Source organism: Setaria viridis, chromosome 6, assembly GCF_005286985.2.
Source record: "Setaria viridis chromosome 6, Setaria_viridis_v4.0, whole genome shotgun sequence".
Taxonomy (NCBI): Eukaryota; Viridiplantae; Streptophyta; class Magnoliopsida; order Poales; family Poaceae; genus Setaria; species Setaria viridis.
Window position 1 is genome coordinate 28,929,584 of NC_048268.2, and position 69,381 is coordinate 28,998,964.

At 45.2% G+C, this 69,381-nt stretch overlaps 6 protein-coding genes and 1 pseudogene across 10 annotated transcripts in view; 4 read left to right on the forward strand and 3 right to left on the reverse strand.

Annotated features, from left to right (window-relative positions):
* Positions 1-6,164: 6,164 nt before the first annotated feature.
* On the forward strand, positions 6,165-8,691 carry LOC117861565 (probable arabinosyltransferase ARAD1). The gene is made up of 2 exons (XM_034745136.2): positions 6,165-7,703; positions 7,789-8,691. Exons 1-2 carry the CDS (start codon positions 6,708-6,710, stop codon positions 8,299-8,301), a joined length of 1,509 nt encoding a protein of 502 aa, XP_034601027.1. The 5' UTR covers positions 6,165-6,707; the 3' UTR covers positions 8,302-8,691.
* A 6,677-nt stretch (positions 8,692-15,368) lies between these two features.
* LOC117862122 (uncharacterized) lies at positions 15,369-19,919 on the reverse strand. Of its 2 annotated transcripts, XR_004641893.2 has the most exons (3): positions 16,353-18,940; positions 16,145-16,237; positions 15,369-15,641 (listed from the first exon to the last, which is right to left on the reverse strand). XR_004641893.2 is itself a non-coding variant. In XM_034745641.2 (2 exons), exons 1-2 carry the CDS (start codon positions 17,220-17,222, stop codon positions 15,610-15,612), a joined length of 1,110 nt encoding a protein of 369 aa, XP_034601532.1. In that variant the 5' UTR covers positions 17,223-19,919; the 3' UTR covers positions 15,369-15,609. The 2 variants fall into 2 exon arrangements, 1 of the variants encoding a protein (XP_034601532.1); XM_034745641.2 differs by having other exon boundaries at positions 16,145-19,919.
* LOC117862123 (uncharacterized) lies at positions 19,856-21,213 on the reverse strand (annotated as a pseudogene).
* Positions 21,214-27,695: 6,482 nt separating this feature from the next.
* Positions 27,696-33,328, reverse strand: LOC117861651 (ATP-dependent 6-phosphofructokinase 5, chloroplastic). Of its 3 annotated transcripts, none has more exons than XM_034745224.2 (14): positions 33,095-33,328; positions 31,581-31,938; positions 31,391-31,463; positions 30,884-30,957; positions 30,636-30,747; positions 29,994-30,089; positions 29,802-29,903; positions 29,658-29,732; positions 29,189-29,329; positions 28,978-29,094; positions 28,782-28,886; positions 28,573-28,653; positions 28,215-28,343; positions 27,696-28,113 (listed from the first exon to the last, which is right to left on the reverse strand). In XM_034745224.2, exons 2-14 carry the CDS (start codon positions 31,889-31,891, stop codon positions 27,946-27,948), a joined length of 1,584 nt encoding a protein of 527 aa, XP_034601115.1. In that variant the 5' UTR covers positions 31,892-31,938; positions 33,095-33,328; the 3' UTR covers positions 27,696-27,945. The 3 variants fall into 3 exon arrangements, with proteins under 3 accessions (XP_034601115.1, XP_034601116.1, XP_034601113.1); XM_034745225.2 differs by having other exon boundaries at positions 33,091-33,328; XM_034745222.2 differs by having other exon boundaries at positions 32,987-33,328.
* Positions 33,329-36,824: 3,496 nt separating this feature from the next.
* On the forward strand, positions 36,825-57,138 carry LOC117859885 (protein ENHANCED DISEASE RESISTANCE 2-like). Its single transcript, XM_034743080.2, has 22 exons — positions 36,825-37,309; positions 38,144-38,218; positions 38,428-38,481; positions 38,567-38,632; positions 44,403-44,458; positions 44,553-44,629; positions 45,391-45,516; positions 46,486-46,520; positions 48,448-48,548; positions 48,689-48,784; positions 49,117-49,181; positions 49,845-49,916; positions 51,061-51,225; positions 51,313-51,518; positions 51,624-51,690; positions 53,802-53,977; positions 54,507-54,608; positions 55,565-55,612; positions 55,768-55,911; positions 55,994-56,089; positions 56,338-56,439; positions 56,888-57,138. The coding sequence occupies exons 1-22, from the start codon at positions 37,037-37,039 to the stop codon at positions 56,972-56,974; spliced, it is 2,289 nt and encodes a 762-aa protein (XP_034598971.1). The 5' UTR covers positions 36,825-37,036; the 3' UTR covers positions 56,975-57,138.
* Positions 57,139-60,896: 3,758 nt separating this feature from the next.
* Positions 60,897-65,226, forward strand: LOC117859886 (uncharacterized). 2 transcript variants are annotated; one of them, XM_034743081.2, is made up of 11 exons: positions 60,897-61,126; positions 62,249-62,329; positions 62,809-62,893; positions 63,372-63,446; positions 63,528-63,564; positions 63,664-63,747; positions 63,974-64,034; positions 64,126-64,232; positions 64,317-64,382; positions 64,514-64,663; positions 64,980-65,226. In XM_034743081.2, the coding sequence occupies exons 1-10, from the start codon at positions 61,075-61,077 to the stop codon at positions 64,607-64,609; spliced, it is 744 nt and encodes a 247-aa protein (XP_034598972.1). In that variant the 5' UTR covers positions 60,897-61,074; the 3' UTR covers positions 64,610-64,663; positions 64,980-65,226. The 2 variants fall into 2 exon arrangements, with proteins under 2 accessions (XP_034598972.1, XP_034598973.1); XM_034743082.2 differs by lacking the exon at positions 62,249-62,329 and having other exon boundaries at positions 60,898-61,126.
* A 3,311-nt stretch (positions 65,227-68,537) lies between these two features.
* LOC117859930 (uncharacterized) overlaps positions 68,538-69,381 on the forward strand; it is a 1,729-nt gene continuing 885 nt past the window's right edge. The window contains exon 1 of the mRNA XM_034743126.2: positions 68,538-69,381. This exon is cut by the window's right edge and continues 885 nt beyond it. Within this exon, the coding sequence (XP_034599017.1) occupies positions 68,766-69,381 (616 nt within the window). The 5' untranslated portion in view covers positions 68,538-68,765.

Below are 69,381 nucleotides of genomic sequence, written 5' to 3' on the forward strand. Positions count from 1 at the left end.
CTTTCTTTGAATCCCTTAGAGCAGTGGGGGTAATGGTTGCTTTTAAACAGCAGTTGCAGAACTATATATTATCAAACATCTTATGGATGTGTTACATATTGAGTGTCTCAGTATGCCTGCTTATTAATCACATCAATGAATAATATCAGACAATATCGATCCTGGAAAGTCCTCTCATGGAATGTGAGAGGCAGCAACTGTGATAAGAAATGGAACTCCATTAGATATAAAATTTGTGAAGCATCTTGTGACATTGTCTGTTTGCAAGAGACTAAGCGAGCTCACTTTGATGAACAATCAATTAAACAATTATGTCCCCACTATCTAAATAAACTTGTTTTCCTGCCATTAGGGGCTTCAGGGGGATCAATTATAATTTGGAATGGAGCAAAATTTGATGGAGAATTAGTGTTTGAAAATAAATATGCTCACTCAGTTCTTTTCACCTCCCTCCACTATGGTGATTCATGGATTCTCACAAATGTATATGCTCCATGCACCGATGAAGGCCGAGTCCTCTTCATAGACAGGTTCAAACGAATTGCTATGCCGGATGATGTTGATTGGCTTATTCTGGGTGATTTCAATTTGATAAGAAAATTAGAAGACAGAAACAAGCTAGAAGCAAATGTGAACAATATCCTAATATTTAATGAGGCCATTGGTGCTCTTGGTTTGGTGGAAATTCCTTTAAAAGGTAGACAATTCACCTGGTCAAACAAATAAGAATCACAACTTCTTGAAAGATTAGACTAGTTCTTTACATCAGTTTCATGGACAAACAGCTACCCGATAACTTTAGCCCACTCTCTCCCCATGGAAACCTCTGATCATGTACCCTGCATTGTAACCGTGAATACAGAAATCCTTAAAGCTAGAATTTTTTGCTTTGAGAATTATTGGATGGAACATGAGCAATTCCTGGCAGTAGTCCAACATGGCTGGAATGTTCCTATTTATGAAACAGATGTAGCAAAAATTCTAACAGCAAAAGTCAAAAACCTAAGGAGAGTTCTCAAAGCTTAGAGGACTACAATATCTAGCTTGGCAGAATCAATTGCAAAATTAAAGCCTCTCATTGAATTCTTTGACATCCTAGAGGAGCACAAAGATTTGGTTGTCCATGAATGGAACTTCAGAGAGTCATTGAACAATAAGCTAATCTCACTTTTACATCAGCAGAAGATCTATTGGAAACAAAAAGGAACAATTAAGAGAGTCAAATTTGGTGATGGTAATACCAGGTTCTTTCATGCTAATGCAACAATCAAATTTAGAAAGAATGAAATTACAACTCTAGTAGATGCAAAATGAAAATCAGCACTCTGATCATAATAGCAAGGCAAATCTTTTATGGGAAGCATACAAGGATAGGCTTGGCAAATCTAAATTCTCACACATTAATTTTCCATTAGATGATCTTCTACACATGTATTCAGACCTCTTATTCCTAGAAGAGCCTTTCAATAAAGAAGAGATTGACAATATGATCAAAGAGGTCCCCTCTGATAAATCACCAGGTCCTAATGGTTTCAATATAGATTTCTTGAAAAAATGTTGACCCATTATTTGTCAAGATTTCTATAATCTAATTATAGTTTTTATCGTGGAAAATTGTGCATTCAGAGCATTAATGGATCATATGTAACTCTGATCCCCAAGAAGAAAAATTCTTCCTCTATCTCAGATTTCAGACCTATATCTTTATTAAACTGCTCTGTCAAACTGATCACAATGCTCCTTGCAAATAGGTTACAGTTCAAAATAAGGGACCTCATTCATGCAAATCAATATAGCTTCATTAAATCAAGAAACATACAAGACTGCTTAGATTGGTCATTTGAATACCTCCATCTATGTCATCAATAAAAAAAGGAGCTTATAATTCTAAAACTAGACTTTGAGAAGGCCTTTGATAAAGTGGAACATATATAATGAAACACAAAGGATTTGGACAAAAATGGATTTCATGGATGGAAATGATCTTCAGTTTAGGGACATCCTCAATTTCTCTAAATGGAGTACCTGGAAAAGTGTTTCACTGTAGAAGAGGAGTAAGACAGGGAGATCCCCTATCACCCCTTCTTTTTGTACTTGCTGCTGATTTTCTGCAGACTTTACTAAATAAGGCAAAAAGTGATGGTTTGCTACCTCTACCTCTTCCTATGGGGGTTAGAAATGACTTCCCAATAATTCAATATGCTGATGACACACTTATTGTGATGGAAAGCAATGGTGCCTAGTTGCAACAGCTTAAAGATACTTGAAAATTTTGCTATATCCTCAGGATTGAAAGTTAACTTCAGCAAGTCAATGATAGTTCCAATCAATACTCCAAAAGAAACAATGATACCACTAGCAAATATTCTAGGTTGTGTGGTTGGAACTCTGCTACTCACATACCTAGACATTCCATTGGGAAACACCAAGCCTTCAGTAAAGGAGTTCATGCCTATAGTCAAAAAGTGTGTGAGCAGACTGCTTATCACATCAAATTCACTTTATCAGGGAGGAAAGCTAACCTTGGTGAATTATGTAATATCCTCCTTCCTAACTTTTCTAATGTGTTCCATGAAACTCCACAAAACTGTATTGAAGTAACTTGATAAATACAGAAAGCATCTTCTCGGAGAGGATTAGATTTAAATGCCAAGAAACCCCCAAAAGCTGCATGGACAATGGTTTGCATGCCAAAGGAAGGTGGATTGGGAATAATTGATCTTAAAGTGCAAAATGAAGCCCTACTTCTGAACAACTTGCACAAATTCTTAAATTATGAAGATCTGCCTTGGATTCACTTAATATGGGATAATTATTATAGCAATGGTCAGTTGCCGGGGAAAACTAAGAAAGGATCATTTTGGTGGAGAGGTATCATAAAGGTACGAGACCAATGTAAAGGAATAGCAATTCCTAGTCTCGGAAATGGCAGAACAATCTCACTGTGGGAGGATCTCTAGTGTGGCACAATCCCTAACTCTTTTTTCCAGAGCTCCACTCTTTTGCAAAGAACAAAGGCATCACTCTGCATAAGGCAACAACTGTACCTAACTTCTACTCTCTCTTTCATCTGCCTCTTTCTACTGAAGCCTTCAATCAATATAACAGATTACAGAACACCATTCATCAAGTGTTTAATGCCAATTTAGAAGATAATTGGGCATACATATGGGGAATGGCTTATATATTTCGAGTAAGGCATACATAACAATGAAAGGTCATATGCCAATCCGCCAAACATATAAATGGCTATGGAAATGCAGTTGTCAGCTAAAACATAAAGTCTTTTTCAGGCTTTTGCTGAAGGACAGGCTAAATACAAGAGAATTACTTAAGAGAAAATCAATGCAACTACCATGCTACACATGTGTTCTATGTCAGATAACATAGAGGAAATTGTCTTGCATCTCTTTCTATATTGTCCATTCTCCAAGCAGTGTTGGAATTTGATTGGCCTACAGGTGGATGACACTATGTCCAGATATCAAACTCTGGAATTCTTCAAGATCCGTATAGCACAGCCTTTATTCGTATAGCACAGCCTTTATTCATAGAGGTGATAGTCATCATGTCCTGGAGCATATGGATAACAAGAAATGACTTAATCTTTGAGGATGAAGCAGCAACAATACAAAGGTGTAAAGAAATTTTCAAAGATGAAGAAATGACTTAATCTTTGAGGATGAAGTAGCAACAATACAAAGGTATAAAGAAAATTTTAAAGAGGAATTCTCCAAAGTTATTTTCAAGATAAAGGCAAAATATCATCCGGGGATCGTTTCATGGCTTCAGTCTCTTTTGTAATTTTCCTTTTTTCTATCCTTTTTCTTTATCTTTTTTTGTCTCCGTTGTAAAACCTTTCGTTTGTTTTTAATAGAGTAAAATGCACCATAGGTTCCCGAACTTGTCTCGCTGTGTCAACCAGGTCCCTAAACTTCTAAAATGCATTTTTGGGTCCCTAAACTATCTAAAGGGTCCATCTAGGTCCGAAACGTGCCATGTGAGCTTCCAATGCTGACGTGGCATGCCACCATGGTGCCATGCTATCAAATATATGCAAAATCCCCCCTAATTCCTATCATTATTCAGTCCAAGTCCTCTCTTTATCTTCCTCTGCTCCGCTCCCTCTTCAGTGGGATCAGCGACGCCCCAAACTCCCCAAGCAATGTGGTTCCACTTCTAATTGAAGAATACATCCTCGTCGCTATCCTCCATTTCCTAGCATGACGGTGAGCTCGGTGGATACAAGAAAGCTTGAACCCCATGATAGAATAATTGATGTTTGCAACTTTAGACGAGGCCGCGACGACCTCAACCCCACCAATGTCGTCCTCCCACACATCCTACCTACTCCGCTGATAGGTTGCGCCGGCGCGCATCCTGACCGCGTCATTTGCTCGACATCGCCGCTCGGCAGCAGTGCCATCCGCTTCTCGCCGTTACTTCTCGTGGCCTGCACCGCTCACGTGCTCGTGCGGCTCGCTGACCGCACCTCCCGGCCGTGTCGCTCGGCCGCCGTCGCATCTTGGGGCTCGCCGGACGCGCAGCTGCCGCGCATCCCGGCCGCGTTCGCTCACTCGCCCGTCGCTCGCCTCCTACAGTGCTCGCCCGCTCGCGCGGCTCGTCGACCGCATCTCCCAGCCAGCAGGCCGTGTCGCTTGGCTGCCATCGCATCTTGCGGCTCACCGGCCACGTTTCTCGCTAGCGGCCTCCTGTCTGAGCCACCTATCCGCGCTGTCCGCTCACCGGCCCTGCATCTCGGCTGCATTCGCCCACAGTCGCAACTTGCGGAACGCGCCGCCCTCTTGAGTCGCCTGCCTGTGCCATCCGCTTGCTAGTGTGGACCTCAGCGGAGAGGTCCAGGACCGCAGAGGCAAGCTCGCCTTAGCACTCCAGAGGCACCCTGAGCTCTACATGAGTACACGGTGCTTCTGCAGCTTCGCGGTGGAGGCCCCGCTGGCTGGCCGTCCGCCGCGCGGTTGCAGCCGCTGGACGCCATGGAGGAACAAAGAGTAGGAGGAGATCCAATAATGGTGAATGGGGTTGATGTGGACCCCTAAGGGTTTTTTATATGTTCGCCAGCATGGCGCTAAAGTGGCATGCCACGTTGTCGTTGGAAGCTTGCGTGGTATGTTTTAGACTTGGATGGACTCGTGTAAATAATTTAGGCACCCAAAAATGCATTTTAGAAGTTTATGGACCCAATTAACACAACAAGATAAGTTTGGGGACCGGTAGTGCGTTTTACTCTTTTTAATATATAACCAATAGGAGGAGTACCTCCTATTTCATAAAAAATAGAAAATAAGGTATATTAAAATTCTGAAAGTAACAGCAGCCTGGTATTTTGCCAACACTTGCATTTGCGCTGCTTTGCTCATCTTCTCGGTATTTCTATTTCTTCAACACTAACATTCAAGCGTGCCAAGCAATCAAGCATTTCCATCCAATTCTCAAATTCGAAACTTGCAAAATCCAAATAGGAATGCAATCACCTTTGCCTCGAGGCTTTCAGGCTTGGCAGAGATCAGTATGTCAGTGATCCTATTCGTTTCCCCTTCCACTTCCAGTTCCAGCCGGCAGCCGAACGCAAAATAATAAAAGCGCTTGAGCGTGCGGGCGCCGACAAACAGGCGCCGTGCGCCGCCGGCAGCGGCTGCCTGCCTGCTCGAGCTCGGGCCTGCGGGAGCGCTTGGTACATGAATGGTCAGAATGGGATGGAAGAAACCAATCAAGAAGAGTAGAGTCATTATCAAAAAAGAAGAGTAGAGTGAGAACAGGAAAGGGGAGCAACTCACCGGAGGTCGCCGGCGAGTGGGAGATTCGTTGGGCTGGCCACGCCCACGCGTCGCGGACAGAAGTCGCTTGTGCGTGCTGCGTCGAGCGACGCGGTCTTGGCTGGCTGCGGCTCGTCGCCGGCGGTCGGCGGGGCTCGTTCGTTCGAGCAGGCGGGCGGCGGTGCGACGCCGTACTGCGTGTCGAGGCCTCGGGGACGAGGCTGGGTAACAACGGTGGAGATAGGGCCGTTGGGGTTATCATGGGCTGGGCTGTATGCGGGATATAGCCTGGATACGTGTTTGGCCCGCGTTGGGGTTATATGTACCACAATGTGGTGGGCTCATCGGCACGTTCACCGCCAGCCCAAGTAAAGATGACGGCTTCGTGTAGAGTGTTTCGTGCATCACCTAATTTTCTCCACCAATTCCGTCGATCAAAGCCACCGCCTACCACGCTTGCTCAATCATGGAGTCACGCCCATGCCCCCACTGCCTTCTGCTGCCACGCTACTCCTAACTCCCACCCAACCAGCAGTCACACACATCCTGCAATCACGCCATGTTAAGATACGCGAACTCCAACTAGATCGACTTAACTAACTGATACGATGTGTGCAACACACGTCAGGTACCGGGAGCTTTGATCCAGCCACCTTTGACCATCGACAAATCGACTGGGCTCTGGCCCGATTCTTCTGTCGCGTGCATGCGGCTGACATCTTCGAAGGAGACATCATGCAAACAGAGCCACGAACGCATAGCCATATGGGCCATCGTCCTAGGATCAGCATGCACCGGACGCAGAGCCCGACTGGCGGAGGATCGGAGGCGCCTTATGATCTTCGAATCTCACCAGTCTTGGACCACGGATCTTGAGGATGCGGCCGAGAGGTGACCGGTGAATCGAAACTCTCGCGTGCTGTTCGATGCATGGTGTTGGAGAGGAAGATGCAGCCACCATTGCCGCCGCCCGAGCACCGGAGAGCCCTCCGGTTCGTGGTCTTCCTGGCCGTCTCCCTCCTGGCCTTCTCCTGCTGGGCTCTCGTCAATTCCAGGATCAACGACGCCATTCCCGACTCCGCCGTCCTGGTGCGCGACGCCGACGACAAGACGGCGCCCGCGCTCACCGGCGACGACCCGGCGGCGGCCGTCCCGGTGGGCGGCGCCGCGACGGCGCGCGCGGCGAATCTGAGCGATCCGGTGATCCGGGTGCCGCCGCTGGTACGAGGAGGAGGAGGGGAAGGGGAGCAACGGATCAGCGAGAGGTGCGACGCGGACCTCGCGGCGCTCCGGGTGTACGTGTACGACCTGCCGGCGGAGTTCCACTTCGGCATGCTGGGGTGGGACGGCGGCAAGGGGAGGTTGGCGGCGGCGTGGCCCGACGTCGGTGACGCCCGCGCCGCGCCGCACTACCCCGGCGGGCTCAACCTGCAGCACAGCGTGGCGTACTGGCTCTTGCTGGACATCCTGTCCTCCTCCACCCCGCCGCCCGGCAGGCCCTGCGTCGCCGTCAGGGTGGCGAACGCGAGCCTCGCCGACGTCTTCTTCGTGCCCTTCTTCGCGTCGCTGAGCTACAACCGCCACTCGAAGCTCCGGCGCGGGGAGAAGGTGAGCCGGAACCGGGCCCTGCAGGCCGAGCTGGTGAAGTACCTGTCGCGGAAGGAGGAATGGAGGCGGTGGGGCGGCCGGGACCACCTCATCGTGCCGCACCACCCCAACAGCATGATGGAGGCCCGGAAGCGGCTCAGCGCCGCCATGTTCGTGCTCTCCGACTTCGGGAGGTACTCGCCGGACGTCGCCAACCTCAAGAAGGACGTCATCGCGCCGTACAAGCACGTCGTCCGCTCCCTCGCCGACGACGAGTCGCCGGCGTTCGACCAGCGCCCCGTCCTCGCATATTTCCAAGGCGCCATCCACAGGAAAGCTGTAAGCAATTCAATCGCTCTGTCCTCACGACTACAAGATCGAGTTGCCGGAAGAAGCTTTTGAGCAAATTGGTGGCGTTTTTCAGGGCGGCAAGGTTCGGCAGAAGCTGTACCAGCTGCTCAAGGACGAGCGCGACGTGCACTTCACGTACGGCAGTGTCCGGCGGGACGGCATCCGGCGCGCCACGGCGGGGATGTCAACGTCCAAGTTCTGCCTCAACATCGCGGGCGACACGCCGTCGTCGAACCGGCTCTTCGACGCCATCGCGAGCCACTGCGTCCCGGTCATCGTCAGCGACGACATCGAGCTGCCGTTCGAGGACGTGCTGGACTACTCGGAGTTCTGCGTGTTCGTGCGCGCCGCCGACGCCGCCAGGAAGGGGTTCCTGCTGCGCCTGCTCCGGGGCATCTCCCGCGAAGAGTGGACCAGGATGTGGGGGAGGCTCAAGGAGGTGGCGCAGCACTTCGAGTACCAGTACCCGTCGCGGCCGGGCGACGCCGTGCAGATGATCTGGGGCGCGGTGGCGAGGAAGATGCACTCCGTGAAGCTGCAGCTGCACAAGCGCGGGAGGTATCAGAGAACGGGTTCGGAATCATGAAGTTCTTAACGTGAATGGAGATGGTTCCGAGCTGGATTGCAGACTGAACCTGAAGCAGCAAGTTGCAACAACTGGTTAGAAGGTAAATTTCGGGTGAATAATTGTCAATTTTGTGATTTCTATTAGCGAGAAAGAAACACTACTACTAGTGGCTTGAGATTTTGGGAGCATATGCTGTGAGTTTAACAGAAGACACCAAATACGCTTCGTAAATAGATGTGGTAATACAATTGAAAAAGCAACATTTTTTTTGTCGACTGCTGCTCGGGTTGACTGAATTGCAGCAGCCGATTAAGAAGAAATGGTGCTTTTGCAAATTACTTGACTGAACAGGAACATATGTAGCAGGATTTGAAGATGTTCTTGTTCAGTTGAATTGTACAAAGACAGTAGTGCAAGGCCTTCATTTTGAGAATCCTCCAAATATTGGAAGTTCCGTGTGAAGAATAAAAACGTTCACGACATTATCCTACGAAACAACATTGTGTTAGTTCTGAGCTCATGCTATAGGGAATCGTATAGAGGCATGATCTGTGTGCACGAATACTGGAACACGATCTGTGTGCGCGAATACTGGAATACGTTATGCGGCTGTCAGCCTCAGCCCTCTCGCATACACGTGGAGAAGAAGATGACAGCTGATGTCGAGGGCACCAGAGACAGAGCTCAAAGCCTGAAACAGAGAGGCTTGATTGAGTTGGCGCCGCTCGATCGGAGCTGTTTGTGGATCGTGTTATACTAGCCGTGTTGCATGTTTTCTAGCATTTGCGTTGTTTTTCTAGCATCCCAAGAGATAAAATGAACAGTGCGTGCTGTTATAGTTTCGAGCTTCTACAGTGAGCCTTGTTTTCTTTTTCGGTTTTCCAGCCAACAATTTTGAACTCTCTTCTTCTCAACTAATATAAGACAGGCAGATTCCCGGTCGTCTAAAAAGTACTCCCTTGGTTTTTATTTATAAGGCACGTATATCAAGATTCAAACTTTGCAATCTTTGACCAATAATTTAACTATTAATTTTTTATTTTTCTAATATAAACTTTATATGGATGGATTCGTACCATGGTTACAAGTTTATAACCATAAATAATATAATATAAGATAAATGAATGGTTAAAGTGTTGTTTGGAAGATTGTGTCAAGTCATGCCGTACCTTATAAACATGAGAAAATTCCCAATATGACACTAGAAGATAGGCCAATTCCCTGTGTGACATTCGAAATTTCAATCTTCCTTACGTAACATCGAATCCAATTTTTCGTGCCTTGTATGACACTACCGTCGGTTCCGTCCACAGAATTGTTTTTTACTCGTAGAAGTCTGTCAGATTGTTAATGTCGTGACCAAAATACCCTTGGACCCATCCGTTGGTCAAGAGCCTCCTCTTTCTCCCTTCTCCCTTTGGCAGTCTTCTTTCTCCCGACCCTTCTCTTTCCTCATCCAAATCCCACCGGCGAAACCCTAGGTCCCAGCCTCCCTGGACCGTGTGTGTGTGCTGGCGGACGGGATCAAGGCGCGTGGGGTGGCGGCCGTGCGGGCGGGCGCAGGAGGTCGCGCCGCTGGCAAGCACGGGCGCCGGCGCGGGAGGTGCCCCGCTGGCGGGCGCAGGCAGCCGAGTGGGAGAACAGGCAGGCAGGGAGAAATTTCAACCATAGTGCTTCCAAAGGATTGGCTTCCAAAAGAGTGAGTTTAACTAATCTAGGCTGTGGAGTAGTCATGATGCAGTAGGACTAGGTTCATGCAAGGCTTTAGGTTTGATTCTTTCTTTGAACAGGATGGATTTCTAGGTCAAGTTATTTTCTGAACATCAAACGTCTTGGGAACCCTAAGTCTTGGAACCCTAAGAAAGTGAGAAAAGAATTCAGATATTTTTGCTTTGACAAGGTTATTGATTCAGACACTACCAATTTCAAGGATTTTATTGAATCTATTGTAGACCAATATCTGCCAGGTTACTTAGAAGTGCCACATATTCAGTATTGTGATAGTGTTCTGAACACCTTTCCTAAAGTTAAAACATATCAGGATTAGCAGTTAATGTTTGATAAGCACAGGTAGACAAAGGTTGTTCAAAGTTCATTTCCTATACTGATCCCATGGACCATTTGTACCTATCATCGAGTGGTAGAGTGATGATATTCCCTCACCATCTGAGCCCAAGAAAACCCAACCTATGCAGCAGCAGCCTAACAACAGCACCCAAACAGATGAAGATAGCTACCTAAAAAACCCATTGCCTGAGAATGAACATCTTGGTGTTGATGAGAAGATCATGTACTTAACCAATGAGCCTCCAGGTGCTGAAAATGTTCTTATTTGTGTTGCTGAGGAGGAGCAGGATGAGGGTAATCCAGCTAAGGAGAAGCAGGATAAGGGTGAGGATGGGTCAGACAGTGATAAGTCCGAGGAAGAGGAAAAGGATGAAGATGCAGATGTAGATGAGCCTGAACATGTCCCAAATGTACAATATGATCATATGATCCTCCAACGGTAGTAGGCAGCACATACCCCAATATGGAAGAGTTTAAGTTGGCTCTAAGTTCTCATACAATAAGGAATGAATTTGAATTTAACACTGAGACGAGTACACCATATAGATTGAGGGCCTACTGTTTAAGGAAAAGCAAAGATAAGTGTCCTTGGAGGTTACATGCTTCTACAATGGAGGACATGTGCACTGTAGTGGTAAGCAAAACATAATTCTTTCATTTATTTTTTTAATGGAGGCAATAAACATTTAAGCCTAATGTTCATTACCTATATTTCATTGTAATAGGTTAAAAAGAATCATTGTGCCCACAGTTGTTCAAGCACAAGAAGAAAGAAAAGGGTGAAGAATGCAACCAAATTCTGGATTTGTGCTAAGGTGAAAGATTGGCTAATTCAAGATGAAACTTTGAGAGAAAAGGCATTGCAAATGAAGCTTAAAGAATGCTACAAGGTTGACATCCACTGAAACAACTTTACGGTGATTGGGATAAGAGTGTTGACAATATGTATAGGTTTAAGGCAGAAATTGAAAACTCATGTCCTGGTAGTTTAGTAATTATTGATTGTTGACGGTCCTTATTATCAAAACCAACCGTCAACTCCTATATCAAAAAATATTATAATAATCACCAACTTAGAGGTAAGTGCTTTACTCTAACTATTTCCACAAACTTTGATGAAATGTTGTATGCAGAAACCCATAGGTGCAAAAGATATAAAATGAGCTTGAATGAAGAAGAAACACACTCAACAAACCACACAAGTCCAAGATGAAGAAGGGTCCACATGACAGATAAACCAGCCCAAACCAAGGCAGGACCTCGAGGCCCAGAACAAATATCAGCCCACTAGAGGAAGGCAGTGGCGGGAAGGCGCCAACCAGGGTCAGTCGAACAAGGGGTTTGGTCGAACCATGGCAGTGCACGCTCAATCCTATCCTCCACATGGCACTCTCCCGTGACTCCCCTAAGGCGGTGGCAGAAGATTCCAATGAATATTCTCTCCAGAACCGCCCCTGCTCACCTATAAAAGGAGGAGAAGACCCCTCTCACAACACACAACACATTAGAGAGAAGAAGAAGAGAAGAAAGACTCCACCTTTTAGACTACTTTTGTAGAGTAGGATAGGGAGTGTGTGAGGAGAAGTTTAAGAGGAGAGTCGGACTTGTGAGCCTCCCTCTACTTGTGCCTCGGCGCATACGAATCCTTTGAGTAAGCATCCGAGTTTCGTCTACGGTGGTGAGTTCTTGGTAAGGTTACGCTTTTGTTAGTATTCGCTTGCAGGTTCATCATCTGTTCTTATAACGGGTGTTCTAGCTTAAGAACTTGAGTCTTGAGATGGAGTCTGGCCGGAGCTAGAGCAGTAACCGATAGAGTGGACGTGGTATCTAGGCTTGAGGTTGCCTTTGTTTGCTACCTTTCCCTACGGTCTGAGAGGTAGGCGGCAGGTGGTGACAGCGCTGTCCGTCCGTTGTATCCCTCCACGTTCGGGTTCAGTGTAGAGCTAATAGTCGGAGACACTTGGCAGACTAGGTGTAAATCGGTGCTTGAAGTAAGCGAGTAGTAGTAGAGTTTATCGTTCTTGAGAGTCTTTTACCCCTAGGCAACCACACTACCCAGGCCAACCTATCTTTCTCCTTTTCTCTGGGTAAACTAGTTAGAAGACCTTCGCACCTCAGTTCCCTAAGAAATATACGATACCCTGAATACTCTCTAGGTGAAGTGCTACAACAGTATATCCGTGCGCTTGCAGATTTATTCGTGAATGTTTAGAAATACCAACATTGATCATCATCAATAAAGGGAAAGATCAGATTTAAAAGAATGTTCTTTGCTTTGAAACCTTGCATAGAGGGGTTCCTTAGTGGTTGTAGGCCCTATCTGGCGATAGATAGCACATTCTTGACGGGAAAGTACAAGGGTCAGTTGGCTAGTGCTTCTGCTATTGATGGCCATAGCTGGTTGTATCCAGTTTGTGTTGGAGTTTTTTACTCTGAAACTAATGAGAATTGGATCTGGTTCATGCAAATGCTTAGAGAGGCTATAGGATCACCAAGGGGGTTGTCCATATGCGCAAATGTTGGGCAACCAGTGATGACAGGGGTTGGTGAAGTATTTCTAGAAGCAGAACACAGGGAGTGCATGTTTCACTTAGTGTCAAACTTCAAGAAAAAGTTACATGGGAAGGTGTTTAATGACCATCTTTGGCCAATAGCTTACTCATGGAAACAATATTTGTTTGAGAAGCATTGGGTTGCAATGGAGATAGCAAAGTCGGCTGCAATTGCATATCTTAGGAAGTGTCACACTAGGTTGTGGACTAGGTGTCACTTCTCAACCAGATGCAAGGTGGACTATGTCACCAACAACTTGGCAGAGTGTTTTAACAATTGGGTTAAACCCCACAAGTCCTTGAACTTGGATAACTTAATGGACAAGATTAGGCAAATGCTGATGAGAAAGTGGAACCAAAGGAGAAAAATCTCAATGAAGTTAGAAGGTTTGATTCTGCCCCACATAATTAAGAAGCCGAATAAAATGAGTAGAAATTTAAACTTGGATGTGGTCGAATGCTCATAAGAAGTTGGTGAAGTTACTACATTGGGAGGTAGTGGCTTTAGGTTTGTGGTCAACTTACATGATAGGACATGCTCTTGTAGAAAATGGTAGGTTTCTGGCATTTCTTGCAAACATGCTATAGCAATCATGACATCACTAACCAATGCACCTTTAGAGAGCTATGTGGACTTGTATTACTCTATGGAAAAATTTAGGATAGCTTATGCTCAACTAATCCCTATCATACCTGACAAGTCTCACTAGCCCAAATCTAGCCATGGGTTTTACATGCATCCGCCATTATTAAAAGCAACGACTGGTAGGAGAAAGAATGAGAGATACAAGGGGTGTAGTGAGAAGAAAATAAAAAAAGACCAGCATTTATGCCCTATCTGTACAGATTATGGGCACCATTGGTACAGTTGCAAGAAGGGTAATACAGAGGACATTGCAGCTCTTATGGCTGAAAGGTAATCTATCTACATTGCATTATTTTCTACTTTCTTATTGCTAATGAACATGTTTACTATTTTCTTATTGCTAATGTTATTGCTCATGCAGAGGACCACCAAAAAAGAGGAAAAGGTCCACCAAAGCAACATCTCAATCAAGCATTGTCCCTTTTGAGGATGATGAAGCACCTGCATCCTCTATGTCTTTTCCACCCGCTCCTCAGTCAATCAGCTTGGAACCTCCAACTAAGAAAAAGAAAAAAAGAAAAAGGAGAAAAACAATGCATCTGGTTCTAGAAAATCAGCAAGGTCTCTATTTTCATCTACATAGATTGTGCTGCCTTTTTTCTTGAATTACTATATCTGAGTCTTAGTGCTAACTACATTCATACATGCAGGTTAGCAACTGGCTCTAACCATCCTGATCCCATTTCAAATGATTCTCATGTGTCAATTGAGCAAATAATTGTTGCTTCAGCTATTGCAAAAAAGGTGAGAGGCAAGAGACAGGTTAGGATGAAGGGGAAGCCTAAGAGGAAGGGGTAGCAAAAGATAATGCAAAGAAGCTTGTGCTTCCAATTGATAGCCCTGCAATGGCCACAAGAAGCAAGAAGAACGATCCTGCAAGCCCTGCAATGAGCACCCGCAACAAGAGGAGACTTAGTCTTTGAACTTGATGTGATCTCACTTTGATCAAGCGATCTGTTGCTTTTGTAACAATATGATGTGTAATGGATGCTCTCATGTGGACTTGATGTAACATATGAGAACCTCTATAAGGGTTGGTGACTTTGTGTTGGCTTAGATGCGCTAGAACTTGTGAACTTGAACCTGTGAAGTATGTTGTCAACTATTTATGCCCAATGTTGGCTTTAGAACCTGTGAACCTGTGAAGTGTGCTTTGAACCTGTGAAGTGTGCTTCAATTTCTGTCAACTTGTAAATTGAACATGTCAACTTGTGAATATTTTTTATATGTGGTCGTTGCATAGTAAAAGTCAATGTTGCCTTTAATCCATCATATTTGGCTGTCTTATATAATACAACTCAATGTTGGTTGCGTACAAAATGCCATAGGAGGGAATTATACCTTGCGTTAATGCACACAGGGGTATTTTGGTCTTTTCCGTGTCAAATTTAACGGTGTCACCGGTGAATCTAACGGTAGTGTCATAGAAGGCATAAAACTTAGAGCCGGTGTCACGTAAGGAAGATTGAAATTTCGGATAAGGGAATTGGTCTATCTTCCAGTGTTACATAGGAATTTTCTCTATAAACATAGATAGAGGGAGAAAAATTCCTATAAACATAGATGGAGGGAGAAAAACATAGTCATCGTAGCATACATTCATACCAGCTGTCTGAGGCTTTGAGCTCTCTGTTTTCAATTTGGACAGATTGGAAAAAACTTGTGCGTTGAGTTAAGCCGTTAAGCCTGAAGCTTTTTCAGATTAACAGGGTGAAGACAAAAATCAGATTTTGAGATACCCGCCCATGTGAAATCTCATTGCCTCCCCCTGTGTTTTGATGAACCCAAATACCCTTCTCCTTAACGCGCGCACACAAGTCTGTGTCCGAGGGCACTGTCATTCAGAAAAGTCTCCGGTAAAAATCAGTCACTTGAGTTCAGATGTCCGGAACCCACATCTCTAGTTTTCTTAGTTAAACTGCACAGCTAATAAACTAAACCTTTCTAATTGAACATGGTAACCTATTTTTTCCTCTATCCAAATTGAAAACAGAACACTTGAATTATCATCTCCTTGAAAAGTCAGCAGTTCCAGTATCATGTGGATGGATCACTGGATCTTCACGGTGGTAGCAATCTGCCCTTAGCAAGATCTGAAAAGACACAATGCAGAAAGCTTTCAACCAAGCCATACATTTACACATATTTGAGATGTAGATTTGAATGATTATAACATTGGGTTTGGAACATGCATCAGATTGGTCTAAAAGGCATAAAGGAGATGAAAGAATAATAGATCATCAAGTTCTATAAGTATCAAGATAGAACAAGACCAAGATTAGGCTAGGCTATCTTGGAGCATATGAGATTGCAACCTTTGAAGTTCACATAATCATTTTCTGAGAACAGTTAGCACAAGAAAAATATAAATGCATGCATCACCATCTAATTTTGCTAACTCTTAGCCTAACTTAAGGTACATATGTCATGGCAAAAACAAACAGTCAGATGCAAAGTTCATAAATACATTGCTTCCAACTCCTAGCCACAGACACCACGATTCTACTTTTATGCTGCTAAGTAGTAAAATTTTGCAGATATAGGTACACAAACATATATAGGTACACAGGTTAAAGATAAGCAAAAGGGCTAGTACCTGGAGTGTAGAAGCTCACGTACGGTGCAATGGTGCAGTAGGTGTAGGACCCTCTCTCCCCGACCTTCTTCACCTGCCCTGACTTGGGCATGACTGCGAAGACACCAACATCTGAGCTAATGAAAATGGTACCTTTGCCCTCTATGAAGCCAATCACATCAAGTGAGACCAACGGATCAATAACGGGGAGCAGCATCCTAAGCTTTACCATCCTGCCTTGCACCCATTCTGCAACGCCTTGAGGGCCAGCCTGCCATGTCCACAGGTGGAGATTACCATCCTTCACCCCGGCGAGTCCTAGACCGCCGTCCTCGGAGGTCACAACAATGCTATCCGTCTCCTCATACATGTCCGGCACGTTGATAAGTTGGAGACCCCGCCCAACCAAGTCATACTTGAGAATTCGACTTCTGTTGCCTTGTAGAATGCTAAAGTAGAGCGCGTCTCCGGCAAGGAGACTGGGCCTCTCCTCGATGTAGGCGTCAAGTCGAATGGAGGACGACGTGGTCCATGCGCCAGTCTCGGATGAGTACACGCTCGCCCAACTGAGATCCCCGTCGTCGTAGGCGCCGATGACGACGACGAGGAACGGGCCGCCGTGGCAGTCGAGGTGGCCGCAGCCGTCCGCGGCGCAGAGCACCGCCGCGGTGCGGCAGAAGTAAGGGTAATCGGGCACGGGCACGTGCTGCTGGTCGCCGGTGATGGGGTCCCAGACGACGAGGCGCCGTGGCTCATGCTGCTCGAAGGATTGGAGCAGCGCGCGCCCGTGGCGACACTCGACGACCCACCAGTTGGGGCGGTCGAACGCCGGCGCGGAGAAGGGGGAGGCGCTGCCGGTGGCGGCGGCGACGACGAATCGAGCGCGGGGGCCCTCGTCGTAGATGTTGCGGAGGAAGCCGAGCAGGGGCGGCGCGCCGTGGAACGCGCGGTAGCGGCGGAGGAAGGCGGGGCCGGAGAGGAGCTCGCGCCAGGCCTTGCAGACGAGGGAGGCGCGCACGAGGCACGCCGGGTCGTCCGGCGGGAGGCGGAGGAGGATCTCGGTGGTGGCGTCGTCGATCAGATCCGGCGGCCGCGCCATGGCAATGGCGTGAACGCGGTCGGCCGAGGCGATGATTTGGTTTGGGTGGGGATTGGGGGAACGGCGAGAGAGACAGAGAGGGAAGACCGACCGAGCCAGGCATCCGCAAACCGATTGCTACTCCAATTGTGAATTGTCCATTTGGTTGCCATGGGCCCATGGGCATGACCTCGAAACCGATTTGATTTGCTTGTAAAATCTTGGCATGGACAGTTTATTCGATCTGCTGTAGTATCATCAGTTGATGATCAAATAACCAAACTCCTAATGTTCATCTTGCAACCAAAGTTTCAAACGGGCGGCCATGTGCAGATGATCTTTGGCTGACTGGAAGATAAACTCAGGTGAGCAAGAGTGAATATTGTGATTATTTTACAGTCTTACTAGATGTTGCAATCAATGCATCAGGTACATCAGAAGTTGTTCCTTCTTTCAGTCAATGCATGAATAACACGGCAGCTTAACAGCATTTGGTACCAGCTTTGAACAGTTTGAACAACTCTTCAGGTGAACAGGAGTATGTAGTGTCCGAAACCGGCAGCCTGGTTCAGCGGTTCCAGTGGTTGCCATATTTTTCAGTCCCTGGTGTATGTTGGCTAATGGCAACACCAGCTAGCATAATCTGAAATGTTACCAGCCTACTATGCAGCAAGAGTGAGGAAAAGGCGATATACAGGCTGCAGACTGTTGAAAGTTAGCTACTGATTTGTCAGTGCCATTCAAAATCTTTACCCAAAAATCTGGACATAAGAAATTAGGGGAAAACACAATTCCACATGGCCTTTAATGTGGTAATGCCATATTCTTTTGGAGCACAGGACTCATCCTTGATATTTCAGTTGATGTTCCTAGTGGAAATTTTGCTGTATGACTTGATATTCCCTGAATCTGTATGCTATTTTACCATAAAAGGCTGAAACAAAACTAAAAAATTGACATGTCCATGTATGGACCTGGAAGGGTTGTACACAAGGACTCAGACAAACTTTCAGATCCCAAGTCCAAGTGTATGCCTGAAAAAGGCTGAAACCATGTTCAAGGAATCAAATCTGGAACTGGCACACATAGAACTTTTTTAAAAAAAATCACTCCTGATTATGGTAGTTTTTTGTATTGCAATCTAGGTAGTACCTTTGTCAGGTAAAGTAAGTTTAGGATCAACCACACAGTCATCATCATGCAGGATCAGCCACACAGTCATACTCACAAAGGAATACCAGCACAAGTACATATTTCCAATGGCTGTGGCTTCCAGTTTTATTTTAAGGATTTTTCAGTTCATACACCATATGAGCAACATTGTGCTTCAAGCCTAAAACTGAACAAAAAATCAGATATTTTCAGTTCCAAATGTGTGCCTGAAAAGGCTGAAACTAGTAATGGGCAACCCAAGGAATTGCAATATTTTCCAGTTCAAAGTTCATGCCTTTCAATGCTTAACCTAGTACATGGGTGACACTATTCGAGTGGCTGTGAAATTGGAATTATACATTAAGTAAAGCTGAACTGTAAGCTCTAAAAATAGCTATGAGAGTGAGGGTCATAAACTAGATTTAAAGAGTCGAATAGAAAACAAAATTGTTCAAAGCATCAGCTCTGCAAGATGCAAACACATGCATAATATTTCCATGTATTAGCCTACTTCAGCTGATTAGATAACTGTATCCACTCCAATTCAAAAAAGATAAATCCACTCTGAGGATAGCAATTTGTTCCTAGCACAATATCAAGAGTTAAAACTTGTTTGGAGCTAAATAGTAGCAGCTTTTTCAAGAAGACAAGGGTCATCAGTGATGCTTTTATGTTCATGCCACTAACAAATTCTATTTACAGTTCGGCTATAGCTGTGCAAAGCTTAGTAAAGAAACCAAATCTGTATTAGAAATATTTCACCTATCAGAATTCATCATATCAATTCCAGGTGGACTTGCCAAACATAAAAAAAAGAAATAAAGTAAAATATGACTTGTAGATCTTGGCCCGCAAAGATTACAAATTTAGTGAAAAGGCCCAAATCAGACCAACAGATCCTTTATCCTTGCCAAAACTAAACATTTTGAATTGATCAACCCAACCATTTTCTTACTTAAACTGTCCAACTAAAAATCTATAAACATTTTAATTGACCATGTAACCTTTTTCCCCCTTACTTTTGAAATTGGACATGTTAATTAATCTTTTTCTTGCTTTTTCAAAACTATTATTTTTTTCTTACTTAAAATTGTCAAGTTGTGAAGAAATCACTTGAATCATTGGCTCCATAAAAACTCAACAGTACTGGATGGATGACTGCATCTTCACAGTCGTCGCATTACGCCCTTAGCAAGATCTGGAAAGATACAGCTAATAAGCGTTCAACCATGCTATAGCTCAACATTTGCACATATTTAAGGCATGTAGGTTTGAATGATTATAACATTGGGCTAAGAGAGTTCATCAAACTGAACACAATGCAGGTAAAAACAACAGTATAGAATTAACTCCCTATTAATATCTAGCCAATTTGAAGAATGGTCTTAACATCTAGAACTGCACCAATTAGTCTATCTCGGTGCATATGACCAACCTTTTTTTCAGAGAACAGGTATCACCAAAAAGAATTTGTCCGATTTTGCTAACTCCTGTAGTCAACGTTAAAAAAAAATCACAGCATAAACATTAAGAAAGGTTGTTCTGTATATATAGGTTTAAAGACAGGTGAGGGTAATAAGGTGCATACAAGATTGCAATATTCTAGTTTTGTTAATTTCATATGGATCACAAATAACACAAACATATGTAAGGCGTACAGTCAAAGGTATGCATAAGGCCACTACTACCTGGAGTATAGAAGCTCTTGTAGGGTACGATGGCATAGTCCGGCCTCGTATCATCTAACTTCCTCACCTCCCTTGAGTTGAGCATGATTGCGAAGACGCCAACATTTGCGCTGATGATAATAGTATCTGTGCCCTCTATAAAGCCACACAGCTCAAGTGATGAGGTCGATGGTTCAAGAATGGGGAGTAGCATCTTGACCTTGATGAGCCTGTCTTGCGTCCATCCTACACTGCCGTCAGCACCAGCCTGCCACAACCACAGGTACAGGCTGTCATCTCTCAGACCCGCGAACCCCAGCCGGTTGTCCTCCGCCGTCACAACAATGCCCTCCGGCTGCCGGTACACGTCCAGTGCATCAATCACAGATAGGCTCCTCCGGACCAAGTCATATTTAAGAATGCCCTTGCCACCGTTAAGGCTAAAGTAGAGTGCATCTCCGATGAGGAGACCGGGCCTCTCATCTATGAACGGAGGTCGAGGCACTCCATTCATCAGTCTTCGATGAGTAAATGCTCGCCCACTTGTCAGACTTGTCTTAAGTGCATAGGAGGACGACGAGGAATGGGCCGCCGCGGCAGTCGAGGTGGTCGCAACCGTCCACGCCGCAGAGCACCGCTGCAGCGTTGTGGTAACCCGGTTCTCCGGGAGGGGGCACTCGATGCTGGTCACCGGTGATGGGGTCCCAGACGACGAGGCCGGACCCAAAGCAGTCGTGCAGCGCGCGTCCATGTCGGCAATCCATGGTCATCCATCCTTCATGGGCTTCGAACGCCATCGGCAGCGGGGCGATGGGGGAGGGAGCGGTGGTGGCCACGAAACGTTTGCCTTGGAAGTTGCGGAAGAAGCCGAGCAGGGGCGGCGCGCCGTGGAACGCGCGGTAGCGGTGGAGGAAGGCGGGGTCGGAGAGGAGCCGGCGCCAGGGCTTGCAGACGACCGAGACGCGGATGAGGCACGCCGGGTCGTCTGGCGGGAGGCGGAGGAGGATCTCGCCGAAGACGTCGTCGATCAGCTCCGGCGGCCGCGCCATGGCGTGCTCGTGGCCGGCAGAGCGCGGCCGAGGCGAGGGTTTGGGTTCGGATTGGGGGAAGAGTGAACAAATTTTTTAGAGACTATTCTCTATTTGATAAAAATGACTCGTTCCTTCTTTTATTTTATCCTCAAAATTTTTTCCTTTGACCACAACTTTCATTTCCAAAATGACATTGCTGTTAGTTCCGTCAGATCCAACTGTGAAAAACCTTTAGAGACCTGTCAGATTTTTTTGTGAGTGGACAAATATACCCCTAGCGAAGGGCCGTTTCCCCGCGTCAGCCAACAGAGGAATCGATTCCTCCCTTTCTCTCCTCTCCCACTCGCTCCCTCTCTCACCCCGGCGGCGGTGGCAGGGGGATTCAACGGCTTCGAGGCAGCAGGCGGTGCGTATGGACGGCGAAGGCGCGGATCCGAAGGGCGCGGGCCAGCGCGGGAGGGGCGGGCATGGGCCACGACGGGCGTTTGAGAGCGGTGGGCGCGGCCCGACTAGCGTGCGGGAGCGGGCCCCGCTGTCTGGGAGCGGCAGGCGCAGGCCTCGACAGCCAGGCGGAGCGGGTGGCGCCGGCGTTGAACTGGGCAGCAGCAGAGAGCTAGTGGGTGGCGGGCCGCGCGCGGGGCCAGGCTGCGGCTGGGGCGGCGCTCGTGGCGAGGGGATGGCCAGAGTAGCGGGCCACGCGCTGGCAAGGCCGCGGCCGTAGCTGCACAGGAGCTCCGGCATCTTGAGTGCGCGGCGGCTGTCCAGGAGGAGCTCGAGGCCGGTGGCAGCAGCAAGGCGCGTGCGGTGAGGGTCAGTAAGCTCGTGCGCCATGCAAAACATTTCCCAGGCTGACTTGACCTCGTTGGCTTCCGAATCGAAACTAACCACCGGCCAATTTGAGATCAGCAAATCTTTCTTCCTACCGCTAGATAGCTCATGTCTCGATGGATAGTCTTGTTGGTTGAACGAAGAAGAGAGAAAATTGGAGAAAATAGGAGGCAAGCGCAAAAAAATTGGTGCAAAATTTTGGTACAAGTGATGAAAAAAAAACATATATGCAATCAACCGTTGAAATTTGGCTACAGAACTGGATGAATATCTCAACTGCATGAGGGGCAAAAACGTCTTTCCAATTGACACTAACAATAAGTAATTATCTCAATTTTTTATCCCTGGCGATTGAGCCGCCGGTCCTTCCGTGCTTCAAGTCCAAAGAAACAGAGCAGGAGTCCATATGCATCACGTTCACGTATGCATACAATTTCATTCCGCTTCTTGGTGCCTTGGTCCGGTTCAACCAGGTTGTTACCTGCCTATAATATAAATATATTCCATTACAAAAACGTGTAATATCGGCAAGGTTTAACTTGGATTTCGATATTTGGCCTGTCCATGCCAAGGTTTTGCTAAAGTTTAGCCTACTGGTTTTTTGTTCCTGAAACTTAACAATTAGCAGCCAGGTGAACTAAAAGCATCAGTTGTGCTTGCGCAAATGCAACTTGGTCAGATACTCGATGAAGGCTCAGACTTTAGATCAAGATTGTGATCTGATCCTGAGCGTCAGTTGATCTGTATTCCTGTGATCATCTTGAAACCTAAGTTGCAGATGGGCTACCCGGCAGAACTGCAGTCTGCAGATGATTTTTGCCTGACTATAAAAGCTAACTCAGGTGAACAAGGCCCAGCGTATATTGTGATTCTTACTAGCTGTTCCACATCTTATCACAGAAAGGAAATTGCGACAAGAAGATTAAAATCAGTAAATTACAAGGGTCATGGCACCCATTTTGTTTCATCATTTTAATCCCTGGGGCCAAACAAAAGAGAAACAAAGCCGTAAGATAATTTACAAGGGACGGTCACGAAAGCAGCCTTAATATTTCCCTCGATCCCTTTTCGGAAACTAAGTTAATTAAACTTCAAACACGAGTCCTAGTATTTTCATGCATTGTACAAAACGGTTGCTTGATTAATGCAGGACCTCAGCATCCTTTTACAATAAACTTTTTGCAACTATATTTACTGCAAAACAATCATGGGCAGAAATGATCCACAATGAAACCATAGAACAAAGTTGAAAAAAATTAAGTATAGAAGACAACAAGAAAAATGAAAAAAAAAGGAATCCTCTGGAATCTTCACATCAAGTGCTACAACCCTTCATTTGATGCATTGCTGAAGCATCAACATCTGTTGTGTATGGGATCAGACCCCCTCCGGACTCTTCTGTCACTCATCCTGTTTGGATCAACAGATGAAGCTCTCTTGGCCGGGTAGCCCTTGTTGTGGAGGTTGGCAACAGTCCTCTCAGCAAGCATCCGCGGCTTGTTCCCTTGTCTGAGGAAAAGACTAACGCCTTTCAAGCCGTATGCCTTCTGCTGATGAGCTAACAGCAACAGGCATAGAAGAATGGTTAGGAGCCTCTTGGCAAGCACTGCCATTTCCCCTCCAATGTTTCCTCCTGTGAGTAACACTAGTTTGTCATCTATATACAAGCAGGCAGGCAAGTGGCCATTGCTACATCCACAGTCCTACTATATACTAGGTGCAGAGGACCAAAGAGGTAGCAAGAGGGCATTTAGATTCTGTAACAATCATATGCATGCGGCTTGGGTGGGAATGTAAGGCTGTGCTTTAGAAGGTTCTGACAGGATGGATAAAGAGACCATGCCACAAACCTTGGGAAGCAGCCAAGAATCTTTAGACCGGTTCCTCGGTCTCTCCTCTCCTCAGTGTCCTGCACACCACGCAACCTCTATAAAGATGAGAAGCGTTGTTTGATGGCGCATTTAACGAACAGCAAACTATTTGCTTTATGCTTTATCGAAAATCCGTTTCAACCAAGATGCTCTCTATCCCAGGCAAATTAAAAGAAAAGAGAAACTCAACTATCATACTACATAGTTCATTGTGCTGAATGATCTTATTTATGCTTTTGTTTTGCCATTTCATGGATATATGCCCTTTAGCCCAAGCTTCAAAGATTAACATAAAAAGTAGCTTATTGCTATATCCATTCTTATCTCTATTCAGGTTTAAGCTGCTTCTTTTTTACATTACAATATTATTATATAGCCGCCCACATGATGGCATGCTGCTTGGGGATTCCTAAAGCTCGAATTCTTATTCTCTTTACTTTAATCGAGAAAAGAAGTGGGTTTGCATAGTGCTTCCTGTTGGAATGCACGGTATCCTAGCCAAGTAATTCCAGCTAAGTGGCTTTGTTCTTTAACTTTGCGCCAAAGAGGAGAGGAAAGAAAATGGAGCGGGAGAGAAACAAACATTAGCTTAATACGCTGTCTGTAACTATCTCTGCTACAGTACTGTTTTTTTTTACAGAAGACAATGTCTTGTGTTGGCAAAAAAAAGTTATAGGGTCGAACATTTGAGTATTTTTGCTGCACCTGTTCCCACTTCCTACCTCTGCATTTAACGTTCCCTGCTACCTACCCATTTGCTTCATTTCTTGTACTTACAAGTGTTTAGTCTTTATATGAAGATACTGGTGTGAGTATTTCCATAAATCATGGCATTAGTAATCATAGTTAGCCGTACGGAATTACTTGACCATGTTATGGTGTTCTACCTTTCAAAACAACGAGCGATAGAGCATGAATTATATGAGTATGGAGTTCAAAACCTGATTTGGCCGAGGAGGCTAGGAATCAGCGGTCTCCTCCAACCGCGCTCGCCTTTGGCAGTCCTCTCAGCACGTCCATAGGCTGGTATCCAGTGACACCCTAAATTTCCAATTTTGCAACTGAATAAAATTTATTACAATTTTTCAGAATTTATTTGAGCTTGTTTAAGGACTTAAGGATTTTCTAAGGTTTATTTGATTTCCTAGGCATTTAAATACTTTTTCTAAAATTTAATTAATGAATCGTAGGTTTGCATTGTTGAATTCATGCTGGTGCATTGATTTTGGTTGCTGAGTTCAAATTTAAGGTTTGAATTCATTGTTTGAATCTCTTTTGAAAATAGACAAAATTCCTCTTTTTCTTCTTTTCTTCTCCTTCCAGCTCGAGCTTCTTCTTCTAGTCCGACCGGCCTTCGTCTTCCAGCCCACCGGCAGCAGCAGGCCGGCAGCCTAGTGCAGCTCGGCCCAGCTTCTGCTCCACGCGCGACATCGATGGTGCCCCGCCTGAGTGCGCCACCGTCGAGCTACTGACGAATGGACCCCGCCTGTCATCACCATCCTCCTCTCGCGTTGCGTCCGACTCGGACCCGAGTCCTTGCCACACCCCGGTCCGCCTCCGATTCATGGCACGCAAGCCGAGGTTCATCACCCCCTTTTTAAACCCCGAGCCAACCCTCCGCAGTCCCCTTTCGCCAAAAACCCTAGCGCACACCAAGCTCTGTAGTGACACCGCTAGCTAAACCTAGCCGCTTGCCTCGTCGCTGTCGATCTGCGCCTTTGCCGCCTTCCCATCGTCGTGAGCCCCACCCGGAGCTTCACATCGTGGTAAGGAAGCCCCGGGTGCTTCTCCTGCTCGTTTCCGTGGCCTCCCTTGGGGGTTGTAGCTCACCGGAGCCACCCCTTCACCGGCTTCTGTTGCCGACCGCCGCCGCAGCCTCAGCCACCCCTGGGATTGCCCTAGCTTGCTTCGCGTCACTTCCAGCTCACTCCCGAGCCAGTCCCGTAATTTTTGGTGGTCGGAAGATCAAGTTCGAGCAACTCTGGCGAACTCCATCGTCGAGCGCCGCCGCCCGCAACCGTCCGCTGCCGCCTAGCGCCGCAAGTCGTCCAATCTAGCCAGGACGGCTTAGATCGGGTCTGACCAGAGTCAACCGGTCAAGCGTACCAGTCAACCACCAGCCAGCCTTGCCGCTTTTTCTTTAGAGCCTATATAGTTTCTTGTTTTGCACCTAAGGTTCTGCGCAGTTCAAAAGTAATTAGATTTAAATCTTTTTCCTTCTATTTTAGACGCTAGAAGCTCTGTTTTCTCGTAAGTCCCGAATCTTGTTTAGCTATCTTTAGCGTTTTAAATCTGATTTGAGCAATTTTTGTGCCTATGAGTTCGTGTTGACACAAAGAACAGTTTTAGGATCTTATTTTGCTCTGGTGCTACTGCTTAGTGTATTGTTTTCTTATTTTATTCTTTTATGTGCTTGTATGTACTTGTTTGATACGCATAGAAGGATCTCAATTCGAGGGATTCGAAGATCAATCCTTTGAAGACTTTGAGCAGCAAAAGCCATTTCAGGAAGGCAAGTTGTGTCCTTATCACAATTTGAACCTATGCAACCTTTACTTTTATGTTCAATATACACATGTTATGCACTTTGTGCTTATAAACATGATGGGTCCTATTTAAGGTTTGCGTAGCTTTATCCTTATACCTTGAACAACCTGGGTTTTACTTTTATGTTGGGTAGTACTTGCTTAGTTGCTCAACTTGGGTACGGTGGTATTAATGAACCAATGATCTTATTTTATTTTATTTTAATTTGTTTTATTTATGATATACCTTTCATTAATACAAGATCACCATGCTTAATTGGAACATGGAGTGACCACCCAGGAAAACAGTGCAACTACAAGACTAACAGACTCTGGTCTTGGCTAATTAATTAGAAACTCTACTATGTGGTAGCTTTACCTGAAAGGAGCAAAAGGAGGAGACAGTAGTTAGTGTATAGCCCGACCCTCAAACTAATATGCTCTATGGTAGTTTCACAGTTTGAGAGAGGTTTATACGTTGCACTGATCATGAAACTTTAGCGAGCTATCCTTACTAGGAAATCACTATAAAACTCTTGTAGTGAATCCCATGCCACTCACCTCGGAAGTGTTTAAGAGAGTAATTAACCCATGCATTTTGGGAAACACGTTTTATGGGTAAAGATGTACAACCTTAGCAGAGTGACTAAAACTGGTCGATCAGTCGTATTCACGGTCCAGAGCAGCCTGGACCTTGCATGATTAATTTATCGGAAGTTGAATAAATCATTGTTATTTATATTATTTATTGATGTTTTATTTATTTATGTTTATAAACTTATACTTAGTAATTGCTAATAAAACTTGACCAACCAATTAAAATACTGACAGCCTATCCTTGCATAGCTTTACACTGCATTCCTCACGCTTGTTGAGTACTCACCCTTGCTAAAACCGTTGCTCAGACCAAGAAAATGTTGAGAAGATTTTTGAAGACTTTGAGGAGTTTTAGGCGTACGTGTACCACCAGTCAACTGCCTGTAGAGTCGTCGTCACATTTGAAGTTCCGCTGCTAGAATAAAGACTCGTTTTGCTATTCGATTTAAAGACTTTCGGTCATATAATAAAATTAATACTCTTTTTACACTTTGGCACTGTTTATAGTATTTATTAATTACACTTTGGCACTGTTTATAGTATTTATTAAAGTTGTTGCATGTGTGAAACTTGATCCTAGTACACATATAATTATTTATCTAGTTTTACCTTTAAAACCTGGTGTGACATATCCTTAGTCCTTCCTGCAGTTGAGGTTGCAACCGGGCAGAGCTCACCGGCTCAGGGTGGGCGGCCGGCCGCCCGGGCAAGGACGTTAAGCTGTCGGGGTTGCCTGAGCTCGGCTGGGAGAACATTTAAATACCATAGGGAGGAACTCTGTATACTGTTTACATGTAAGGAGCTTTCTGAACCACAGACGACGAGAAAGAAATGTCGCCTCAGACTCTCTTATTATTTCCAAGGCAAATCCGCTTACATCCAGCTCTTCACAACAATGGGCAAGCACAAGCTTGCAAACAAACCATCCAAGTTTAATCTCAGTATGGCGTTATTGGCTATCATCTTGGAACCTCGTGATGTGAGTGGGGTCTATCAGCAAAAAGAATGGTGAATCATCTAATGCTGGAACTTCAGCAGCTTTGGTAAGACAAATACACGATGCCGACGGCAGGTCAGTGGAAGTCGGGTTGACCAGTGGACGTGAGGCACCGATGCCACATCCTGCTGTTGGGGTTCACGCGCTTCGGCGCCTTGATGACCTCCGTGATGGGAAGGTAGACGTAGTGGGTGTTGCAGATGCAAGAAGTGATGCCGCTGAAACCCGCAAATGCTCCATGGACCTGCGGGCATCATCATACGGATTGCAAGTAAGGAACTAGCTAGCGCTGGTGTATCTTGCTTGTACAATTAGAAAGGCGTGCGGGGACAAGAGGCAACTTACTGCGTTTTGTCCAAGTACAGTGCACAAGATTGCATCAGATGCATTGGCACGGCATGCCCGAACCATGTAAGTTGGGTCAATGTATTTCACATCGGCCGGAACACCGATGTCCTTGAAATGCGTCTTGATCTGTAGAATGAAAATAATGTCGCTTAATGTCAATATGTTATCGGCAATTTCTGAAAAGAAACAGCAGGTAATGGAAAAAAGAAGAGTGGGCAATCCTTGGTTTAGCAGCTGCAAATGAGCCTATTATAGGACTAAAATTTACTGTAAGCGTGACAGCTTTAAATGCTACTCCTACGTCACAAACAATAAACTATAAATCCACCCAAGGAAAAACTTGTCAAATACGGACCTTCTGCTGCATGTGAACACCAATGTCACTAAGTATCACATTTCCTGATGCATCAGTAGCACCTGAATTTTGCAGTAGATCCTGTGACAAAAAGGGGATAAAAAGGAAAAGGAGGCTGAATAGTTAGTTTCCATTCTCATCAGTGTTGCCACTATATATGTGGAACAGAAGTAGCTAGAGGCCAAAAACAGCTGTGAAGTTTAGCTTACTTGTCCTGCAGCTTCTGCAACACAAACCACACAGAATCCCTTTGTCTTTAACAAATGCTCAAGATGCTGCAGAACACCAAGTTCTCCATCTAGAGTGAATGGGACCTTCATTCATATTGTAAGCTTCTGTTGGTACACCATGCACGCGGAAAAAAAGGCGGCTGTTTTAAGTTTAGTACGAGTAACATTTGCATACCTCTGGTATCAAACAAACATCAACCTGCCCACTTGAAAGGGAAGCATGCATTGCAATAAACCCACTGCTTCTTCCCATTAATTTGACCAGACCGATACCATGGTACGCACTACGTGCCTAAGAACAGTATAGCATATCCTCCCTTTAAAACCTTTAATCTCTAAGCAATGATAATTTCAGAACAGCTACAACGCAAGTACCATAAACCTACCTCTATATAGGCAGAGTTAATGGCTCTTTGGGCTTCTTCCACAGCTGTATCAAAACCAAATGTCTTATCCATCAGAAGTATATCGTTATCAATGGTCTTTGGAACTGCTACAACTGAAACCTTCAGCTTTCTCTTACGGCACTGCAATTGTGGGAAAATGAATAAATTGATATAACCTTCAATATGACAAATTGAGAAGGCAAGATGAACTCAAAATTTTAAAAAAAATATTTTTCTGCACACATGTGCATCAGTGCCTATTTTTATTTTGCACATAAGTAACGCTAAAAAGGATTCCCCAAAGATTCTTGGGTGTAGAATGTAGAATACTTATTTAACCAAGAATATGCACTTGAACGGATAATTCATTCACAAAGAGAAAAAAAGACACCCCTTATAAGGACACATAATAGGCAGGAAACATAATAGTGAATGAAGGAATGAAAAAGAACAGTAAAGACATTAGAACCTCTTCATGGATAGCATTTGCCCCTGCATGGGTACCGTTTCCACCAAGTACAAAAAGCATGTCAATTCTCCTGGCCTACAAATCATAGTCATATCATTGTAGAACAGGAATAACTATGAAATACTAAAATCCCAGATTGCTTACCTGTATACTATCAACAATCTCACTAGTTTTAGCTCCACCACGAGAAACTCCAAGAAAACTTCCACCATTAAGATTTATATTCTCCACTAGATGACGTGAAAGCTGGATGATGTTATTGAAATGAAACTTGAGAATGAGAACATCATGAGCAATAAGTTTCTGAAAATGGTATATGAAGAGAAGCATTCTTACTGGCATTTCCTTTAGGCCTTTTTCAAAAAATCCACGATAACCAAATGGAATTCCAACAATATTCTTAACACCATAGGTCTCTAGGGTGAATACTATCTGCAAACACATTCACCAAGTCATATGTTAAACAACTCTATTTATAAGAAAGTTGGAGAATATATCTGGATGTTCTCCAACCATTGAGTAAAGACAATTGATTGAAATTAAAGCACATACTAACAATATACAGTGCTGATAGAATCATACATTTCAAATGAGAGTTAAAGTGTTGTCGTTTCCAGTACAAGATCAGGGGATAAAAGGAAGCAGCAATTCGTGTTCGAGGGGAAAAAATGAAGCAGTAAGCACATTACTGATCAAGTGATCATATGCAGTGATGGATATTGGCCCCGCTTTATGTTTGCAATTCACATCAAGCGTATTGTTGTGCTTGTGTTGAACTCAATTAAATATTTTCATTTTGATATTCAAGCTAAGTGGAGCAATTATAGGGTAAGCACTAAGCACACTTTCATAGCCCTAATGTGAAAATGACCGTGGCTGATTTTATCTTATTCAAATTGATGTTTTCTGTGAATGTCAAGAGTTTGTTTGAAATGTGGGAGATGCAGAAATGTATGGACAATTCTTCAAGATAAGAACCTGTCTGATGACATCATTCAAACCAGGGCAGAGTCCTCCACAGGTAACTATGGCAGCTTTAACTTCCTCTGGCTCATAGTATATCTCCTTGCGTGGTCCTGCCCGATGCACCCTGCATAAAGCTGTTTATCACTGCTTCACCCTTCAGACATTCTAATAGGTTAAATTAGATAAACAACAAACAGGCACTCTGTTGTTCAAAACAAAAGGTGAAAGCTGATATAACAGTAGCACATAAGCTGATATACCATTGCTCCACCCAGCTACACTCGGGATCAATGCACTCTGCTCCAGCAGATGTAGGCGATGAATATTTTATCACCTAGAAAAGGGTGATATGTTAAGGGCAAAGCATATCCCATAAGAACATAAGTAATTTGTTTACTGAAATTGCTCCCATAGATGCTAGATGCAGAAATGATGTCTGTAATAGATGCTTTGAAATGCTTCAATTGACCTATGAATCAATTAGTTGGATTTGACCAAAACCAGTTACAACATATGCATTATTTACAGCTTCCACTGACCTATCAACATAAAGTTAACATTCAAATTTGTGCATTGAAGACTCCAAATGTTTAAAGAAATATATCCTTTTCTGGTACAGAGTGGTTAATTATCCTCAAACAGTTTTATAGTGGCTCTGAGCTGTGACATATCACATATCAAAACCCAATTACTCTCTGTCAAAAAAATCATTTTAAAGTTACACTTCCTGTGATGCATCGTGCTAATTATCCTAAGGGAATACTGACCTTCAAAAGTGCCCTATCATCATTGTTAACATAGCCATTCCACATATCCACATTTTCATCACCTGTAGGAGTCCTGCCATAGTAATAGCAGATGGTGTTGCATGAGAAAATGTTGTGATGCGCACATATTTAATAGCTTAGAAGAAAGTTAGTTAATTCAATCAATGTTGAATAAAGGGGTGAGTGAGACCTGTTTTTCTTGAGTGAGAATGTAGTTGGCCTTGGTTTCAAATCATATATATCAGTGATACTTGGCAAACTAAATCTTTGTTCCCAGTCTTCCTGAAATTTCTGCTTCCAAGATGGATCGTTAAAATCTAATTCCACTTTCGAGGAAGTAGCTTTAACACAAAGTGGGGCAAGCTTTGTTATCTTCTTGCTTTTGCATTGTTTGGCATTTGCGTGTGAAGAACCATGTAAACTTTGATCCTTTTTTGACAGCAGCCACTGGTGCTGTTGTGTGCTATAAAAACTGCTGCTTGATTTCAAAGCAGCAGCCATCACAAATAGATGCTCCAATGAGTTGAAAGTGGCAATCCTCTAGTAACCTACATAAGAAATTTGGGTAAGTTTTGCAGTTATCAATCTTCAATCAGAGAACAGCAAGAAGTTCTTTTAAGAATTAGCTGAGAAAACATTTCCGCCTAATAGGAGAAAGTGACGCTAGATCCACACAATTGAGACGGAGCTGTTTTCTACACAACGAATCATGGAGAGCAAAATACAATTCATGAATTAAATAAAGCAACATTTGCTGCATCTAGGGAGGAAATTAAACTCCGGGTACTTCAACTGAGTATCAGCATATAACTAATGATGAGTTGGAGATCGAAACTCCTACTTTGAATGGAAGAGGTGACAACACTAACAACTAACAAGTAGTATCGAGTAGTTAGGAGTTAGGACTAGGCTCCAGTATGGACACCAGTACATGTCAAATCACGAGCAAATTACCAAGCATTGAATCAACCTTTATCTTGCTGTTTTACATAGGTAAGAGCAGGTGCTTGACACAGCATAATCAGATAGCAGAACTAATTTACACACTGTTACTGTGTTTACAGCAACACAATGTAACATAAGAAACCAAAAGGCAATTAACTCCGCAAAGTTGACTCCTCTAAAAGCCCTACACCAAGTAGGCAAGTAAGGGCACCAAACAACCGCAATCAAGCAGGCACCACAGCATCTGCAAGTTCAGCGATGTGGACTTCTCCATCGTTATCAATCAGGACACTGGTTCCTGCAGCCAATTAGCACACTGGCCACACAACCAATTGGCGCACCAACCAATTAACAAGCTGAACAAACAAAACTTCAACATCACGAGACTAAAAGCCACTGTGCTAGTGGCCGTAGTGCCAAAAATAAGTACACCAACGGAGCAAGGAACCAGAGCCCTGACCATTCCGGCTCCCAGACCTTGGGTGCAGATTCAGCTCAAACCAAATGCGACCTTACTATGCACATTACTCCCAAATGCTGGCCGGGGCCAACCCATACTACAACCCGCACAACATCGTAACTAGTAATCGATCAAGACAGCCAGAGAGCGAGCGGCCGGCGGCGGCGAATCTAAGTGGAGATGGATCCTACCGTCAGGCGTAGCGGCAGTTGAGACCGGAGCAAATCCGGAGGGAAATGCCGCGGCGGGGGAAAAGGCCGGAAGCAACGAGGGGCGGGCGGAGACGAGCGCGCACCTACCTCTGGCTCAAGTCTCAACCTGCTCTGCTCGGGGCGAGTGGCGAGAAGCTGGAGGAGAAAAGCAGCTAGGGCTTTATGCGCCTCCCCTTTTCGGCGAGCCTTTCTCCCGTTTGGTTTCGATGCTCTCTGCCTCTCTGCTTGGCTTCGCGTCGGCTTGGGGGCGCGGCGGAGAACTGAGTGGGGTGTGGCCGTGTGGGCCGGTCCCCGGCGCTGGCGGTGCTGCCTCACTATGGTCAGTAGTGGTCACTGGGCCACGGGGGTACATCCGCGCTCGAGATGCGATGCCGATGCTTGTTCTGTTGGTTGACTGGCAGTCCGGCATGGCGGGATCGAACGCCGTTGGATGGCTGGGAGTGGGTTGGTCGCTCACCTGCTAGCCGTGGGCACGTGGGAGCTACCGAATGGCTCTGGCCCTCCTCACCGCCCTGATCCATCATCCGCGCCGTGGCGGCGTGGACTCGTGTTCCACCCAATCATACAGTAGATGGAAAAGTCCTATTTTCACCGTTCAAATATAAAAAAGTATAAAAAAAGTATGATTGTCAGCTCACAACTACAAAATCGATAGCGCTATCCAACTGATAAAACCGGGCAGATTTGGCTGTTTAGGTGGTTCAAGTGTGGTTTTGCATTTTTCTACAAAATTATTAAGTTTGAATTTAATAGAAAAAAATCATAATTACTTCATTTCAATCAGAAAAATATCAGATTAGTGACAAAAATTTTCCGAAAATGTAACCTATCGGTTGGTGCTTTATTTGGCATTATTTGAATATTATTTGTTCATGTTCCTTGTGTTTTATTATGAGCATTAAAACATTAGGAATAGTAACAAATAAATGTAAATAACTTCAAATAGAGTACCAAAAATAGCCTACATTTTTTGAAAAAAATTGGTACCAACTTCATAATTTTCTAATTTAATTTGGATTAGTTATGTTTTTTCATTAAACCAAAACTTTTTAAACTACCGAAGGGGTCAAATCTGTCCAGTTTTGACAGTTTGATGGCTGTTGCTGTTCGATTTTATAGTTGTTAGACTTTTGTGGTAGTTGGAGGATGAAAATAGGATTTTTTTCCCCACATTAGAATCATACCGGTATCAATGATTCCCTCCTTCTGCAATGCTAATGGTGGTCAATTTAATTGGCCAATTTCGTCTTCAAGCGACAAATGAACCGGGTTCTTCGCTTTGGCCTTTGGTTCATGGGCAGCGCTGAAGTTGGGGTGGTGGCGGACCAGAAAGGCTGGGCCTGCAAATGTGGGAGTATGCTATCAAATGTTTGTTAGGGACAACGAAATGAACTACGTTAAGGCGAGCACCGGTAACGAGCTAATGATAAATCGTTGTTGTCAAATTTGAGGACCATCTTCAGCGCGCTCGTAACACACCACTATATTTCTTTAGTGCCATAAATTGTGAACAATCTATGCATCATTTCCTCAAGATTACCAAATTACGACGCCCTAATAGCCTGATGAGGCCAAGAATCATTTATATAGTCATTATCTCCCTCGAGCGTACTACTTGTTTTCATTTGCCCTAGCCCATTGCAGTGCTAGCTAATCCTTTGATTTCTTCTTCAATTCCAACGTTGGTTGCCGCGTGTCAGCCCCACTAATTAACCATGCCACGCAACAACAAAATGGCTGTAAAGAAGTTGAGAGGAATTCTGTATGTATGTTAAAAAATGCTTCAAAGTTTTTCTTTCGGGTAATGCTTCAAAGTTTTTATTTATTTCCAAAAATTGCAATTCGCGGTGTCATTTCGTTTGTTTTGACTTCCAAGTTAGTACTCCCTCAATTTCAAATTGTAGGTCGTTTTACCTTTTCTAGATATATAATTTTTGCTATGCACCTAAATATATATTATATCTAGATATATAGTAAAATCTATGTATTCATAATAGCCAAACCAATGTACATTTTGGAGCAAAGGGAGTATATATACGAGTCGGGACACTGACTTATACGTTGAAAATTTAAGTTTGTTCAAGTTTAAAGCTCACGGTCTCCATTTTGGAAGGCGTATCTGTTCTTGGATCAATGCGTGGTCAGGGTGGCGATCAGGGCCTCAACGCGTGCAATGAAAGGACTCTTTAAGTCTTACCCATTACAAACTACATGCCGCGTGAACAAAGATTAAGCACTCCTTAAGAACAAATAAAAGGCTCGCGTGTCTTACTCACGTGTTTCTCTGTCAACTCCCAATGTTGGCAACTGATTCCAACAATGACTGAATCAACAGATGACGGATGCCAAAATGGTGGCTAGGATAACTTAACCTGGTCCCTTTCTCCATGTTGACCTCCTCAGTTGGTATGGGTAAACATCACCTAGGTGCATGCAGCAAGCAGATAACATTACTTTAGCGTATGCACCATGTACCAACCGACGCGTGATGTGCTAATTTCCTGTCAAAATTGTTAGGTACGAAGCTTGCCCACTAAGCAAGTATCTCTCGATTCTCAAAGTTGGAGACGAAAAGTCGAATATGTATATATCCAGCAATTTTCAGACCCGAACGTAAGAAAGCAGCACACAGACGCTTCTCGGCTGCACACACCTGGTTTGTCATGAAAGCTACGGCTTCCCTGGTCGATTCCTCGATCAAAATCCGTCAATTCTCCGGTCCATTCCCTCGTTTGACAGAGGCCCGTTTGGTTATTTGACTTATTTTTAGCACCCATCACATCAAATATTTAGATACTAATTAGAAGTATTAAACGTAGACTATTTATAAAACTCATTACATAAGTGAAGGTTAAACGGCGAGATGAATCTATTAAGCCTAATTAGTCCATACTTTGACAATGTGTTGCTACTAATGATGAATTAATTAAGCTTAATAAATTCGTCTCGCCGTTTAGCCTCCATCTGTGCAATTAGTTTTATAATTACCTTATATTAAGTCCTCCTAATTAGTCTTTGAATCTTCGATGTGACACGGACTAAAAATAAGCAAGATGAACCAAACGCCCCATAATGACATTGCGAGTGCTTACACAGACAAGATAACAAGCTAGGTCGATCACGCTCCCGGCTCCCCATCCAGCGAGGACGACGGTGGTTGGTGGCTTGGTGCGCGATCTCAGCGGCCTAACGACGAGGTGGTCGGGCATCATATCCAGCTCCGTGACGTGGGGCCTTCGGATTGAAAGAGGGGCCCCGCTTGGTGGGCCAACGGAAAGCGCAAGGATCAGAAGCGTCCAAGTGCAGCAGCGCAGCGGGACCATGCACGCATGCTGGCGATGGCAGCTGGCAACTCTCGCTTTGAGACCAGACCACCGGCCGGATCATGATCACGCCGGGGAGCCTCACACCTGTAGCCGTTTCATTCGGGATGGCACCTGTAGCTGTTTTATTATTCTGGATGAAACGTGTAGCTGCTACGGTTTACGAACAGTGACCGTGGAGGAGGCGTCGTTAGGGGGGTAAAATGTAAATGCACGCTCGGTGTCGGCACCTGATGGCCGATCGCAAAGGCTAAGGATCTTTACCATTGGCGACTTCGTCTGAGCTCTCCCTTGCGATCTCCGAGTTCCCCAGGTGCACACCGCGTGCGCAAAAGCTACTTTCACGCGCCCTGTTGCGACGGTGGTGGACACGGCCACACGGGGTCGCATCGCATTTCTGGGGAGGAAGGCTCTGAGTCTGCTGCAGTTCTCTGGAACCCAGGCCTATCTGTATATGCATGCGCATGGGGGAACCTCGACGCTAACGGCTACTTTTCCAGCGCAGCGGCTTCGCCGTGAGGGGGGCAGTAACATCTGAGCTCGAGCTTTCCGTCCCCGAAGTCCTCCATACAAAATCCCCGTAATCGCGACATCAGAACCGAGGAGCACAACTCCCACTCGAAAATTCCGTCCGTCCCTTTCCCACTTTTACCCCCGCCTTTCCCCGTCTGAATCCACCCCGGCTCCCTTGCGCGCGCAGCCTGAGATGGCCACGGCCGCGAAGCCGCCCACGCCGCCGCCGGCGGCGGGCCCCGGGGACGTGTCCGAGGTGGAGCTCTCGGAGGCGGGGTCGCCGGACCTCGGCAGCCGGAGCAGCGGCAGCGGGAGCGGGGGCCGGAGCGCGGCGGAGTACTCCGGGTGGGTGTACCACCTCGGCGTCAACTCCATCGGCCACGAGTACTGCCACCTCCGCTTCCTCGTCATCCGCGGCAGGACCGTCGCCATGTACAAGCGGGACCCGCACGACCACCCGGGACTCGTCTGTTCCTCCCCCGCTCCACACCCCTCTCTCTCTCTCCCTCCCTCCCGCTCCGCTTGCCGTGCTCGGTTCTGATGGGTGCGAGTGCGATGGATGCGTTGCTTCTCGCGGATTTTTTGCGTTACAGCTTGTCAGGATTTTGCGGGCTGGGTGGGGGTTGGCTCGAAATTGTGTGGTCTGGCCCTATTGGGTTGGGGCTAGCTCAAAGCATCCTTGCCGGACTTGTCGGTTTTGTGCTGTCTGCAGCAATTGTTGGTTGAGTTTGTGTATGCGTCATTGTTCAGTTTGGTTTGAACCTGTTGAGGGAATTTAGATGAAATTATCGAGCAATGCATGCTCGAATTCCTTAGGCTTGGCTTGCGGCTCGTAGTTTGGTTTGGCAAGTTTTGGTTTGATCCGGTAGTAGAATGCATGGATTTGCAGAAAAATGTGTCACCAATATATGTCTGCTAGGAGAAACACAAATGTGCATTTGGGGGCACATGTCTGGGTTGTAGTTGCTTTGATCATGTGCTGTTTCATGGTGATTGGCTTGTCTCATTTAGAGTTTTGAATGAAACTTGTATATGCTGGGTTCTGTTTGTTCAGGACACGCGCATTTGAGTGGGATTTGCGTTTAGGGCTTGTTTGGGTTCCTAGTTTGCCTGTATTCATGCTGGTATACATATCCATAAAGCGAGTTATGTTTGGTGTTCTCGTATGGCCACAAGGTTGCCATATGGTTGGGTAGAGCTATGTTTGGAGAGTTGGAGACAATGTCATGAAGTGGCTCCTCACGATTCTCTCTCAAAAATTCTTACAGAGGCTTATTTCTTCTTAAACACTTTGTTTTAGGAACCTATCCGAAAGGGTGCTGTTGGTCACACCCTTATGGTGGAGGAACTTGGTCGCCGGAGGGTCAATCATGGGGTAACTGTTCAACCTTTGTTTAGTCCCTAGACTCATGATGACATGACTACTATGTGTTCCTATTTCATCACTACATGAACTCTAGGAACCATTACATTGTTTCAGTGATTTCGATGTGAAAAATAAACAGCTTTTGGTGCTATTTGGTTTGTTCAGGTAGGTCTCATTTTCTTATTATAACAAATAACCGATCTATGTTTTGTATGTAGGATGTTTATGTCCTGAGGTTGTACAATCGGTTGGATCAAACAAAGAAAGGAGAGGTACTCAGCTTATGGTGTACATGCAAATCTGTAAACAGCATTCCTCCATAGCAACTAAATGTTACTGCTTTCGTGGTTTTGATAGATAGCATGTGCTACTCCTGGTGAAGCCCGGAAATGGATTGAAGCATTTGAACAAGCCAAACAACAGGTTGGTATTTAGCAGATACTATAAAAAGTTAACTGCAATTATTTAGGTATATTTAGTGTGTTTATGGATGCATCCTCTATACCCTTGTGCAATTTAGGGTCAACTTTCATGTGGAACCATACTAATGCTCAAGGCACTTCTGCCGATAGACTTTTTTTCGGGTGGTTTGGTACAGCTCCTGTTGATGTTGGTCATAAAATAGCAAAAGATGTGCAAATGGCTGAAATTATACAACAATATTTAAACTTGCATTCAGATCATTAAATTTGCAGCTGCTGCTGTTTGTTGGCCCAAAATGACCTTTTCCATTAACCACACCCACAAAGGGGCAGTTTGGGGTACATATAGGCCAACCATGGGTAGGTGGCTTAGAAGCTAAGCAAAGCATCTAAAGAGCATCTAAAGAGATTAGATGCACATAGGCACATAGATAGATAGATAGATAGCACACCCAACATACACATGACTTAATCTATTAATCTCCCCCTAAGTCTTGCATGTCTTGAGCAGCAGCTGGACCATCCCAATCCTAGAGCAAAGTTCCTGGAACTTGATCCTTCCAAGGGACTTGGTGAGGAGGTCGGCGAGTTGATCCTTGGTGTTGATGTAGTTCGCCCTAACGCTCCCTTCCTCCAAGCAACCTCAAATGAAGTGTTACTTCACTCTGATGTGCTTGCTTCGCTCGTGGAAGACGGGATTCTTCGCCAGAGCCAGAGCGGACTTGCTGTCCACCCTGAGCTCCACTGCTTCAGCGTCCTTGCCAAGGAGATCACCGAGCAGCCGAGCGAGCCAGAGAGCTTGAGTCGAAACGGAAGAAGCAGCAATGTACTCGGCCTCACAGCTGGACAAGGCCACCACCTGCTGCTTGACCGACTGCCATCTGGTGAGGCACTTGCCAAGGAAGAAGAGCATCCCGCTCGTGCTCTTGCTGGTGTTGATGTCACCGACGTGGTCGTTGTCACTGTAGCCGATGAAGTGTGCCGCCCTGGGACAGCTCGGGTAGTGGAGGCCGTAGTCGAGAGTTCCCGCGACGTAGCGGAGGATCCTCTTGACGGCCTGCTGGTGCTCCGTCGTCGGTCGCTGCATGAACCGACTGACGTAGCCGACGGAGAACACCAAGTCTGGCTGCGTGTGGGTGAGGTAGTGAAGGCTCCCCACAAGGCGCCGGTACTGTGTAGCTTCAGCCTCTCCTCCATCAGAGTGAGAGTCAGGTTGCAGTCGGTGAGCCCACCTAGCTCAACGACGCGCTTGGCGTAGGCGGTCTGTCGGAATGTGATGCCGGAGTCGTCCTGGTGCACTTGGATCCCCAGGTAGAAGGAGAGAGGCCCCAAGTCGCTCATCTGGAAGGTGGCCTTCATCTCCTCCTTGAACGCTTCCACCTCCTCGTCCTTGGTGCCCGTGATCACCAAATCATCGATGTAGACGCCCACCAGCAGGGCATTGCCTCCGTTGCCCCTCCGGTAGACGGCCGCCTCATTTGGGCTTTGCTCGAAGCCCATAGTCTTTAGGGTGGAATCCAGCTTGGCATTCCAAGCTCGCGGTGCCTTTCGCAAGCCGTAGAGGGCCTTGCGCAGGCGCAACACCTTTTCCTCCTTACTGGGGATGACGAATCCCGGCAGCTGGTGGATGTAGACCTCCTCCTTTAAGTCGCCGTTGAGGAACGCCGACTTGACGTCCATGTGGTGGACGCGTCAGCCCTCCTGGGCTGCCAACGCGAGGAGACGCACAGACTCCATCCGTACAACAGGAGCGAAGGCATCATCGAAGTCAACCCCCTCCTGCTGCACGAACCCGCGTGCCACCAAGTGAGCCTTGTGCTTGACAGTAGCACTAGCTTCATCCTTCTTCAGCTTGTACACCCACTTAAGGGTGATCGTGCGGTGACTGGGAGGAAGATCAGCTAGCTCCCAAGTCCGGTCCTTCTCAACAGCTTCCATCTCCAGCTTCATCGCGGCGCGCCATGCTGCATGTCCCTCAGCCTCAGCGAAGGAGCGAGGCTGCCCGTCGTCGTACGTGAGGTGCAACTCTGCCTCCAAGTTGTGAGGCACTAGTCCCGGCACCGGCTGGTCGTTGGGAATGTCCTCCATGGTGCGATACCTCAGAGGCTCACCGTCGTGGTACGCGTTGACGCGATCCTCGTCGTGAGAGAGCGGAGTGGTGAACTCCACCGGGCTGTGCTCGTCGTGCTCGTCGTGAGCTGGTGCTGATGCAGGCGTGCCCGGAGAAGTAGCTGCCGTCACAGGAGAGTGTGGCGTGGCCGGCTGTGGTGGTGGCAATGGAGAGCTTGTCGCAGCTGGAGTAGTACTCGCCGGAGTCGGTGGAGACCCGGGGACCGGGGTAGGCACGCTCGGCGAAGAAGAGCTGCGCAATCCCCCAGCTCCCTCAAAGTGGACGTAGTCGACGGTGAAGTTGTCGTACGTCGGAGTCGAGCTGTCATCCACCATCTTGCCCCACGCCCAACCTCACCCTTCGTCGAACACAACATCGTGCGCCGTGCGCACACGCTGTGTCTCCAGGTCGAGGATGTGGTAGGCCTTCACCCCTTCAGCGTAACCGATGAACGCCCCTGGGGTGCTCCTGTCGTCGAGCTTGACGACATGGCTCAGCTCCTTGATGTACACGAGGCAACCGAAGACGCAGAGGTGGGCGACCGTCGGCTTGTGCCCATGCCAAGCCTTGTATGGTGTCATACCGTTGAGGGCCTTGGTGGGCGAGCGGTAGAGAATGTGGACGGCCGTCAGCACCACCTCTCCCCAGAAGATGGCGGCATCCTCCTTTGCTTGAGGAGAGCCTGGGCCATGGCCACCACCGTCTGGTTGCGTCGCTCGACAACGCCGTTCTATTGCGGGGTGTTCGGCGCGGAGTAGTGGCGTTGGATCCCCTCGTCGGCGTAGTACAATGCGAACTCAGCCGCCATGAACTTGCTGCCGTTGTCGGTGCGCAGCGCGCGCAGCTTGCAGCCGCACTCGTTCTCCGCAACATCTTGAACATGCTTGATGGCGTCCGCAGCAACTCCCTTGGTGTCGAGGAGGACCACCCACATGTACCAGGAGACGTCGTCGATGAGTAGTAGGAAGTAGTGCTGCCCTCCAGGTGTAGCAGGCGTCACCGACCCGCAGAGGTCGCCGTGCACGAGCTCAAGCCACTCCTGGGCTCGGAAGCTCGCCTGGCGAGGGAAAGGGCGTCGCTTCTGCTCCGTCACGACGCAGGTGTCGTAGAGCTGCTCCACGTGGTCGATGCACGGCATGCCCCGCATCATCTCCTTGGTGCTGAGCCGCTTCAGGGCCTCGAAGTGGAGGTGCCCAAAGCGCTCGTGCCACCACCAAGCCTTGTCGTCGTGGCGAGCAACAAGGCAGAGGGGCTGTGCCACCTCCGCGTAGAGGACATAGAGGCGGTTGCTCCCTCTCTCCACCTTGGCGAGTAGGCGCTGTCGTCGATCCCAGATCCGGAACACTCCACCTTCGATCTCCATGCGCGAGCCACTCTCATCCTGCTGTCCAAGGCTGATGATCGAGTTTCTCAGCGCGGGATGTAGAAGACTCCTATGAGGAGTCGGTGCTCACCAGTCTTGGCGACGAAATGACGGAGCTGATGCCCTTGATGCCCACGGCCGAAGAGTCATTGAACTTGACGGAGCCGCGTACGTCGATGTTCAGGTCGGAGAAGTACTCCCTGCGCCCAGTCATGTGCTGCGTGGCACCACTGTCGAGGAATCAGCCGTCGATCTTGTCGTTGTTGGTACCGTTGCCGAGGAAGACGTGTGCGTGCGGCTTGTCGAGGTGGAGGAGAGCCGTCGTGGCCGATGCCGTTGGAAGTAGCTCGATGCTCCCGTGAGCTAGGAATAGAACCAGCTCCTCCGCACCCTGCGCGACGTGGGCCTGGCTGCACCTCGGCTGGTGACACTCCCTGGCCAAGTGGCCAGTCCTGCCACAGTTGTGGCACGTGTCGTCTCGTGCCAGCTTGCACTCGCCGGCTGCGCCGCCCTGGGCACCTCCTCGCGCCTTGCGCGCCTGTCGAGGAAGAAGGCTCCCCCTTCTTCCGCTCCCTCTGGCGGGCGAGCCACTGCTCCTCAATGAGGTGGAGCTTGCCATCTATGGTGACGGGCCCGCCAGACGTCAGCTCCTCGCGATCGTCGACCGCCTTGAGTCGCCCTGTCAGCTCCTCGATCGACAGCACTGAGAGGTCGAGCAGCGTCTCAATGGAGATAGTGAGTTGCAAGTACTTCTTCGGAACGACGCGCAAGAACTTTGCAACGGCTTTCTCGTTGATCCCGTCGTCACTGTACCGCTCCAGCTGCTGCATCAGGCTGGAGAGGCGGAGGGCGAAGTCGTCGACGTCCTCGTCCGGCTCGAAAGCCAGACGATCCCACCCTGCCGAAGCTTCAGCAGGGTGGACTTGCGGGCGCGGTTGCTACCAACTCGGGCCGCAGTGATAGCATCCTAGGCGGCCTTGGCAGTCCTCTTCCTCGAGAGGTTCGCCGCTATCTCCATCGGGACCGCGGCAAGCAACGCCTCGAGCGCTCGCCGGTCCTCGTGGCTGTCGACGTCGTCGTACTGGACCGCGTCTCACATCTCCCGCACCTGGATCTTCACCTTTATCAGCGAGGACCACTCAAAGTAGTTGGTCTTCATCAACATTGGCCACTGCGTGCTGCCGACGGACTCCCGGATGATGGTCTTCACGACCTTCGGGGGTCAGTGCCCGGAGTCGAGGTCGGAGTCGTAGTCGGAGTCGAGGCCAGACTCGTGGACGGAGCTCCTCTTGCTCCGAGGACGCCCGCCATCCATGCCTTGACGCGGGTCCTGGACCCATCGGTCCACCTCCGCGTTCTGCCGCTGATCCACCTCCTCCAGCTTGGGACGGCCGCCTTGCGCCTCGGCATTGACGCCCTGCGTCGCGCGCCTCAGCTCCTCCGCGTCGCTCCGCGCCATCTCGCGCGTCGTCTCTGCCTCGTCGCGCGGCCGGTCCGCCTCCACACGCCACTGGGTAGCGGCCGCCGCTGCCGCCTGCGCCTCCTCGTCGGCGAGGCAGGCTGCCTCGGCTGCTCGCGCTGCCGCGGTCTCCATGGCCACTGCACGCGCTGCTCGAGCCGCAGCCGCTTCCCATGCCTCGGCGTCGCACAGCGCAACTTCGCTGCCGCGGCCTCCTCACGCCTCGCAGCCGCGCGCCTCTCCTCGTGCGCAGCAGCCGCACGCCGCGCCCGGCACCGCTCCGCCGCTGCCTTCTCATGTCGCTCCGCCGCCGCCCTCCTTCATGCGCTGGACGTCACCGAGCCACAGGAGGAGGCGTGCGAGCGCATCGGGAAGCGGGCCGGGGCCACTGGTAGCGCACCGGCCGCGCGCACCGCCCCGGCCGCTGGGCCAGCGCCACCCGCCGCCCGCCATGGGTTGGGGTAGATGCCGCGCCGCCCTTCACCCGCACGCAGCCGCCCGCGCGCGCCGCCTGCACGCGCCTGCCACCACCACCCTGGAGCTCTGGATACCAATTGTTGGCCCAAAATGATCTTTTCCATTAACCACACCCACAAAGGGGCAGTTTGGGGTACATATAGGCCAACCATGGGTACATATAGGCTTAGAAGCTAAGCAAAGCATCTAAAGAGCATCTAAAGAGATAAGGTGCACACAGGCACATAGATAGATAGATAGATAGATAGCACACCCAACACACACGACTTAGTCTATTACTGTTTACATTAAATCACAGTTATATTTGATTCGTTCATGTTTGTTTCACTTAACTCATCTTTTCTCATGATGTTTTCTTACAGGCAGACCAAGACCTGATGAGAGGGGTTAGCTGGAACAGATTGCAGAATGAAAATGAGTATGATTTCCAGTTATCCTTTTCTGGTTCATGAATAATTCTGTTTAAGGAAACACTGAAACCCTGACATCATATAACTATTTTACTACTGTAGGATTAATCTTGATGGTCATCGGCCTCGGGTTAGGAGATATGCACAGGGCTTGGGAAAACTCGTAAGGATTGGTAAAGGTAAGAGTTAAAGCTACAATGTTAACTTATCTTACATACTAGAAAAGGCCATCTTGTTAGTGTTGACATTTTCATTCATTCCCAGCTCCTCTTTTCACCTCCCTAAAACAATTCTAACATACAGAAAATGGGAAAAAACACTGCAAACAGATTAAGCGATTTACTTCTAGCTATATGTTTTACTGTGCCAATGACTTCCTCCCACCTTAAATTCTTTATTTTTTTTTGTGTGTGGTTTCATATCGCCCCTACATCCCTTCAATTTTTCCATTCTCATCACCAAAGGAGGTTGTAGCAAACTCTGCTTGAGATCCATACACTACCTTGCTGTCGATATAGCAGTCTCTTCTAGTCGAGCGGCGAATATTTGTCCAGGAGGGCGCAATGTGAGGATGACAATGCAGGCCAAAACATGCCAACGAGATCCGATGTTGCGAGATAGGGTGCTAGGCTGGGCATAGAGGAAGATCTGAGGCACAGTATAGATTGATGGCAATGTTGGCCAAAGCCACCAAACATGGCAAGGAGGTTGAAGTTCCACTTGGGCATGTGGTGGAAAAGGAGATTATTCAGCTAGTCCTTTTCAGCTACTTGCTTGTAGAATCATCTAACATTTGAGTTAACTCAATTGTGAAATATTTACCAACTATAATCAGTACATAAACCATGCATATTTTTCAGTTAAAGTTATCCATGACAAGCTAATGGTGAGTTAGATCTTTTCCTTACCTATGTTGATTTTTATTACATTTTCATTGCAGGGCCAGAAATGCTCCTTCGTCAGTCTTCAGATCTTCGAAACCAGGAAAGGGTTAATACAAACTTTGGAGGTGATACTGGAGATGCATTTGAAGCACATGAATGGAGATATGTTCGAACATTTAATGGTATATTTAATTCTTTATACTATTCCTGTCGGACCTTAGACATAATTTATATCAGCTTCCTGTATTTTCTCTAGTAATCCCTTTGCAGCATGGATGATTATCCAACTGTGCTTTTATTTGGTGAAACAACATAACTGATCCTGGGAAAAAAGCTATGGTTCTTTTTTCTGGAAAGAAGAAAAAGCTATGGTTCTGAACGTACAATTCACTGCACAGTCACCATGGCCACTTGGCACCTTTTGTAAGACATTTATTAACTTGGATAGTTTGCATGCAAGAGAACCCACACAAAATGAAGCAAAACCAAGTTTTGCTGGGTTCGCATGAAATTGAACCTCCTCAACCATCCACGGCACATGCATGATCAGGACAGTTTCAACTCAGTGGACAATATGTACCCTGCTGCACCATTTTAACTACAACTGATCCTAAAATATTTTGATTAATATTTCGGTATTCTTGGTTTTCTATTCCTGAATAAGGTACTAGGTATATTTTTTTCCCCAATTCAGTCTTCTGCATAGCTGAAAAAATAGTGAGGCAAAATGTTGTGAAACACAAGAAGCAAACTTAGATTAGCTGATTAGGTCAATATACAGTCAGGTGGTCTTGCTGACATGGTGTTATTTCATAATCGACAATCGGTTAGACTACAAAGCCCTTCTTCTTCTTCAGCTCTTTTGCCTTCGTAAATATAATATTGGCAATTCTAAAGTTTACCATCTGCAGAGCAGAATATGTTCTTAATATTTGAATTTGTGATGCAACCTGTATTAACAGCATAAATAATGTCCAAGTAGGTTATGTGCTTCACAGAAAACAGGGGTTAATAGCATGGTCTTTAAGTGCATCACCTTTGATTCTGCTATTCATATTCTTAGAGGCAAATGGAAATATTAAAAAGTTGAGTGGCTATGATGAGTCATATGCAACTTATCTTTGTCTCATATCAGTTCCATATCTGTGCAGGTATCAGAATTTTTGAAGATATTGCAAACCCAAAGGTGGGAAAGCTATTTTCCTTATTAAGCTCAAATATATGGCATATTTTTTTTCTCAAACTACGCAGGAGAGCTGCATGTCATTTCATTAAGAGAGAATAGAAAGTGTAAAGAGAAGGGGAGAACCCCCCAAACTAAGTACAGAACACACTCCAACACACACAAAACACAACACACACAACCCACCAAAAGACTACCACTAGAGCGCCAAATAAACAGTAAAACGAGACCCTGAACACCAAGCCTAAGCAGTTGGTGCAAGCGACCTAGCTAGCAGCTCTCTGAGTTTAGAAGCTCCTGCCAAGCACCAAAGGGTGCTTTCATTTGTTATTGCCTGAAGGAGCACCTGGGTGTTAGGGAGAGGGCGCCTTTGAACACACAGGAATTTCGATGCTTCCAAATTTCCCACGCCACCAAAATGATGAGAGAATTCAAACCCTTGCGCAACTCTTTTGGTGCTGCTCTGATTACTCTTCCCCACCAAGCCGAGAAACTAGATGAATCAGCCGGCACATCAACGACCAGATTTAGATGTAAGAAGACCAAAGACCAGATCTGTCGAGTAAGTACGCAGGATAACAGCAAGTGATGGGCTGTTTCTTGCACCTGATCACTCATTGGGCAGGCGGGGGGATGCTGCAACCCTCTACTGGCCAGCCGGTCAGCAGTCCAAAGCCTCTGCTTAATGGCCAGCCAAACAAAGAATTTGCAGCGTAAAGGAGCCCAACTTCGCCAAATTCTTCTCCATGGGATAAACTTGATAGAGCCAATGAAGAAGGCTTCATATGCCGACTTGCTGGTGTATATACCAGATTGGGTCAGCTTCCAACGATAGTGGTCCGGGGTGTCCTGTTGTAAAACCACTCCGTCCAATTGGTCCCAAAGCAGCAGGTACTCCACCAGGACCTCAACTGAGAGGCCTCCTCTAATATCTGACACCCAACGCCTATTAGAAAGAGCATGAGCGACTGTTCTAGTTTTGATAATTCTCTTAGGAATAGTCTGGAACAGATTTGGGGCAATTTCATCCATAGTCTTCCCCTCCAACCATCTATCTTTCCAGAAAAGAATTGTCTCACCATTTCCAATCACTGAGACTACTGCCATGTTAAACAGGGCTTGAGCTTTCTGAGGCACCTGGATATGTAGACCTTTGGCTGGGCCTTGCGGATCAGATGGCTTTGGGCACAAAACATATGGAATATTACTGTAGCTTTGCAAGTTCCCAATGAACCTATCCATTTTCTCATAGTCCTTTCCTTTGTCACTTTGTTGGGCTATCTTTGTTAAACAAATAAGTAACCCCCCAGTGAGCAATATGCAATGGCAATTAAATAGGCGTCATATATTTGCCTTATACTTGTCTAAATTTTCTATGAGTCTCGATTATGTGGTCACACTCTTAGGGTTCTGATGCATATACAGTGAGAGCTATGGGCCACATTCTAGTCTATACACACGAGCATATATTTCAGCACAAACAACTCCCATTTCCATATCAGGATTTGACTTGTCCAAATTTTCTTGCACTGAATTACCAATCAAACTTTTTTTTCCTAGAGAAAACACCACAAAAAGAAACTCGAGCTACCTCTTGGCACTTCACTGAGTGAAATGCAGAGATCATCCATCTTTATGCAGTGGATAACTCATGTCTAACAACCAGGAAAAACCATTGTTCTATCCTTTTAGCGTACTTTGGTGCCCCTTTTGTTATATCCCTGTACAGTTTCTTCTTCCTTTTTAATATATTTTATCACAGTGGGGGCCTCCCCCGCTGTACAGTTTTCAAAAAAAAAAGAGAGGAAAAACCATTGTTTCTGAATTCATGTTTTATGTTTTCCCACTCTATTCTGTTAATTGCTGTTCAATCTATATTTCAACATGCTCTTTCTGCGGAAAATGTGTAATGATGTTCCTTTTTTAGCAGGGTGGAAAGGGAATACTTCTGAAGTCTGTTGGGGTGGTTGGCGCAAATCCTGATACTGTGTTTGAAGTGGTGCTCAATCTTGATAAGCATAAGCGATACGAGTAAGTTAGCAGCTGATTTTGCAACTATGGAACATAGATCTGCACCTTACATTGGAACATATGTTAACTTTTTGTTCTCTTGTGGATGAAACAAAAAACAAACTCAGTAGCTAGATCTACTAAATTTTTATCCAATGCAGGTGGGATATGTTGACAGCTGATTTGGAGTTGGTGGAAACAATTGATGGATACTGCGATGTGGTTTATGGTACCTATGAACCCAAATATTTAAATTGGTACTTTCCTCTCATTACCTTTAGATTTATGATTCTGATGCAACCAGAAACCTTCTATTTGTAAGCATTATCTTTTTTACCGAGTACACAGAAGTGTAAAACATCTATTTAGATCTTCTGAGCATGATCAATAGCCGTTTTGTGGTTTGGACAAATCTTGATATTAGTGATGCACGGCTTTTTTGTGTTTTCCCAGTTTATCCTTCATCTTTGTAAAAAACACATGTTCTTTATAGTCGAACTTTTGTAAGCTCAATTTTTGAGCCGTGGGTTGTTATTGTTCACATTTGAATAATTTGTAAGAAGATAACACTTCTAGAGGTTGTTCTCAGGTGGAAAGGAAAGAAGGATTTTGTTTTCTCCAGACAATGGTTTCGTGGACAAGATGGAGCATATAGTAAGTAACTTAATCTATTGTATCAGTCTCTGAATATGGATGATGTCGATTCACGTATAGGTTTACAAACTTTCTTCAGATCTTTTTTAGGGATACATGATAGTAAGTAACTCAATCTATTGTATCAGCCTCCGAATATGGATGATGTCGATTCACATATAGGTTTACAAACTTTCTTCAGATGTTTTTTAGGGATACATGATAAAACATCTTACATGGGATAATAAGTGGAAATCACCCCCAACTAAATTTGTGTTGTTTGCAACCCTGACTGATTTTAACTCAAACTCCTGCTGTCTTGTAAGTTGTAACAGTCATGGTCCGTGGACCTGCCTGTATGTTTTGTAACTGATTGGTATCCTGATTTTAAATAGCTGAACCTGGTAGTAACTTTGCTTTACATGGGTGTATTATAGAAAAATTTTTCTAAATTCTCTAGTTCTGGTAGGATGCAAGTAAGAATTCCTGTGAACTATAAAAGAGGTACTGTTTTCACAGAAAAAAAGGGAGGATACCGCTGTACATAAAATGTGTAATTACAGATCCTGTTGTGACTATCAAGGAAATTGGTAGCGCATACAGCAAGTGATATCCATAGGACACCACTTGTATGCTTTACAGGCTCAGAGTTGAGTTAGTCATGCATGCTTTTCTCTTATGCAGCCATTTTGCAGAGTCCTGTTGGTCACAACGAAAGACCTCCAAAGCATGGTTATGAACGTACAAAAATCAACCGTAAGATTAACCTTTCTTGTTTTGATTTGTTGCTTTTTCAGTATCATAACATGAAGTATTCATTATGGTCGCACCTTTTAGCTTTTCAGCTTGTTTTGCCTCGACTTTGTGAAATAAGCATGTTCAGAAGTTTGAACACCTAAAATTAACTAATCTAGCTTTTTGTTTAATATATGTAAGTTTCTCTGACCAGACATTGCACATTGCTGATGTATTGATATACCTGCAGTACTGAAATGACGAATTGCCACTTTGTAGTTAGTATGAAACTTAAATTCCAGAAAAATTTTGTGGTCGTTTAGTCCACCAATGCACCAACTAGAAAAATTACCTGACAAACATTTTATCCAACTTCATGGTTGTGTTAGTGAATGTGCATATACTCTGGGCCTTATTGAACAGCTAGTGAATTTAAGACTTGAATGTGACAGCTTGGACTTGATCAGAACCCATCTGAGGGAAAGGAGCTCAAATTTTGTCTCGTAAATGACCAATATTGTCTGATGACCTCTAAAATGCTGAAAATGCCTGTTCTATTTTTTTTCTTGACCATGGGAGAGATTCCTGGGTATTGTTTAGGTTAAGGTAGAGGGGTACACCATGGCTAGCCAAGAAACTCGCTAAAACCAGTTTCCCAGGGAGGTACCCACAAATTGGTGAGCCCTGGGTTTGAGCCCGGTTGGCTGTCTTCTCAACAGGAAGCAATAACCAACCAAGCTACTGATTGGTCTTCTAATTGCACAGGGTGTATACTTGTGGCACAAGGTTTCTAGTTTGCTTTTCAAATGCAATCTTTTCACAAAGTACAATGTATATACTCTTTGTATTTCCTCCCACTAAACCTTATGCCCAGATACCAGATGTAGAAGTTTATAACCAACCAATTTATCTGGCCACCACATTATTCAGCTGATGGTGGATTAGATAAAATAAGATTATTATACAATTACTTGTAATTGAACATGTGTGTGCACATAATGTAGTATTAAGTTTGCGTAAGTAAAAACAAACATGGGTTGACACCACTTTACCCAAAATGTTCATTAAGGACTAACTCCCTACTGCCTCTTACTTCCTAGACTGATTTCTTTCCACTGGATTTCCACATTGCCTTGAAATGTATTAATTGTGCTACGTCTTTCAGCATTAACATGGGAAATAAGGAGGTTGAACACATCAGGATCAAGTCCAAACTGTGTTGTTACTCTTATGTTGGAGATTTCTCCAAGTTTTTGGGGCAGATGGAAGAGAAGGCACTCCTCAAATTTTGACAAAAGTATCCCTTTTGCTTTGCTCAGCCAAGTAGCAGGTTGGTCATATCTGCTTCTGTTGCAACAAATATCAATTAATTTTGATTATGTAGTGAAGTCCTTGCTTTATTTTGTACCATGGCCAGGTCTAAGAGAGTACTTTGCAGCCAATCCAGCCTTGACATCTGATTTGCCTTCAACAGTAGTGAAGTCAAAGGCATCTGAACCTTTGATGATACAGAGTGAACTTGAAGATTCCGAACCTGGTGATGAATTTTATGATGCACTTGCTAGAGGTGAATCCTTTGAAGATGAGGATAGTGATGATGATGATGATGCCGCAACTCCCAAGGTGAGCACCATGGTAAATGGTTACAAATTAGGATTGCGTAAGGCAGATGACCTATTATGTTATAAAACAAATGAAGACCTATTTCCTTTTATAATATTTGCGCAGGCTGGAAAAGTGAAGTTGAAGAATGTGTCATGGGCTATTGCAGGTTTAGCATTAAAGACAACCAAAGGTAAATTTTAACCATATGTTGATAACATATACGCATCTAACTTTAGTTTCGCAAGCCCTACAGATAAACAATTAGGCATGGCAATCCTTGCACCTACACACACACAAACATGAAACATGTATTCAGGTGTGTACAAGATACAGGTATATGTGTGCCCATTCACAGAAATAGTTTGTAGTGGAAGTGCAGAGGCAGAGTTGCTGCTTAGATGGTAGTATCTCCATAATATAGAAGAAATCAACATGCTTGCTAACTAGTAAAATTTAAGTGAACCATCCAGAATATCTGAGCAAACGTGCAACATTTGATGAAGATGGTGAAAGAATATGGTGCAATTAAGTACAAAGAGAATATGATGGACCAAAGAATGATATCATTGTAGATTATAATGATGATCAAGTAAATGGATACACGAAACTTCTGTGATAAACTGAAGTCTAATGGGAAAATGTTGCAAGGCAACAGTTAACTGTCCATTTACCTACACTAAAATGCTGCAACAGATGGGCTCTGTATTGGTAGATATTGCTATTTCTTTGTGTTGATGCATTAATTTTCCTTTTGGGGTCACAGCTGAAATGTACTGATTATAGGGATACGAGGTAGGCTACGCTAGTGCAAAATAAAATTTTTCTACCGCGTAAACCAGGAAAACTGCCGTATATGGATCACGGGATTACCACTCGACGCACTAGTGCGGAAGATGTAGAATCGCGTGGGGGCAGCGAAGTCGATCAGCGTAGTCGAACACGTAGTCGATCACGTCGACGTCGAGCAGCTCCTCAGCAGCTCGTCCACGTGCAGCAAGGTTGTCCTCGTGCCGCGGCTCGGCGGCGGCTCGTCGTGGCTCGTCCAAGTGCTGCAGGTGCAACACCTCCAAGGTATCCACACGTGCAGGGAGGAAGCGTCGCAAGCCGGACTGCTAGGTCCGCGAGTCGCAACAGGTGAGAGCGTGGGAGGCGCAGCAGCTGTGGTTCGGCCAAAAGGATTAAACCCTAGGGCGCCCCACCCCTCTATTTATAGAGGTTCCTGACGGGCCTCTGGGTCCGAGGCCCATTAGTACTTCTAAACCTGATTGACCCTATAGGTTCGGATACGTATAGGCATGGCCCGAGTACTCCTACTCGGCCCAATTAGTCGGTAGCGGCCTCTAGCAAGACGTGCCAACTCCTATACGCACACGAAGATCATATCAGACGAATTGTCACGACATCACGTACATGCTATTCCCTTTGCCTCACGATATTTGGTCTAGCTCCAAGCCAACCGCTCTTTCTCGATCCTGTGATTCGGAATCCTTTGTAGGATAACTCTTAACCGTACGTAGCATGGCCATGCATTTTCGGATCCGATCACTCGAGGGGCCCAGAGATATCACTCTCAATCAGAGAAGGGCAAATCCCATCTTGATTGATCATGCCTCACAATATGCTTCTTGACAAACCCGAAAGCTACCTTTATAACTACCCTGTTACGGTGTAGCGTTTGATAGCCCCTAAGTAAGTCGATCCACATCTTGAGTACATGCGACAATCTCAGGTCTAAGGACAAAGCGTACATATTGTGTAAAGAGAGAACTACTTCTCGTGTTGGGTCAGTCCTAGTACATGTCTCTACATGTGCCTACATTATTAGTTTGACATCTCCATGTCCATGACTACATGACTTGTTAAACATAGTCATCAACTAATACATGTACTAGTCTAATATTCATGCATGTCCACACATGAACTTCGACTAGGGACAACTTTTTAGAATAACCATACAAGTAAAGAGTTTCACATACAATTCACATAATTGCAGATCAATTCAAGTAGCATTTAATGGATATTCAATGAACACAATATACAAATCATGGATACAATCAGGTATCATCATCTCTATGATTGCCTCTAAGGCATACCTCCAACACTGATGTGGTAGAAACTAGGGAGATTAATTGTGCATACATGTCCCAACTCCAGAGTCCCTACTGTAACATAAAATTCATTATAATCTCTCTTTTGTGCCCCACTCATCTTTGTTGTTTCCTAGTTTAGTTCTATTTCATTCATTTAATGCAATCATTTTATTTCACATAAATCTTAAATATGGTTCAATTTTTCCTACAGCTTTGGCTGAAACCAGCGAATTGGTTACTAGTTCTAGTCCAGTAACTGTTGACCCCAGCCAGTTCCATGGCACCCTTCGTAGAGCAAAAAGTGAAAATGATCCAAATTCTTGGAGTGCGCCTGGTGGGGAGAAGTTTATGATCAGAGGAAAGACTTACTTGACAGATTACACCAAGGTACGACCCGAGAGAGCATTACAATTTATATGCAGTAAATAATGAAACGAATTGTGGAAAGAGACCAAAGTTATTTCTCCAGTAGTTAAAAAGAATAAGTACTCCCTCCGTCCCAAATTACTATTCGTTTTGACTTTTCTACATACATAGGTTTTGATATGCACCTAGATCTATAGTATGTCTAGATACGTACCTAAAGTTATGTATGTAGGAAAGCCAAAGCGAATAGTAATTTGGGACGGAGGGAGTACATCTGAGCATGCTAAAGCATTAATAGGCACAATCGATGCAAATTTGGATACACGACTTGTTCTTATTGGATTGCCTGTGATTTCTGAACCTTTTATTTATCAGTGATGCTGTATTGGGAAATCTTAACCTGCATCTGCTGTCTTGTGTTATATTAGCTAGAAGGCCTGAGATTAATACAGTGATCACCTTGTGGCCAGACATTGTTCTATATAACAAGTATCTTTGTTTCAATGCTAACTTGTGACATCTCATGGTGTTAACTTTGGCATATAAACAGGTTGTTGGTGGAGATCCACTTCTAAAGCTAATTGCAGTCGATTGGTTCAAGGTTAATGAGCGCTTTGATTCAGTTGCCTTGCATCCCAAAAGCCTTGTGCAGGTAAGCTAGTATGATAAGCATTACCGATGTTCCGCATGGGCGGGCATCAGCTGCTGCTTTTATAATTCAATATTTCATAAAAAAGAGAACCTTGAGCTATGCAAAAAAATACAGTTTTTGCTCGTGCAGACGCTCCCTTTGTATTTCTTTTTACCTATCAGAGCAACTTTGCACATCATAAGCATTATTTCCGTTTGTCTTCATGTGATATTATGATCATGTCAACTCAAGTTTAGTTTAGATACAAATTTGTATGTCTTGTTTGGTGCGAGATTTACTCTTTGCCACAAACACTTTTTGAGTCGAAGCTTGTAAGATTCAATTGCAACCCTAGGTACTATCATACATCATCCATTCTGTTTAGATTTATATATCTTAGGAACTACCTGCATTGCTGGAAGCTTATACAAAATGTTTAGCACTAATCTCTTGCGATAAACCTGAAATAGCATATAGGCCTATGGACTGTTGATTTCGTTGACCATCTTAATGATTTCTTCCTTCTTTGTCAATCGAGTTGGATAAGGTTGGACCTTCAACATCATTGTAAGCTTCATTACCCTTTCACAAATCTAATTACCCTTTTGGGAATCTATTGATGTAGTTACTAGTTCAAAATGAACAAACAGAAGCCTTAAGCTAAAACACAGAACTCTATATAATAAGCAATAGTGCTAGTGCTTTTTTAGCATTTGGCGGAGCCAGGCCCTTTTTGTGCTGTCATATGACAGCAATGATCTTCTGCAATTTCCACTGTAAAATAGTGTTTATAGGTGAAGGGAAACCATAGTTTAGTAGAGATGACAACAATCACTTTGCAGCCTGGATCCGCCTCTGGTTTATAAGGGACTCTTGCTGTGTAATTACATGATGATCCAATAGGAACTTGTATGTTATGCTGTACTCTGTGACTTAACATGCAAGTTTGTGCCTAATTTTCTATTTTTACATTACAGTCAGAAGCTGCGAAGAAGATACCTTTCATATTGGTTATAAATTTGCAGGTAATTACGGTTATGAGTTTGTTATATTGTCTAAATTTATTGTTTGGCTTCGTGGTCAGCAAACCATCATGTCATGTTTCATTAGAGTGTATCTGTCGTCCCTTTTTCTGTGGATGGACATGATATGCAATTTATTGACTAAGATAAACATGCAGGTTCCCGCAAAACCAAATTATAACTTGGTTATGTACTACGCGGCAGAGAGACCAGTTAACAAAGATTCTTTGTTGGGTAGATTCATTGATGGAAATGATGCATTCCGAGATGCCAGATTTAAACTTATACCAAGCATTGTTGAGGTATGCATGTCTTAGCTGATGTATTATATTACGGTGCATGTGATAATTTGGTCATGTGAGCTCATGTATGAAATGATCTTAGGGTTATTGGATGGTAAAGCGTGCCGTTGGAACGAAAGCTTGCCTTCTGGGTAAAGCAGTAACGTGCAATTATCTTCGCCAGGATAATTTTCTGGAGGTACTCAGTTCTTAAAAAAAACCAGCTTCATCACTGAACCTTGCTGACTTAGGCACAATTAGCAGAGGGGAAGAACTGTGCCTGGTGGCAAGTTTCAATGTCAAACAACTACAATGTACATATATGATGAATAATGATATCTATTTTATTTTGCTTCTGTCTGTTGACCTTTTGCCTAGTTTCCGTACTGTATTTTTATATTATTTTAATTTGACCCAGTGGCCTTAAAAAGGAAATTTACTTTGCAGATAGATGTTGACATTGGTTCATCGTCTGTTGCACGGAGCATTATTGGTCTAGTATTGGGATATGTCACAAGCATTGTTGTTGATCTCGCTATTCTTATTGAGGTACTCCTTAGTCCTTCTTACTTTACAAGCCAGATCTGAAACAACTATGTGCTTTTATTATTTCCATAAATCTTTCAATTCCTAACTGGATCATGATAAATATGATTTCAAAAGCGTATACTGTAGTTCTATTCTCATTTTCACATGGACATTCCTGTATGTACCACAATGGTACTTTCCCAACTTCCTGTATCTACTTTGTTGATATCCAACACCAAGGAAAAACTTTGTTGAACATTCTGAATGCTTACCTGGAGAAACAAAGACCAAAAACCCTGAAGCCCTGGTTGTTAATGTTTGCCTAATTTAAACTTGGGTTTCCATCAAGGGATAGGCTCATTTTAAATGACAATGCCATGCTCCTCAGAACAGCTTTGTGAATTTAGCAAGGCTTCATTTTGCTCTGCTTTCAATAACATGAACCGTACTAACAGCTTTATCTTTGCAGGCAAAGGAAGAGAAAGAGCTGCCTGAGTACATCCTCGGCACTGTCCGTCTGAACCGCGTGAATCCCGACAGTGCCGTATCAATCTAATCTAATTAAGTTAATTCCATTTCTTCTCGCAATTTTCCTCTTGTCCCACCGAAGAGGTATATAGTTTTTGGCAGACCCGAAGAGGTAGGGTTGTACAGAGTACAGGTATAAGTACATGACGCCTTCCGTAAATAGAAGAAATGAAAGGTTATGTTATAGTAGTATTCTAAAAATCTCAGCGTGCTGGTCATTAGCAACTGGAATTAGAAGAACAGGAGACGGGGATGGATCATGGATCCGCTTTCGTTATCCATGTGGATTAAAAAGTTGCATCAAGTCATGATGTTTTCCGTGTTCACACGGTTGTCATCATGGTACATGCCAGTTCTCACGTGAAACGGAGGAAGTACATTTTTATCTTCCACATTTCAAAAAAAAAAACATTTTTATCTTCCTGCCGCATCAACCCTGCACGGCACCCTTGTCGCTGCCCCTCCGCCCCTGCCAACCCCCGGCGCTTGTCAATGACTCAGCCTCAGCAGATAAAGGCTTTGCTCAACAGTAGTTGCAGTTCATAATATTTTGGGGGTATATATTTCACAACATTTTTTTAAAAAAAGAAATGATACCAACTACATCTTTATGTTCCTCCGGCATCAACCCTTGCCACACAACCCTAGTCGCTGCCGTCGCCAACCTCCTGCGATTGTCGATGACTCGTGGCCTCACCACACCACCCAAATACCCATTCTCACTTCTACGTCTACTTCCTCTATTACAAATTACAACTCCCTTTATTACAAATTACAGATCGTTTTAGTTTTTAAGATTCGTAAATTTTGTTATGCATTTAGATATACGCTACATCTAAATGCATAATAATATCATGAATCTAGAAAAGTCAAAACAACCCGTAATTTGGGACGGAGGGACTAGTTTTTTAGTTCATTCACCACTTTTCTCCATTCTATTTTAGCAAATTTCCTTTCAGCGGGGGATCAATTTTCAAATTTTCTGATTTTTTATGGGAGCTGATTCTCTGAGAGAAGTGATTCTTTGACTGGAAGTGGTTCTCTTTTATTGTTTAGCATAAACTCTAAAAATCAGGATGGAGAATCACTTCACAGAATCAGGAGAAGTTCATTTCAAAGAATCACTCCACGGAACTAGCAAAGAATCACTTCTCTCTTAAAAATTGTTTGGCAAAACTCCTGCTGGAAGCTGGATTCAGCGGAGAATCAGCTCCGGGAGCTCTTACAAACGCACGTTTTACAAAAAAAATCTCACATTTTTCATAATTAAACCCTCAATCCTAAAATCCTCGGCACTCCCTATCCACGCACCCGTCCATGTTCGATGGCAGGCATGACTCGCCGTCCTTCCCTTATTTCCTCTCTTAGTCTCTCTCCATTTGCGGCTCCTCACCGGATGACGGCATGGCACCCGTCCCTCCCTCCTTTCTCGTCCAGCCAGTATCCAGATGTACCCGACCTTTTAGAGCTCACTGCCGACGATCATCACCACTGGACTGTCACTCTCAGTCGCAGCCACCACCCGCCGCGGTGCCATGAGTGGGCCGCTCGAGCTAGGCCACCACCCGCCGCGGTGCCATGAGTGGGCCGCTCGAGCTAGGCCACCACCCGCCGCGGTGCCATGAGTGGGCCGCTCGAGCTAGGCCACCACCCGCCGCGGTGCCATGAGTGGGCCGCTCGAGCTAGGCCACCACCCGCCGCGGTGCCATGAGTGGGCCGCTCGAGCTAGGCCACCACCCGCCGCGGTGCCATGAGTGGGCCACTCGAGCTAGGGGAGAAAGAGGTAGGGGAGAAGGAGCACCGCGATGGCGATCTCTGAGAGCAGGACCGTGGTGAAGGTCAACACGGCAACCGTGTCTAGCATGTTGAGCTGCTTGATGGAGAAGATGTAGTAGTGGTAGTATGGGCGTGCTGGGAAGTGGGTCAGGCCGATGCCCTATCGTGTGAGTGGGCGAGCGAGGCGGCCTGGGAGTGCAGCACACGTTGCGGTGTCGACTTGGTTGGATGCTGGAAGCGGTAGCAAGCGAAGAAGGTGTTTAAGTCTCGCGAGAGCGGCGAAGTTAAGACGAGACAGCGTGGTGTGGGAGCGGAGAACGTGGCGAGCCGCAGTGCCCCAGCAAGCGCTGCGTGGGTTGGGATGAGATTTATGTTGGATTATTTTACTGTCATGAGAGAATAGTGTAACAGAATTTTTTTCACCAGCGGATTGATTTGAGAACGGGAAATCCATAGCGATCGCACGTGCATATCTGCTAGGAACAAATCATAGCATGTGAGGACCCGATGGAGTAGCTTGTGTACTGCAACGGTAAATGGGCCTTCATATCGCTCGTTTTCCATGGTGTTACTAGCAACGACTCCCTTATCCTTATCATACTTTTTTTTATGACATCGATGGTAGGGGCTAGCTACATCCCTCTTGCTGTTTACCTAAATTGAGTTGCATGAATGACAGGGCTGTCGATGAGGGACTGCGAGGTGAGCGACCGAACAGGACCACTAAAAATCTTGGGCCATCAAATATTAATCTTGGGCCATCAAATTGCTAATATGTGGTTAAGTATGGACTTAATCAGGAAGGGAAAAAGGAAAGATCCATTGCATGTCCATTCATAGCCATCACTGCTGGACAGTATCCACAAGAATAAAGGCATCATGCATGCCATCACTGCTATACAGTATGCATGGCAGGCCTCTTGGTAAGTGTGTCGATCGATCAACCAATGATGGAATTTAGCAATTGTTTTAGTGTTTGATTACTTCTATAATTGTCCCTTGTCCACTCGTGGAATTTCAAATGATATAAATTGCTCTGCAGTAGAAAGTTAAACTTCAGATAGGAAGTTTTTTTTAAAGATAGTTAATGTCACACATCCAAAATTTACAGATTATTGCTCATTCTAATTTCAAGGTTTAGCATTCTTTTGTTTTATTACCTTGAGAAGACTAGAGTTTATGTTTATTCAAATTACTTTTTCTATAAAACAGGTACCCAAGTTACATAATTATGTAGTATATCTTAGATATTAGACATGATTTTTCTTTAACTTTTAGGGGCCCATTTTACTTGTCACTCTCGGGCCTCAAATTTCTGGAGACGGCCTCGATGAATAATCTACTTCGTATTTAATTAAAAAATAAATAATAATTTTATATAGAGTTGGATTGACAATACTAAAGGGTCACGTCAGTCTTTTCGTTTCTTATTCATATTGGCATCTTTAGTCGTAGTGTAAGGTATGATGCTCCAACACATTTGGTGCATCATTTCAAACTCATGCTATGAAAAGGTTGGAAGTTCCAACTCAATGAATCTCCTATACTAGTATAACCCCTAATCTTAAGTATTCTATCCATTTCTCATTCTATAAATCTCCATTTGGTTTCATTAACCTTTTCAAATTGGTACGTGCCCTTTTCTTTTGTGAAATTGTGGAACGTGTCCTTAGTGGAAAGAGAGAAGAACTCTACGCAGACATTTCTTTGTTTTTTACATCCGGACGGCTCGGATTGGATCCCGATCATATTTACACCTCGAGGTGTCGAGTTCAATTAGGGTGTGTTTGGTTGGTTGTATCATTTGATTCATGTATGAAATGATTCAAAATAATAATTATCCTTTTGTTTAGTTGGGTGAATTGGACCAACTCATCCAGGATGAGGCCATCCCACTTAATACATTATTCTACTAATTAGAGTGAACCATATGGTACAAGTAAATTAGTTGAACCATCCCATCCAGGATCATCCATGCATGCATCATGTGGTGCATGCAACCAAACACACCCTTAGTCTTCAGCCAGGGGGCTTAAACCCTAGTTTAAAAAAAAAATCAATCGGTGTAGTGTAACCGCGTAAGCAAAGGAAAACCGAAAACCCAAGACCACCGGTGGCCCGTGTATCGATCCGGGCCCGCACGTGGGCCGAATCCTATAAGAGGAGAGGGCTCCACCTGCGCCCCCTCTCTCTCCGTCTTCCTCCTCTCTTCTTCCCCCCGACAGCGAAACTCGGGACGCGCAACCGAGAAGAGGAGGGGAACTCGGCGAGCCGAGGGGAGAAGAACCCGTGAGGGTCCCGAATCAGCGATCGAAGAAGGTGGGTACAGGAGCAAGCCAGCCCGCCGCCACCATGAGGCGCGCCTCGAAGAAGTCGACGTCGTCCGCCGCGACCGCCAGCGCTGGTAACGCCCCGCCCCCCGGATCCCTCCCTCCTCCCCTTGTTTTCGTGTTCCTTGATCGGGCCGCGAGTTCCCGGGCGGCGCGGATGCATTCCTGTTCGCGAGATTGGATGCGGGTGCTATTTTCCTCTGGAAGATCCAATCTCGAGGCTGCGCCGCGCCGGAGCGCGCTAGACGGTCCGGTTCTTTGATGGTTGGTGACTCGGTCTATGGGGTTATGGATCGCTCGATACGAGATTGGGAGGGTGTGGGGTAGGTTGGTTTTTTTTTTTTGGCGATTAGGCGTTGTGGTTGTACGAAAAAGGTGTTTGAATCTTGACTGAATTTGGCGTGGATTCGTTCATCTGATAACAGATTTGTGTCCGTTGTAAAAAGGATAGCAATCGAAAGGTTTGATCCTTTTCCGGCCTATGTGAATTAAGCAGAAACTTACAGTAATGATCCAGTTTACTGTCTCTGTTGTGATTTTTGGACTATGAGAACCTTAGATTGCTAGGTGTGGGTTTGAATTATATGCTTATTCTGAACTGAAATATTTGTAATTGCTACCGTTGTGATGGCCATATAATTGCTACTCTAATTACTGAGGAAGTTAAGTTGCATGATTGATCCAATTTTTTTCAGTAAGTTGGTGTGGAAAAGAACTAAGGGAGTGCATTCCTTCCATAATTAAGATCAACCTAGTTTGTACTTTGCATATGAAATAGCAGCCAACACTAGCTCAATATTGTGTGGTGTACTTGCTCCTCTTTGTGCCATCTCACCTAACTCAGGCCCTCTTATGCTGCCCCATCTCCCAATTGACTAGTTTACCTTTTTTCTCATTTGGGCATTTAATTCGGCCTGATGAATTTACAGTGACTTTCTCCAATATTTAATTCTACTCCCGGAAGCTAAAGTTGAGAAGTTTAAACAAGTTGTTATCATGTAACTACAAGTTCTTTAATTAATAGTTCAAATAATCTGCCTATTAGCTCATCTTGTGTCTTGGTTGGTTTTAGTATGCATTTTCTTTCTGCTACATTTTCCGTTGCAGTATTTCTTCAAATGCATTGGGGGTAGGCCTTTGCTCTCTGTTTAGGGTATGTATATGTGAATGAATACTAAGCAAACAATTATATTTAGGTGCGGAACAAGTAAATGAAAAACAAAACAGAAAAAGAAAAGGAGTCAGTACAAACCTGACCAGCAGGAAAGCACAACGTGGTGAGCTGCACTGATTCCTTTTCTTCTTCAATTAATTGTCAAATTGTCTGTACTTATCTGTCTGTGTGTGCTAAGAGTGTGCATGTCTAAATGTCCACATGCATGGTTTTGTGTGTCCCTTCCTAGAAAACATGCTCAGATGCTTGTATTCCAATTTATATTTGTTGTTAGGCTAACTGTGTAAACCTTTACTGAGTGTCTTCTTATAATGTCTTCTGAGGCATACACTGGACAGAGTAATACTTATGTGCCTTGATTTATTCTTTGCAATGGATGGGTGGGACCTCACATGATATTTGAAATTTTATACTGCTATTTATTTATTTATGTCAAGCTGATACTTTCTTCATGTAATTTCTGTTTCTTTCCTAAGCTATCATCTAGATATTGGAATTACCTAATGTAACAATTTAATTTCAATTCATGTTTTGTGCTTTCTATTTATCTGTTTGTGATGATGTTTTCACTATTATTACCAGGCCCTACTAAAGCAGTTTCCAAGGAAGTAGAACGGATTGATCAATTTTTCTATACTTATGCTGATAGCTCGTCTGGCATGATTGAGTAAGTTTTCTGTTCAGTGATTCTCGACATTTCACCACTTTATGTTTGCTGCTCATTATCGTCCTCTTTCTATCATATGGCCATATGGATGGTGTTCTAGCTCTGTATTGTTAATGTGCCTAGCTAATAGCTCCAATTTTGTGTCCACATGTAGTCCAACAACTGAACAGGAATGCTTACCCCCACTGTATTTTTTATGCAATAATTTTTCTCTTTGTATTATTTTGACTTATAACAAAGCCAAATATAATTTGGAACTGAGGGAGTTAGCACACAGTGGCTATCTTATATAAGCTCATGAATAAATTCATCTATTGTAATTGATAGATATTGCAAGATTTACAGTTTTTTTGGCAAACTATTAGATATGTTTTTTTTCAAGTCCTATACTTTATGGCTGTTTTTTACTTCACTTCATGCAACGGTTCGCGCTTACTAATGCAACAGTACTGATAAATTTTTTCCCCTGCTGCAACAGCCCAGAAGGCATTGAAACACTCTGTTCTCATCTTGAAGTTCCCCATACCGATGTTAGGATTCTAATGTTAGCATGGTACGTCATTTTCCTCTAAAATTTCCAATTTTGTTCATCCGTTGCACAAATGTCTGATAAATGCCATGTATATTGTATCAGGAAAATGGGCTGTGAGAAGCAAGGTTACTTTACCTTGGTATGCATTACACACTGCTTTGAAGAACTTGTAGTTCTAATCGGTATGAAATTGTATGTTCTTTCATGTGATGACTAATACATACTTCTGTGTTCTCAGGATGAATGGCGAACTGGCTTGAAAGCTCTTCGAGCTGACAGTATCAGTAAGTTAAAGAAAGCATTCCCGGAACTGGTTCAAGAGGTGAGTTTGTCTCCTGAAATATAATTGGAGCATTACATGCATGTCAAAGATGTAGTTTGTGGAGTAAAGTAATTAACTTTTTAATCAAGAACTTCCATTTCGCGAATCTATCACTAGATATTGCCACCTTGTGATTGTAATGGAATAATGAGCTGCCATTAACTGTTGATAAATTTTTGTTCAAATGTAACTGACCTGACAACTTTGATCTTCCTTATAAATCCAGGTTACAAGGCCATCCAATTTCCAGGATTTCTACACGTATGCATTTCGTTATTGCCTCACAGGTAAGTTACTCGATATTTTAAGTTATTATAAATGCGCAGCAAATTAATATAACTGACGGCTATTTCTGTCAATTTTTATATATTTGCTCAGAGGATAAGAAGAAGTGTATAGAAATACCGGTTGCTTGTGAGTTGCTGAATCTAGTATTAGGCTTGCAGTTCCGCCCCCAGGTTGACAAGCTTAACAATTACCTCAAGGTAATGGACACTATGTTTTATTCATCCCTTTCTTCTGTGGGACTCATCTTTACTTAATTGACATTCTATTTTTTTTTGTTTCAGTACCAAAATGACTACAAGGTGATAAACATGGACCAGTGGATGGGATTTATTCGATTCTGTAATGAGGTCATGCTTAAAATATTCCCTGTTTTGCAGCGTTTCATTTTTTTTAGTAACTCAACCTTGTAATCCATTTAACCAGGTTTTACATTTTTCTCTATGTTGTCATTGACATGGCATATTTTCTAATAATGCAGATAAACTTCCCATCACTCGATAATTATGATTCGGACCTTGCTTGGCCTTTGATTCTAGACAATTTTGTTGAGTGGCTACGAGAAAATAAAAGTTAGATCTTCTATTGCTGCGGTGGTGAAGATGTCACCTGAAATGTAATATTCAAGAATGTAGGTGAACTATTGTTTCAGTTTGTATGACATCAATTTTTGCCCATCCACTTGTGTACTTTGACAGTAGTGCAAATGCACTGATATCTCCCATGCCATGAATTGAGCATGAGCAGTTTTTGGCTGCTGCGTTCCATACTGTTTTAATGTTCATGAGTTTTATTACTGGTTTACATAGTATATGTCAACTAGGGAAAACGGGAATTTAAATTTGCAAGCATGTGTAGTAAGCAAGAAATTCACTTTTTTGTATCCCTTTCGCATGTACCGCTTGCAATTTTCTAAGCTAATGCTGATTTCTATGCTATAATTTCAGCACCCTGAAGGCTTTGGAGGATGCAGATTAAGCTTGTTTGTGATTGCTTCGGTGGAGGCTGGTTCCAGAAATCAATCATCAATCGCTCTCGTGTCGCCTTTTGATTTTTGCGCATTTTTGAAACTGGAAAGGGGGTCTGCACAGATGTCTAAAGTTTTGCATCATCATTGCTCTACGTTTGTTGGCTATATATATGTCGTGTTAAATCGGTTCTGGTATAGTTTTAAGAGCTTGCAAGTTGCAAATATTTCTGCGATGCGCCGAATTTCTTTCTGTGAAACTGTACACTGTCACATCGGTGCGTGCTAGTGTTTTGGTGAAACAGAAAGGGTAAGTTCCAAGCTGAACCTGGAGCTCCACTTTGGGCCATCCGTTGTCCATGGAGGGAAACCCGAAAAGTTGATGGGGCCCAGGAAAGTGTAACAAATTTGGGCATGGCGCGAAGCACATACAACTTCGGCCGGACCGGCGCAGAAAAACAAGAAAGGTGGCTCTCCTAGTGGGACCCGGTTAACGAATGTGGTTAAAACTTTAGTAGATGCCTGAAATGGGAGAGGGTTTGTGCGTTCGCTTCGTGTTTCTTGGGTGCACGTACACTTCCACTCTAGCCTCAAACCTAGGTCCCTTTTCCCTTCCAAGAGACCCGTCAACTCTGTCTTTTTATTGAATCTTTGAAAGATAGATATTATGATGTCTTTTTATTGAATCTTGAAAGATAGATATTATGAATAGTGCTTTTCTTTACTATCTACCGTCTTTCTATTTTTTTAGTTATTCACTGGAGCAATTATATATTTATTAAGTCAATCCGAGGCAAGTGTTCGGATCTATTATGACATAAGGATTAGGTGCCTAACGGACATTGGTTCTTCTGGAAAATTATTTCCCGATGTAAAAAAAAATCTTCTTTTACGTTTTAATATAAGAAGCTAGTGTATTTTTTTAAAAGGGTACAGAGGAAGAGGAATGGGTCCATCGGCTGCTTTGCCCGTGAGAGGCACAGGGCTAGCCATCATCCCTATCCTTTGGACCAGGTGTCCCCTTGATGCAAGAAAACAGACCGCTCTGGGCCATGCCAAAGACCAAAGCCTCTCACATGGGCCATGGCACTCTCTCTCGCTGTGCTAGGTGAGCGGTCCACGTCGTCAGATAGGCGGGTATGCTAACGGGTGGGTAAATGCTTTACCCGTACCCTACCCGTTGCCATTCCTACGCCCGTGCCGGTCGCCTGCCGGCAGCGCGGGGCGCTCGATGCGCCGGGGCCCACCGCTCGCGATCTGCCACTGCCCGTGCCCGCTCCTCGTTTCGAGCACGCCGCTGTGCTCGGCTCGCGGACGCCGCCTTGTATTCCTGCCGGCGGCTGCAGCCAAGCTGCCGCTCGCTGCCCGAGGCAAGCGAGTACCGTCAAGACTATGCAAAAAGAAGATTCCCATCACATCAAACTTGCGGTATATGTATGGAGTACTAAATGTAGACGAAATTAAAAACTAATTGTACAGTTTTGTTGTACTTTGCGAGACGAATCTTTTAAGCCTAATTAGTTAATATTTGGATAATAATTCACAAATACAAACAAAACGCTACTATGTGCTACTGTAATAGTAATTTGGCACCTCCCAAATTTACCAAGTCAACAAGGCCTATGGCCCGAATCAACTGCCCGACCCTGACCTGACCGCTGCCGGTCCTCGCTCCTTGGTCGCCGTTCCAAAGCTCAACGAAAAGGCGCTTTCTGTCGACCTCAGTACCTCACCTCACGCGCATACAAGCCTCCGAAACACTTCACCACTTTCCACAAAGAAAAGATCTTCTAGTCTTGCAAAGATTACGACATTTTGATGGTTCCCAAGCTCGTGCCGTGCTGACAGATGATGATTTGATGACGCCACGATTACGATGATTTGCTGACAGATGATGATTTGATGTACCCATGTATCTGACCGTGTGAGTGTTTGTTTCTGCTCGGTTCCATTCCAAAGCGACGTGTCCAGACCACGTTTAGCCTGGCAAGTTTGGGCCATTGGGGGTAAAAAGCGCGGTGGCCAGTGGCCACCACTCCACTCCATTCGTCCAGCAAGGAAAGCGCGCAAAGGCTGGGCCAAAACTGAGACATTTACAGCTGCACAGCACAGCAGATCAGGAGGGGTCCACTGGGTCTTCCCCCCTGAGCTAGTGCCGAGTAGTGGCTAGTGCCATGCCTAGTTTAACGAACGCTTTTGCGAGGCAGGGGAATTAGGCACGCAAAAATAGGAAAACGGTTAGCCACGCTCGTATCCTCGTACTGCCGAATTCGGGTGCAAGTTGGTGGTAGAGCACATTAGCGTAGGTGCATAATAATATTTATAAACCTACAATTTTAAACGAATAGAGTATTTTTGTTAAATAGTACCAATCCATTTACTTGAAGTGGTGCTGTATTAAACCACCAATTTGATTGAATGTCAAAATCGAACACCGAACAACCTTGCTAAGTACAAAAAAGTGGATTTATTAGCATATTCTGAAAAAGTACCGATGTCCTTTATCTTGCATTTCGTTGTTTTGTTTATTATCTTTTCAGCCAAAGTTGTATTCGTCTCTATTAAGATGGCTGCACAAAATCACCCACCCTATATTTGGCATTAGTTGCTGATTTTTACAAACTTCTACTATGATGGTGCTCATTCAATACGCGATTAGTTTCGTTTTAGGTTGAGTTAAGAATTGGCTTTTAGCTAGTACTTCCTCCATCCCAAATTACTATTCGTTTTGACTTTTCTAGATTCATATCTTTTGCTAAATATATGCTATGTCTAGATACGTAGCAAAAATCATGTATTTAGAAAAGTCAAAACGAATATTAATTTGGGATGGAGGGAATATGGCTCAATATTGATTAGTGCCACGTATAGCAATGGTTTCCCTTTTCTCTCGGGCAATACTCTTGAGCATTGATGTTGTAGCTATTTACTCCCCTGATATTTTCATACTCCTAAGTACATCACGCCCACTATAATTTCTATCAATTATATAATATATCACCGGGATGGTGAACCTTGCCCTACTAAGGCTGACCTACCACTAGCACCGCCCTCGTTATACTACCCAAATTGTCCATGCTTGGCGCTTACTATCGCTGTCACTATAGCCTAGCTGAGCCCATCCATCTATTTCCAAACACTTCACAACATCCCGATCCAAGATGTAAATATCTTATTCCTAATTCTTCTAAATTGAAAAAAGTTGTAATTTTTTCCCTCCCGATTACTCAAAAACCAAAATCAGAGTAATGGAAATTAAACTCGTCGATTATGATGTTGTTTGCGCCATGTTAGGTTGCCAATTTGTTAAAGCCAAAGTTTCTAACCACTGAATAAACCTACCGATATAGCCGAGTAAACGGAATGAACAGCCCAACTTAACCACGTCCAAATTTAAAATGTGAACTTCTTAATTCTCAATTGCAATGTGAACTTCTTAATTCTCAATTGCTATTTGCTCCCAAAATCGAAAAAAAATCCTACCAGTTCTTACGAAATGGCTGGTTGCAAAGTCCAAACGGAGACGTACCTATATGTTTGTTTGTCGAGGCGAACGTGCCGCGGCAAGCCGGCAACCCGAGCTCACAACTCGCGGAACGCCACAACCCCCCCTCCTCTTTGGCTTCGCCGCGCCCACACGGCGACGCCTTGGATTCGCACACCGCGACCCACCCAGCGCACACATCATTTCCAATCGACTCGCCTCTCGCTCTCGCCTCCTCGCAGCATCCGACGCGCCACGCCGTCGCCCGCGGCCGCGCCAGCGATGCCCGGCCCGATCGCGGCGTGCTTCCGCTGCGCCGCGGCGGCGGCGGCGGGGGCGCCTTCCTCTGGCACGGGGGCCGCGGCGGGGCCCAGCCTGGCGACCTCCGTCTACGAGACCCACCTCGGCCTCGTCGCGCTCTCCTGGTCCCGCGCCCCGCTCGGGCTCTCCCTCCGCGCCGTGCTCCGCCTGTCGCCCCCTTCCACGCCCGGCGGCTCCTCCTCCTCGGCGTTCGGGGCGGGCTACCTCGACGACGACGCGGACGACGAGGAGACCACCCTCGCCTTCCGCGTCCGCCCCTGGCTCCTCTGGCGCCGCCGCGGCTCCAGGCGGTTCCGCGCCGGGGACCGCCTCGTCGACCTGGCGTGGGACCTCTCTCGCGCGCGGTTCCCGGGCTCGGGGTCACCCGAGCCCTCCTCGGGCTTCTTCGCCGCCGTCGTCGTCGACGGCGAGATGGTCCTCGCGGCCGGGGACCTGCCCGACGCCGCCTACCGTAGGACCCGGGCGCGGCGCCCGTCCGGCCCGCGCCCGGTCCTCCTCTCTCGACGGGAGCACGTCTCGCTGCGCGACGCAGGCGCCGGCCGCGGCCGCAGCCACACGACCTGGGTCACCGTCCAGG

Excerpts from the sequence above, each read along its gene's own strand:
- LOC117861651 (XM_034745224.2), bottom strand. The coding sequence starts at position 31,891 with ATGGCTGCTGCTTTGAAATCAAGCAGCAGTTTTTATAGCACACAACAG. Across the intron at positions 29,904-29,993 it reads AAGGCCTAAAGGAAATGCCA|CTTTCACGTCATCTAGTGGA; the intron begins GTAAGAATGCTT and ends AACATCATCCAG. Across the intron at positions 28,114-28,214 it reads CTGTACTTGGACAAAACGCA|GTCCATGGAGCATTTGCGGG; the intron begins GTAAGTTGCCTC and ends TGATGCCCGCAG.
- LOC117862122 (XM_034745641.2), bottom strand. The coding sequence starts at position 17,222 with ATGGCGCGGCCGCCGGATCTGATCGACGACGCCACCACCGAGATCCTC. Across the intron at positions 15,642-16,144 it reads CGTGAGCTTCTACACTCCAG|ATCTTGCTAAGGGCAGATTG; the intron begins GTACTAGCCCTT and ends GTGTCTTTTCAG.
- LOC117859885 (XM_034743080.2), top strand. The coding sequence starts at position 37,037 with ATGGCCACGGCCGCGAAGCCGCCCACGCCGCCGCCGGCGGCGGGCCCC. Across the intron at positions 55,912-55,993 it reads TTATACCAAGCATTGTTGAG|GGTTATTGGATGGTAAAGCG; the intron begins GTATGCATGTCT and ends AAATGATCTTAG. Across the intron at positions 56,440-56,887 it reads ATCTCGCTATTCTTATTGAG|GCAAAGGAAGAGAAAGAGCT; the intron begins GTACTCCTTAGT and ends TTATCTTTGCAG.
- LOC117859886 (XM_034743081.2), top strand. The coding sequence starts at position 61,075 with ATGAGGCGCGCCTCGAAGAAGTCGACGTCGTCCGCCGCGACCGCCAGC. Across the intron at positions 62,330-62,808 it reads CAGCAGGAAAGCACAACGTG|GCCCTACTAAAGCAGTTTCC; the intron begins GTGAGCTGCACT and ends TATTATTACCAG. Across the intron at positions 63,447-63,527 it reads AGGATTCTAATGTTAGCATG|GAAAATGGGCTGTGAGAAGC; the intron begins GTACGTCATTTT and ends ATATTGTATCAG.
- LOC117861565 (XM_034745136.2), top strand. The coding sequence starts at position 6,708 with ATGGTGTTGGAGAGGAAGATGCAGCCACCATTGCCGCCGCCCGAGCAC. Across the intron at positions 7,704-7,788 it reads GCGCCATCCACAGGAAAGCT|GGCGGCAAGGTTCGGCAGAA; the intron begins GTAAGCAATTCA and ends GGCGTTTTTCAG.